Source organism: Pristis pectinata, chromosome 2 (genome assembly GCF_009764475.1).
Source record: "Pristis pectinata isolate sPriPec2 chromosome 2, sPriPec2.1.pri, whole genome shotgun sequence".
Lineage (NCBI taxonomy): Eukaryota > Metazoa > Chordata > Chondrichthyes > Rhinopristiformes > Pristidae > Pristis > Pristis pectinata.
Window position 1 is genome coordinate 2,427,599 of NC_067406.1, and position 69,971 is coordinate 2,497,569.

The 69,971-nt window shown below is 51.9% G+C and overlaps 3 protein-coding genes across 7 annotated transcripts in view; 1 reads left to right on the forward strand and 2 right to left on the reverse strand.

Annotated features, from left to right (window-relative positions):
- The first annotated feature begins 6,434 nt into the window (after positions 1 to 6,434).
- tex261 (testis expressed 261) lies at positions 6,435 to 23,649 on the forward strand. The gene is made up of 6 exons (XM_052044904.1): positions 6,435 to 6,585; positions 13,504 to 13,583; positions 16,550 to 16,703; positions 19,296 to 19,363; positions 21,327 to 21,429; positions 23,425 to 23,649. Exons 1-6 carry the CDS (start codon positions 6,516 to 6,518, stop codon positions 23,538 to 23,540), a joined length of 591 nt encoding a protein of 196 aa, XP_051900864.1. The 5' UTR covers positions 6,435 to 6,515; the 3' UTR covers positions 23,541 to 23,649.
- Positions 23,650 to 24,687: 1,038 nt separating this feature from the next.
- Positions 24,688 to 40,079, reverse strand: ankrd53 (ankyrin repeat domain 53). Of its 3 annotated transcripts, XM_052045371.1 has the most exons (6): positions 39,787 to 40,079; positions 33,728 to 33,944; positions 31,886 to 32,085; positions 30,703 to 30,867; positions 29,532 to 29,652; positions 24,688 to 26,504 (listed from the first exon to the last, which is right to left on the reverse strand). In XM_052045371.1, exons 2-6 carry the CDS (start codon positions 33,863 to 33,865, stop codon positions 25,620 to 25,622), a joined length of 1,509 nt encoding a protein of 502 aa, XP_051901331.1. In that variant the 5' UTR covers positions 33,866 to 33,944; positions 39,787 to 40,079; the 3' UTR covers positions 24,688 to 25,619. The 3 variants fall into 3 exon arrangements, with proteins under 3 accessions (XP_051901331.1, XP_051901345.1, XP_051901338.1); XM_052045385.1 differs by lacking the exon at positions 33,728 to 33,944; XM_052045378.1 differs by lacking the exon at positions 31,886 to 32,085 and having other exon boundaries at positions 30,703 to 30,863.
- Positions 40,080 to 48,626: 8,547 nt separating this feature from the next.
- shtn2 (shootin 2) overlaps positions 48,627 to 69,971 on the reverse strand; it is a 46,791-nt gene continuing 25,446 nt past the window's right edge. For all 3 annotated transcript variants that reach the window (XM_052044078.1, XM_052044093.1, XM_052044087.1), the window contains 9 exons: positions 68,515 to 68,609; positions 66,506 to 66,652; positions 65,185 to 65,338; positions 62,736 to 62,883; positions 57,905 to 57,957; positions 55,987 to 56,087; positions 52,237 to 52,305; positions 50,579 to 50,720; positions 48,627 to 49,648 (listed from right to left, as the gene is read on the reverse strand). In XM_052044078.1, coding sequence (XP_051900038.1) covers positions 49,440 to 49,648; positions 50,579 to 50,720; positions 52,237 to 52,305; positions 55,987 to 56,087; positions 57,905 to 57,957; positions 62,736 to 62,883; positions 65,185 to 65,338; positions 66,506 to 66,652; positions 68,515 to 68,609 — 1,118 coding nt within the window. In that variant the 3' untranslated portion in view covers positions 48,627 to 49,439. The remainder of the gene's footprint in view (positions 49,649 to 50,578; positions 50,721 to 52,236; positions 52,306 to 55,986; positions 56,088 to 57,904; positions 57,958 to 62,735; positions 62,884 to 65,184; positions 65,339 to 66,505; positions 66,653 to 68,514; positions 68,610 to 69,971) is intronic.

Below are 69,971 nucleotides of genomic sequence, written 5' to 3' on the forward strand. Positions count from 1 at the left end.
GGATCAGGACCCCAGCCCAGAGCTGGGCTGAGGGAGCGAGAGGGGGGTCCAGGGAAGGAATCCCAGCCCAGGAACCCTCGGCTGAGACACGGCCACCAGAGGAGGCAAGGAACATCGGGGCTGAGGGATATCAGGACTGGGGTCAGAGTCAGACCACACGGAGACAGGCCCTTCGGCCCAACTGGTCTGTGATGTCCATCTCAGCTGGTGTGGAGACCCTGGAGGGAGTGGGGTCAGGGAAGCAGGAGGTTGGAGACAGGTGGAGGGAACGAGGGGAGGAGGGAGGAGGTTGGAGAGGGCAGGAGGAGAGAGGGGTGGAGGAAATTGGAGAGAGAGAGGACGGGGAGGGGAGGGAGGTCAGAGGGAGGGGATGGGGAGGGGAGGAGGAAGTTGGAGAGAGGGGACGGACGGTGGAGGGAGGTTGGAGGGAGTGGGGGGACAGGTGGAGGGAGGGAGGGTCAGAGGGACGGGACGAGGGGGAGGGTACAAGGAGGAATGGGGGAGTGGGAGGGGACAGGGAGGGGTGAATGGTTAGAGGTCAGAGGGAGGGGTCGAGGGGGGAGTGAGGGAGGTTGGAGGGAGTTGGGGAGGGTCAAGAACATGGATTGAATGACTGAGGATTTACTTCACCAGAAGCCCGGACTGGTCACGGTGGGGGGGGGGGGGGTGGGGGTTGGAGGGGTCACGGTGGGGGGGGTGGGGGTTGGAGGGGTCACGGTGGGGGGGTGGGGGTTGGAGGGGTCACGATGGGGGGGGTGGGGGTTGGAGGGGTCACGGATGGGGGGGGTGGGGGTTGGAGGGGTCACGAGTGGGGGGTGGGGTTGGAGGGGTCACGGTGGGGGGGGTTGGAGGGGTCACGGTGGGGGGGGTGGGGGTTGGAGGGGTCACGGTGGGGGGGGGGTTGGAGGGGTCACGGTGGGGGGGGGGGTTGGAGGGGTCACGGTGGGGGGGGTGGGGGTTGGAGGGGTCACGGTGGGGGGGGGGGGTTGGAGGGGTCACGGTGGGGGGGGTGGGGGTTGGAGGGGTCACGGTGGGGGGGGGTTGGAGGGGTCACGGTGGGAGGTGAAGGGTGGGGGTTGGAGGGGTCACGGTGGGGGGGGGGGTTGGAGGGGTCACGGTGGGAGGTGAAGGGTGGGGGTTGGAGGGGTCACGGTGGGGGGGGGGTTGGAGGGGTCACGGTGGGAGGTGAAGGGTGGGGGTTGTATCCAGCAGGAGTGGGTGGATGGTTGAGGTGGACACTGATGGGTGGGAGTGGGGGGGATCTGTGGTGGGTGGGGGGTGGACGTCCTGCCCTGGGGTGGAGGTGGGGGTCATTCCCGGACCCCCATCTCAGGGATAAAAGCAATTAAGGTCCCCCCTTCCCTCTCCAACACCGAGAACCCTCTCCCCCCTCTCCAGAAACCACCCACACCCCAGGGCTGGGACAGGGCGGGGTAGTCACTGCCCTTCAGCCCATCGAGTCCCTGCTGACCATCAAACAATCATCCACACTGACCCCAATCTATTCTCCCCCCATCAACAGCCCCCCCCCCCCCGATTCTGCCCCTCACCCACACACTGGGGGGAGGTGGGGGGGTGGAGTTAACCCACCGACCCTGCACGTTGTTGGGATTTGGAAAGGAACTGGAGCCCCCGGGGGGAGTCCACCCAGTCACAGGGAGAGCGTGCAAACTCCACACGGACAGCGCCGAGGGTCGGGATCAAACCCGGGTCTCCAGGGCTGGGAGGCAGCAGCATTACCCGCTGCACTGCGGAGCTGTGTTAGATCCGGAGTAAAACACCCTCCAGGGCTCAGCACTAGCCCCGAGGGAGGTTTACCCTGTTCCCTCAGCTCTGCACTGCCTCGAGGGGGAATCCGGACACAGGAAGGACACGGGAGCCGGAGCTTCCCCCAGGATCATGGCTGATGTGCCCCAGACCTCAGCTCCCCCTCTGTGCCAGCTCCCCAGACCCTTCAGTCCCCCACTACTTCACTATGTCCCTCTTTAAACCCCCCCTCCCCGTGATCCAACCTCCAGGGCAGAAAATTCCCGCGGTTCCCCACCCTCGGGGAGGTCCGAAGAACCTCAGGTTTAACTGACCGCCTCCCAGCCCTGTAACTGTGCCCGCTGGTTCTAGCCCCTCCCACTGGTCCGGACATAAGGACCCTCACCAAGCGGGACGTGCCCTCTTCTCGTGACTACCATCAGGGAGGAGGTACAGGAGCCTGAAGACCCACACTCAACGATTCAGGAACAGCTTCTTCCCCTCCACCATCAGATTTCTGAACAGTCCATGAACCCATGAACACTACCTTGTTATTCCTTTTCTTTTGCACTATTTATTTATTTTGTGATTTATAGTAATTTTATGTCCTTGCACTGTACTGCTGCTGCAAAACAACACATTTCACGTCATGTAAGTCAGTGCTAATAAACCTGATTCTGATGGAAACATCTCCACATCTCCGCCGTCATGTCCCTCAGGGACGTTCCTCAATAAGATCACCCCCATTCTTCTCAACTCCAAAAACATATCGATCTTTCTGTTCAACCCTTTTCCTCCTGTCCCAGGATCACCTCCAATGTGTGTCTACCCTTGTGTAAGATACGACAAGATTTCTTTATTAGTCACATGTACATTGAACACACAGTGAAATGAATCCCCTGCGTAGAGTGTTCTGGGGGCAGCCCGCAAGTGTCGCCACGCTTCCGGCGCCAACATAGCATGCCCACAACTTCCTAACCCGTACGTCTTTGGGATGTGGGAGGAAACCGGAGCACCCGGAGGAAACCCACGCAGACACGGGGAGAACGTACAAACTCCTTACAGACAGCGGCCGGAATTGAACCCTGGTCGCTGGCGCTGTAATGGTGTTACGGTAACCGCTGCACTACTGTGCCCCCCTCCCAAGGCTGTGGTGAGACATGGGCCGGAGTCACATCTCTTCCGTCAGGAGTAGGCACGGGGGTCAACCAAGAGGTGGGAGAGTCCAAGATCAGGGACCCTGAGGGAGTCCCGTCTGGGTGGAGCCATTGACCCAGCCCTGTGGCAGACGTAGGGAGAGAGGACGGGCACGCTGAGGGACCTGTAGCTCGAGAGGCCCCGAGGTGCGTACGTGGGGCCGTGGGTCCAGAGGCTGCTGGGTTCGGACCACACCCCACCCTGCTTCTACTCACTGGGAGAATGTCGGAGGATCTGTACGCAGCTGGCGGTTCTGCTGGCCACCGACAGCTCCTCCGTCATGGATATGGAGGGAATGGTGCAGGATCCTGATGCTGGGCCTCCACCCGAAACGTCAACCATCCCTCTGCCTCCACAGATGCTGCCCGACCCGCTGAGTCTCTCCAGCAGTGTGTGTGTGTTGCTCCAGATCCCAGCGTCTGCAGTCTCCGGAGGGACCACTTGGATTGTTCTGCTCCTCATACAGGGCTCTGTTCTCCCCGGATCTGTCCAGCGAGGACCGTCTGAAAGTCAGCCTGGAGGTCACCGATCGTCCGGACGCTCTGCTGACCATGGTGGAGCTGACCGGTGCTGGCGCTGATCACGGATTTCCTCAGGATGTTTCTGGGACGTCCCAGGGGAAAGCCTGGTGACTGGGGAGATGCCCCTCTCTCAGGGCACAGGGCAGTCATCGCCCTGCTGCCTCAGAGGGACGATGCCCCCCTGTTGAGAAACTGGTGCCTGGTCTCCCTCCTCAGCACGGTTTACAGATTCCTTGCCCAAACCCCACCCACCCGTCTGGGCTCCATGCTGGACCATACAACAACAACCTCACACTCAACGGCAGCAAGACCAAGGAACTGATGGTGGACTTCAGGAAGGGGGAAGTCGGGAGAACCCACACCAGTCCTCACTGAGGGGTCAGCATCACTATATAAACCCTATACGTGACAGATGTAATTCGGAGGTGGCTTCCTTGTCCTGTCGCCTTTTGGAAAAATATTGGAAAGATATTTTTAACATTATTTCATCTGTATTGAACATTGATTTACAACCCCATCCTATTACTGCAATTTTTGGGTTACCAATGATGGATTCTGGCCATTTATCCGCTTCTGCTTGTCGTATGATTGCATTTGTCACATTAGTGGCCAAGAGATCCATTCTAAAGGTTATTGAAGGGGATTCGAGAAAGGTCTGCTCATATCATATTGGAAATACTGAATAAATGGGCTCCAAACTTCCTCAAATTTAAGCGAAGGATCAACAGCACCACTCCCAATGTTTTCTAAGTTTAAACATGTTACAGTTTGAGAAAACCATTGAAATATAGTAGGGACACAAGAATTTTTTTTTTAACCAAAGAAATATCAGTCCAGCTTTTTTTTTTGAAGTTTTTGGTCTGCTTTTGTTTATTTTTTTAATTTTGGGGTTCTCTTTTCATATAATCAAATTTCTTTTCAAATTCTTTTGTATCATGTTCACTTGGTAAGAGATTGGGAGGTTCAGATTCTATATTTTACTGCCTGTGTTTGTTTAGGTCAATTGTTACTATTGTAATCGCGGTCTCCTCGCACTGTGTGTACAATCACTATTATTATGTGTATTAATTTGAAATTTAATACAAAGATTTCTAAAGAAAGAGGGGTCAGCGGTGGGAAGGGTGAGCAGCTTCACGTTCCTGGGCGTCAACATCTCAGGGGATCTATCCTGGGTCCAACACATTGATGCAATCACGAAGAAGGCACGCCAGTGGCTCTACTTCATTGGGAGTTTGAGGAGATTCGGTACGTCACCGAAGACTTGCAAATTTCTACAGATGTACCGTGGAGAGCATTCTGACTGGTTGCATCACCGCCTGGTATGGAGGCTCCAATACACAGGGTCGCAAGAGGCTGCAGAGGGTTGTAGACTCAGCCAACTCCATCATGGGCACAACCCTCCCCGCCATCGAGAACATCTTCAGGAGGCGGTGCCTCAAGAAGTTAGGACCCTCAAAATGGACTCTTGACCTCACAATCTACCTCGTTATGACCTTGCACCTTATTGTCTGCCTGCGCTGCACTTTCTCTGTAGCTGTGACACTTTATTCTGCATTCTGTTATTGTTTTCCCCTGTACTGCCTCAATGCACCGATGTGATGAATTGATCTGTACGATGGGATGCAAAACAAAGTTTTCACTGCACCTCAGTACATGTGACAATAATAAACCAATCTGTGTTCAGCAGGACACTCCCTGTGATTGACTCTGTGAGGGAGAATCTACTCCTTCTCATCTCACACTTTTATATTTTTAATGACATAGGAGGAGGTGTTTAGACACTTGACAGGCAGGGAATGGAGGGGTCAGCGCAGACATTGTGGGCCAAAGGGCCTGCTCCTGTGATATACGTTGTCATAGTCCATGAGGCCACTTGGCCCACCTGGTCTGTGCTAGCTCTCAGAACATTCCCATCTCCCAATTTATTTCCATTCACCTTATTCTGTCTCACACGCCCATCAACCCCTCAGATTCTGCCCCTAACGCACCAACACTGGGGGTAACTAACAGCAGACACTTCACCCAACCGGTGCAGTGGGTACAGCCGCTGCCTCACAGCGCCCGAGACCCGGGTTCGATCCCCACCTCCAGCGCTGTCTGTGTGGAGTTTGCACGCTCTCCCTGTGACCGCGTGGGTTTCCCCCGGGGGCTCCGGTTCCCTCCCAGGTCAGTGGGTTAATTGGCCGCTGTAAATGGTCCCGAGTGTGAGGGTGAGGGGTAGAATCCGGGGCAGAGGTGATGGGAATGTGGGGAGAATAAGTAACAGGGATATGGGATGCCAGCATGGATTCGATGGGCCGAATGCCCCCTTGTGATGTGGTAAACCCATTGATGAAGCAGCTGAAGGCTGCCAGCCCCAGGTCAGTGCCCCTGGCCACGTCCTGCAGATGAGGTCCTGGGATGTCTCCGCCAAACCGCTGCAGTGTCTCGGAGGCTCAGCAGAGGGCGCGATGGACCCGTCCCTGGCGGCGTCGGCCGCTGCCCCGCCCCGCCCCGCCCCGCCGGCCGGTGGCGCTGTGGGCGGAGGTCTGCCCCGCCCCACCGGCCGGTGGCGCTGTGGGCGGAGGTCTGCCCCGCCCCACCGGCCGGTGGCGCTGTGGGCGGAGGTCCGCCCCGCCGGTTGCCCCTCCCCGCCGGCCGGTGGCGCTGTAGGCGGAGGTCCGCCCCGCCGGTTGCCCCGCCCCGCCGGCCGGTGGCGCTGTGGGCGGAGGTCCGCCCCGCCGGTTGCCCCGCCCCGCCGGCCGGTGGCGCTGTGGGCGGAGGTCCGCCCCGCCGGTTGCCCCTCCCCGCCGGCCGGTGGCGCTGTAGGCGGAGGTCCGCCCCGCCGGTTGCCCCGCCCCACCGGCCGGTGGCGCTGTGGGCGGAGGTCCGCCCCGCCGGTTGCCCCGCCCCGCCGGCTGGTGGCGCTGTGGGCGGAGGTCCGCCCCGCCGGTTGCCCCTCCCCGCCGGCCGGTGGCGCTGTAGGCGGAGGTCCGCCCCGCCGGTTGCCCCGCCCCGCTGTCGGTGGTTATTGGCGCCGTGCGAGGCGCCGGGTCGTGGGCGGGCGGCGCGATGTGGTTCCTCTACCTCCTCAGCTGGCTCTCGCTGCTGCTGCAGGTGGCCTTCGTGACGCTGGGAATCGGTGAGTGAGTGGGTCCGGGCGCCGGGAGTTGCGGGGACCCGGGCCCACGGCCCTCTCCGCCCCGGCTCCCCCGAGCACGGCCGCCGGCTCCGGCTCACTCCCACAGCGGCTGCCCGACGCCCCCGGAGGGCTGGGGGGGGGGGAGCGGGACATCTTTTACCCCCGCTGGGGGTAACTGGGCGGGGGGCGGAGAGGCAACGTAGGCAGAAGCACCCGGGCCAATCACAGCGCGGGACTCATCTGTCTCTGAGCAGCCCGGCCAATCGGATCCCTCCTCACATCTCGGTGCGGATACTCGGGCCAATCAAAGTGCTCTGATTTGGCAGGAACTGACCCTACAGGTGGGTCCTCCTATTGGCCGGCGGGTGAAGTCGGCGCGACCAATCAGGGAGCTGTAAAACCTGCCCGCCGCGTGCTCCAGCCAATCAGAGACAAGGCGCTAATTTCGGATGGTCCCAGGGCGGTGGGTGGGGTGAGGGTGAGCCCAAGCCCAAGCCCAAGCCCAAGCCCACCCTTGGGTGGCTGCAGCAGGGACCCTCCTCCCATCCTTCACCATGGGCATTGGACCAGGAGAAGACGGGTGGTAATCTGCATGGAGGTTGGTGACCAGTGGTGTCCCTCAGGGATCTGTTCTGGGACCCGTTGGTATTGGTTTATTATTGTCACTTGTACCGAGGTACAGTGAAAAACTTGTCTTGCAAACCGATCGTCCAGGTCAATTCATTACACAGTGCAGTTACATTGAGTTAGTACAGAGTGCATTGATGTAGTACAGGTAAAAATAATAACAGTACAGAGTAAAGTGTCACAGCTACAGAGAAAGTGCAGTGCAATAAGGTGCAAGGTCACAACAAGGTAGATCGTGAGGTCAGAGTCCATCTCATTGTATAAAGGAACCATTCAATAGTCTTATCACAGTGGGGTAGAAGCTGTCCTTACGTCTGGTGGTACGTGTCCTCAGGCTCCTGTATCTTCTACCCGACGGAAGAGGGGAGAAGAGAGAATATCCCGGGTGGGTGGGGTCTTTGATTATGCTGGCTGCTTCACCAAGACAGTGAGAGGTAAAGACAGAGTACAAGGAAGGGAGGCTGGTGTCCGTGATGCGCCGGGCTGTGTCCAGTTGCTGTACCAAGCCGTGATACATCCAGATAGGATGCTTTCTGTGGCGCATCTGTAAAAGTTGGTGAGAGTCAAAGGAGACAAGCCAAGTTTCTTTAGCGTCCTGAGGAAGTAGAGGTGCTGTTTTGTGATTTTTACAAAGATTACTCTCTTTGTGATTTTTATAAACGACCTGGATGAGGAAGTGGAGGGATGGGTTAGTAAGTTTGCTGATGACACAAAGGTTGGGGGTCTTGTGGATAGTGTGGAGGGCTGTCAGAGGGTACAGCGGGACATAGATAGGATGCAAAACTGGGCTGAGAAGTGGCAGATGCAGTTCAACCCAGATAAGCGTGAAGTGGTTCATTTTGGTAGGTCAAATATGTTGGCAGAATATAGTATTAATGGTAGGACTCTTGGCAGTGTGGAGGATCAGAGGGATCTTGGGGTCCAAGTCCATAGGACGCTCAAAGCGACTGCACAGGTTGACTCTGGTTAAGAAGGCATATGGTGTATTGTCCTTCATCAATCGTGGAATTGAATTTAGGAGCCGAGAGGTATTGTTGCAGCTATATAGGTCCCTGGTCAGACCCCACTTGGAGTATTGTGCTCAGTTCTGGTTGCCTCACTACAGGAAAGATGTGGAAGCCATAGAGAGGGTGCAGAGGAGATTTACAAGGATGTTGCCTGGAATGTGGAGCATGCATTATGAAAACAGGTTGAGGGAACTCAGCCTTTTCTCCTTGGAGAGACGGAGGATGAGGGGCGACCTGATAGAGGTGTATAAGATGATGAGAGGCATTGATCGTGTGGATAGTCAGAGGCTTTTCCTCAGGGCTGAAATGGTTGCCACAAGAGGATACAGGTTTAAGGTGCTGGGGAGTAGGTACAGAGGGGACGTCAGGGGTAAGCTTTTTAGTCAGAGAGTGGTGAGTTCGTGGAATGGGCTGCCGGCAACGGTGGTGGAGGCGGATACAATAGGGTCTTTTAAGAGACTTTTGGATAGGTACATGGAGCTTAGAAAAATAGAGGGCTATGGGTAAGCCTAGTAATTTCTAAGGTAAGGACATGTTCGGCACAGCTTTGTGGACCGAAGGGCCTGAATTGTGCTGTAGGGTTTCTGTGTTCTACCTGTGCTGTGGGAGAAGGCCTTGCAGCCCATCTCATCCTTGCTAGTTGGAAGTCCTGCAGGTCACGGCTCACCCAGTTTACATCTGAGCACTGATAATGTGTGGTGGGAGATCCTGCCTCTACCCTTTCCAGTAGAATGCTTTTTGGAAATAAAAACACACTGCGTCTCCTTGTTCTCCTTTCTCCACCCTGCTTCTTGTATCCTTCAAAATCTTTGTCAGCCTTGATCGAGAGATGGGGTATGAGCTATCAGGAGAGGTTGGACAAAATTGGTTTGTTTTCCCTGGACTTCCGGAGGCTGAGAAGTGACCTATGGAAGTTTCTAAAATTAGGAGAGGCAGAGATAGGGTGGATAGAGTCTTTTTCCCAAGGTAGAAATGTCAAATATTAGAGGACACGTATTGAAGGTGAGAGGGGGAAAGTTTAAAGGAGATGTGCAGGGTAAGTTTTGTTTTTACACAGGCAGCCGGGGGGGGGCGGTAGAAGCAGTTACAACAGTGGAATTTTAGAGGCTGTTAGATAGATACATAATGGAGGAATATGGATCACATACAGGCAGAAGAGATTTAGATTAATTCGGCACTGTGTCTGGCACAGACGTGGTGGGCCAAAGAGCCTGTTCCTGTGCTGTACTATTCCATGTGAGTGTCAGAAGTACAAAAGTCAAATTCTTGCTGAGATGGGTCTTTGGTGGGACCATGGCTGGAGTACTCTGTTCGGTTTTAGTCTCTTTAAGGCTCTTGGTCTTGCTGTGGATTGGTTTGTGGGGTGACAAGGTGCCAGGGAGAGGGGTTGGATAAGTGGCCAATACTCTGGGTTTTGGAAAACAGGTGATTCCAAGCATACTTGGTGACATATATACAGTGAAGGAGATTGTCTAGGGTTCAACTGGGAAAGTGGACAAAGGAATGGCGGATGGAATTGAACTTGGGCAAGTGCAGAGTGATGCATTTTGAGCAGTTTAAGTAGGGCAGGACTTGCAGAGTGAATGGCAGGGCCACGGGGAATGTTGTTGAACAGAGAGACTTTGGCCTGCAATTACATTGTTCCCTGAAAATGGGAACATGGTCAGGGTGGTGTGGAAGGCGTACGGCATGCTGCCTTCATTGGCTGAGGCATTGAGTTTAAGAGTTGGGGCCCTGTGTTACATTTGTACAAAGTGTTGTTTAGACTGCACTTCAGTATTGTGTACAAGTCTGGTTGCTGTGATTACACTGGAGAGGGCGCAGAAAAGATTAACGTGGATGTTGTGGATTGAAGGGCTTGTGTTGTCAGGAGAGGTTGGATCGGCTTAGTCCTCGGAGCAAAGGAGGCTGAGAGGTGATGTGATATAGGTAAATAACATTATGAAAAGCATAGATAGGGTAGATAGTCAAAATCTGCTGCTGATGGTCAGGAATTCAAAAGGTAGAGGGCAGTGGTACCAGAAGTCAGTTCACCAGCTCCTTCTCAAGGTCAATGAGGGATGGGTGTGGGGAGAATGGGCTACTGGGATTAATTTAGGATTGATGCATGGCTGTGGGGAGGGAGCGGGGCAGTGGGAGTAGCCTGGGATTGACACTGGGCTGTGGGGAGGGAGCGGGGCAGTGGGAGTAGTCTGGGATCGACACTCAGCTGAATGAAGAAGGTACTATATTGAAGAGAAGCAGCACATCCCTGAGATAGCGTCAGCGTGCTTTACTGTGGCCACAGGCTTGATTCAATCAGTTTATTTGGCATGGTTGTGTAGCGGTTCAATTCCCATCGCTGTCTGTAAGGAGTTTGTACGTTCTCCCCGCGTCTGCGTGGGTTTCTTCCGGGTGCTCCGGTTTCCTCCCACATTCCAGAGACGTGCGGGTAGGTTAACGTGGGTTTAACTGGGTGGCACGGACTCGTGGGGCCGGAAGGGCCTGTTACTGTGCTGTAAATAAAGATGTGTTGATTTCATGGCATCTGAGTCATCCAGCACAGAAAGAGGCCCTTCGGTCCATCTCGTCCATGCTGACCTTTGGCCCACCTACACTAATTCCATGTGCCTGCATTGGGTCCATACCCTACTGTGCCTCGCCTATCACGTACCTGTCTCAGTGCCTCTTGAACATAGTGATTGTTTCTGACCACCACCTTCACAAGATCACAAGACAAAGAGCAGGAGTAGGCCATTCGGCCCATCGAGTCTGCTCCACTACTTCACCGTGAGCTCAACTATTCTCCCATCTAGCCCCATTTCCCAGCCTTTTCCCCATATCCCTTGATACCCTGACTAATTAGATACCTATCAATCTCCTCCTTAAACACCCCCAATATTTGGGCCTCCACAGCTGTACATGGCAATGAATTCCATAAATCCACAACCCTTTGGCTAAAGAAATTTCTCCTCATTTCTGTTCTAAATGGGTACCCTCTAATTCTAAGACTGTGCCCTCTTGTCCGGGACTCACCCACCAAGGGAAACAACTCAGCCACATCTACTCTGTCCACATTCAAAATGTTTCTATGAGGTGCCCTCTCATTCTTCTGTACTCCAGTGAGTACAGTCCAAGAGCCGACAAATGCTCATATTATGTAAGCCCTTTCATTCCGGGAATCATCCTCGTAAATCTCCTCTGAACCTTCTCCAACATCAGTACATCCTTCCTAAGTTGTCTTGGTGTTGCTGTGTGCAGACATGGGCTGCTTCACTTGACAAAGAGCTGCCTGTAGGATTGAGCAATGTGCTTTCGTGGGCAGCACAGCGCTGGTGGAGCTGCTGCCCTACAGTTCCTGGGACCTGAGTTCGATCCTGACCTCTGGGGCTTTCTGTGTGGTTTTCTCCCTGTGACTGTGTGGATTTGCTCCAGTTTCCTCCCACATCTCAAAGACGTGCGAGTCGGTAGGTTAATTGGCTGCTAAGGGAGTGTTGTGGGGAGAATGGATTGTTTCAGTTATGAGGAGAGACTGTATTTGTTTTCCTTGGAGCAGGGGGGGGTGGGGAAACCTGATCGAGGTGCACAAAGTTAAGAGGGGTATCAATAAGATAGATTGCAATAAACGTTTTCCCATAACAGGGATATCTGAAACTAGAGGATACAAGGTTGGGGTAAGATGTTTGGATGGGATCTGAAGAGGGATTTTTCTCACCCAGAGGGTGGTTGGGATCTGGAGTGCATTGCTTGAGGGGGTGGTGGAAACGGAGACTCTCACAATAAGTATCTGGACCAGCACTCGACTGTGGACTAAGTGCTGGTAAATGGGATTATCATAGCTTGGTACTTGATGGTTGTCATGGACTTGGTGAGCCAAATTAAACTTGGTAATTGGTTTATTATTGTCACATGTACCGAGATACAGTGAAAAACTTTGTTCTGCATGCCATCCATACAGATCATTTCATCACATCAGTGCATTGAGGTGGTACAAAGGAAAACAATCACAGATTGCAGAATAAAGTGTTACAGTTACAGAGAAGGTGCAGGCAGATAATAAGGTGCAAGGTCATAACGAGGTAGATTGTGAAGTCAAGAGTCCATCTTATCGAAATAGGGGACCATTTAATAGTCTTATCACAGTGGGGTAGAAGCTGTCCTTAAGTCTGGTGGTACGTGTCCTCAGGCTCTTGTATATTCTACCCGATGGAAGAGGAGAGAAGAGAGAATGACCCAGGTGGGTGGGGTCTTTGATTATGCTGGCTGCTTCACCAAGACAGTGAGAGTCCAAGGAGGGGAGGCTGGTGTCCGTGATACACTGGGCTGTGTCCACAACTCTCTGCAGTTTCTTGTGGTCCTGGGCAGAGCAGTTGCTGTACCAAGCTGTGATGCATCCAGATAGGATGCTTTCTATCGTGCATTGGTAAAAGTTGGTGAGAGTCAAAGGGGGCAAACTGAATTTCTTTTGTCTCCTAAGGAAGTAGAGGCACTGGTGAGCTTTCTTGGCCGTGGCTTCTACGTGGTTGGACTAGGACAGGCTGTTGGTGATGTTCACTCCTGGGAACTTGAAGCTCTCAACCCTCTTGACCTCAGCACCATTGATGTAGACAGGAGCGTGTACACCGCCCCCTTTCCTGAAGTCAATGACCAGCTCTTTTGTTTTGCTGACATTGAGGGAAAGGTTGTTGTCATGACACCATTCCACTAAGCTCTCTATCTCCTTCCTGTACTCCCGACTCATCATTATTTGAGATTTGGCCCACTATGGTGGTGTCATCTGAAAACTTGTAGGAGTTAGAGCAGAATCTGGCCATGCAGTTGTGAGTGTATTAGTAGTAGAGCAGGGGGCTGAGGACGCAGCCTTGTGGGGCACCAGTGTTGAGGATAATTGTGCCGGAGGTGTTGCTGCCTATCCTCACTGATTGTGGTCTGTTGGTCAGGAAGTCAAGCATCCAGTTGCAAAGGGAGGTGTTAAATCCCAGGTCAAGGAGTTTGGATACGAGTTTGCTTGGAATTATAGTCTCGAAGGCAGAGCTGTTATCAATAAACAATAGTCTAACGTAGGTGTCTTTACTGTCCGGATGCTCCAGCGATGGATACGGGGCAAGGGAGATGGCATCCGCCACGGACCTGTTTAGAGGGATATGGGCCAAATGAAGGTAAATGGGACTGGCTCATGAGGACACCGTGGTCAGCATGGGACAGTTGGGCTGAAGGCCCTGTTTCCGTGCTGTATCACTCTATCTCTTTGACCTTTTTGCCGGTGTGTAATGTGTGTGTGCCTTCTCTTTTTCCATGTCAACAGCTGCTGGCTTGTACTATCTGGCGGAGTTAATAGAAGAGTACACCGTCATTACCAGCCGCATCATCAAGTACATGATATGGGTGAGTGTCCCAGGCAGGTGGGGTGGGTGGGACTGAGGGGGATCCATTCTGGGGTGCTCACCCCTGACCATTTTGCGGTGGTTCTGTCAGTAATGGGCACAGTGACCATTTGAGAATGTGAATAAAATTCAGGATCAATACCCGGTTAAAATAGCTGTGGGTTTGTCAGTAAAAATCAAAACAGAGCCTGAGACTTGTGGGAGGAACGTTCCATGTCCTGTTTAAAATACCATTGCTGAAGAGTGGAGTTCTTTCTGCACAGCTACATCACACCAGCTAAGTCAACACCTCCAGCCCGGCGAAGGAGGAATCTGATTTATTGTCACTGACTTGTATGAAGTGAAATAATGTTGTTTTGCGGCAGTAGTACAGTGCGAAGACATAAAATTACTGTAAATTACAAAACTAAATAGTGCAAAACAAAAGGAATAACAACAGTGTTCATGGGTTCATGGACTGTTCAGAAATCTGATGGCGGAGGGGAAGAAGCTGTTCCTGAATCGTTGAGTGCGGGTCTTCAGGCTCCTGTACCTCCTCCCTGATGGTAGTAATGAGAAGAGGGCATATCCCGGATGGTGAGGGTCCTTAGCGATGGATGCTGCCTTCTTGAGGCACCGCCTCCTGAAGATAACCTCGATGGTGGGGAGGGTTGTGCCCGTGATGGAGCTGCCTGAGTCTACAACCCTCTGCAGCCTCTTGCGATCCTGCGCATTGGAGCCTCCATACCAGGCTGTGACGCAACCAGACAGAATGCTCTCCGCCCTACATCTGTAGAAATTTGCAAGAGTCTTTGGTGACGTACCAAATCTCCTCAAGTAAAACCGCTGGTGTGCCGCCTTTGTGATTGCATCAATGTGTTGGGCCCAGGATAGATCCTCCAATATGTTGAGGCCCAGGAACTTGAAGCTGCTCACCCTTTTCACCACTGACCCCTCGATGCGGTGTCACTCACTAACCTTTCCCCTCTAACCCTATCAAAACTGCCCATGGCCAGTTGTCTTTTCAAGTTCCTTTGGAATCTGATTTTAAGGTTCTGCTTTTTAGATCCTGACCATCTGTGTGGATACAATCCCCTGGTATCTCCTCCTGTTGTCAATATTTAAAATCTGAGACCTCTGGTTCCTGATGAAAGAGCTCCCCCTCATTAATCAAAATCTCTCACGGTAGTGAATAGTTCTATTAAATCTCCCCTCCACAGCTCTGTTAACAACAGTCCAGCTCCTAGTTTTATTCATTCACAGGATGTAGGTGTCACTGGCAAGTACAGCACTTGTAGCCCGTGCCCAGCCATCCTTGGATTGTGGCTTCCTGGGCCACTTCAGAGGGGCAGTTCTGCATCAGCTACATTGCTCCTGGGTCTGAAGCTGCCCGAGAGAGGGGCGGAAGCAGAGTCGCAGACAGCATGTAAGAAGCGTCAAGACAAGCACTTGAATTGCCCAGGCATAGAAGGCTACAGGCCAAGTGCTGGAAGGTGGGCTGAATACAGTGGGGTGGTCAGTATGGACATAGTGGGCTGAATGGCCTGTTTCCATGTTGCAAGTCTGATGACACGCCCAGATTGGATAAGGATGTGGTAAATCAGATGGGTTTTAACAGCAATCCAGTGGTTTCATCGCCACCATTACTGAAAGTAGTATTAATCCCAACTTTATTTATTAAATGAATGGAAATTCCCTGGCCCGTTGTTGCAGTCGCTCTTGGACTTCCACTGCCCTGTGCCTTTGCTTGTTTTCCTGTGCTTCACCACCTTGCCCATTTATCAGCAGAGCCTTGAGCTGCTTTGCTCTCCCTTTCCTTCGTCTGCTTCACCCTCAGTGAAGTCTGTCTGTGCTCAGCACAGTTCTGGCCCTTGTCAGAAGGCACTTGAGCACCGTGCATCATCTGAGGCACTGGAGATGCTGACAAAAAGGGAGTATAAGTGTGAGGCTGTAGCTCTTCGAAAAGCAATCGTGGGTTGCATCTCTTTACAATGGAGCAGTGACCTGATCAATGTCCTAGAGTTCATTGGGTGGGGTTGATAGAGTGGATGTAGAGAAGTTTCCGTTTATGGGCAAACTTTCAGTGCACGGTAGTAGGTAATGGAACTCGAGAAACCCTGAAAGTGGAGACACGGGTAGACAGGGTGCTGAAGGTGATGTTTGACACACTGGCCTTCAGTCAGGGCACTGAGTACAAGAGTTGGGACGTCATGTTACAGCTGTACAAGTTGTTGGTGAGACCGTACTTGGAGTATTGTGTGCAGTTCTGGTCGCCCAGCTATCGGAAGGATGTCCTTAAGCTGGAAAGAGTACAGAAGAGATTTATGACAATAATACTGGGACTGGAGGGCTTGAGTTGTAAGGAGAGGCTGGATAGGCTGGGACTGTTTTCCCTTTCCCTGGCGTGAAGGAGGCCGAGGGGTGATCTTGTAGAGGTTTATAAAATCATGAGGGGCATAAGGTTAATGGCCACAGTCTTTTCCCAGGATAGGGGAGTCTAAAACTAGAGGGCACAGGTATAAAGTGAGAGGAAAGATTTAAACGGGATCTTGAGGGACAACTTGTTCACACAGAGGGTGTTGGGTATATGGAACAAGCTGCCAGAGGAGGTGGTAGGAAGCAGGTACAATTATGTTTAAAAGACGTTTAGACAGGTCCATGGATAGGAAAGGTTTAGAGGGATATGGGCCACACATGGGAAAATGCGACTAACTCAAGTAGACAACTTGGTCGGCATGGACAAGTTGGGCTGAAGGGCCTGTTTCCACGCTGTACGACTGTAAACATCTCACGCAAGTGGCAAGTACCTGGATAGAGGAATAGGAAAGTCAAACAATTTGGACCCATGTAGAGCAGGGCATGATAACCACGAGGGAGATGGGAGGAGGCATGGACCGAATGAGAGGAAAACCTGTACCAATACTGTGTAATTCTGTGTTTCTGTATTAAAGAGGATATGTTAACAAACGTTTTTCCCTTTCTCCTCAGTTCTCCACAGGAGTACTGGTCGGTCTCTACTTCTTTGAGAACTTCCCAATGTTAATGATCGGGGTTGGACTCTTCACAAACCTGGTCTACTTTGGTCTCTTGCAGACGTTCCCATACATTCTGCTCACATCACCTAATTTTATATTGTCCTGTGGTAAGTAACCCTGCACTGGTTGGTGGATGACCTACTCCTCCTCGTTGCTGATTGGCTCACAAAGGAGTGACTGGGTGGAGCGGGGTGTGAACATCTGATCAACAGCAGCATTGCAACAAGAAGAGGCCATTCAGCCCTTCGATTCTGTTGTACAGGAGCGGGAGGTTGTCATTCAGCCCCTAGAACATGTTCCGTCCTTGGGGATGATCTGTGCCCTAGTCCCTTGTCTCTGCCTTTTCCCCTTATCCTGCAGTATGTTTGGTTCATTAAAATCTGTCCTGGATTTAGAACTAACACCTGCCCCAATATCAACTGGCAGGAGAGGGGGCGGTGTAGAAGTGTTCCCTAACTTCACTCCCAAGGGGCCTGGCTCCAACTTTTAGTCTCCCCAAGGAGTGGGAATCGTTCATCTCCATCCCCTCCCTCGGTTTCCTTGAAGGTTTCAACTAAAGCATTTCAACCTTCTATTTTTGGCGATTACAGCCCAGGTTTTTAGTAATGTCTCTTCATAAATCAACCCATGGAGCACTTATTAACTTCCAGGGCCATTATATTAATCTCGTAGTTTGCAGACGACACCAAAATTGGAGGAGTTGTGAATAATCAGGAAGGTTGTCAAAGAATACAGCAGGATATAGATCAGTTGGGAATACAGGCAGAGAAATGGCAGATGGAGTTTAATCTGGACAAGTGTGAGGGATATGGGCCAAATGCAGGTGAATGGGTGTAGCCCAGGTAGGCACCTTGGTCTGTGTGGGCGAGTGGGGCCGAAGGGCCTGTTTCTCTGCTGTGTAACTCTGAATCTCTACAGGGTGGACGTGGAGAGACTTTCTTCTTGTGGAACAGTCTATATCTAGGAGTCACCCTTTTAAAAATAAGTAGTCACCCTTTTGATAAACAGGGATCTTGGGCTCTAAGTCTGTAGCTCCCTGAAAGTGGGCACGCAAGAAGATAGGGTGGTAAGGAAGGTGTGTGGCATGCTTGCCTTCGTTGGTCAGGGCATTGAGTACAAGAGTAAGGAAGTCGTACTGCAGCTATATACAACTTTGGTTGGGTCTGGGTTGGAGTATTGTGTGCAGTTCTGGTCACCCTGTTACAGGAAGGATGTGGAGGCTTTGGAGAGGGTGCAGGAGAGGTTTACCAGGATGCTGCCTGGATTGAAGGGTATGTACTATAAGGAGAAGTTGGACAAACTTGGGTTGTTTTCTCTGAAGTGGCGGAGGCTGAGGGGAGACCTGATAGAGGTTTATAAAATCATGAGAGGCATCGATAGAGTAGACAGAATCTTTTTCCCAGGGTAAAATATCAAGTACTAGAGGACATGTATTTAAGGTGAGAGGGGGAAGTTTAAAGGAGGTGTGCAGGGCAAGTTTTATTTTACGCAGAGTGTTAGGTCGCAGAGTCATACAGCATGGAAACAGGCCCTTTGGCCCAACTGGTGTCTGGAACAGGCAGCCGGGGAAGTGGTGGAAGCAGATACGATAGTGGTGTTTAAGAGGCTGTTAGCCACATGAATGTGCAGGGAATGGAGGTTACAGATCAAGTACAGACAGAAGAGATTTAGTTTAATTCGGCATCATGTTCAGCACAACATTGTGGGCCGAAGGGCCTGTTCCTGTGCTGTTCCTCCAAGACAGATGAGGTGAAATGTTTTTCTATCAGAGAGCTGTTGGGCTACCAGTGATGGAATCTGGCCACTTATCTGCTGCTGCTTGTCGTATGGTTGCCTTTGTTACATTAATGGCCAAATGATCCATTTTGCTTAAATGGAAGGATCCAATGCCCCCTACTACTTTCAATGGTTCTCTCAAACTATATCATGTTCAAACTTGGAAAAAATTAGGAGTGGCACTGTTGATCCTTTGCTTAAATTTGAAGATATTTGGAGTCCATTTATTCAATATTTTCACATGATACAGATCCCCTTTCAATAACTTTCCAACTTAGAGGAGTGGAGCTGATGACATAATATTGCTCTTTGTTCATCGAGAAATGTCAGTCCAGTTTTTTTTCTTCTGAAATTTATTTCTAGTTTGTTTTGTTTTATTACTTATAATTTTTTTTCAATTTGGGGTTTTTATATAATCTTTTACTTTCTCGTTTTGATTTTTTTTGTAATATATTCGTTTACTAAAACCGTGGGGCTTAGAATATATCTTTTTTATTCTTTATGACTATATATGTCATGATTGTCCTCTCGATCTCTTTGTATTACGTGTATAATTACCAATGTTATATGTATTATTCTGTACTAATCTGAAAATTAATAAAAAGATTGAAAAAGAGGAAGAGAGCTGTGAACCTCTTGCTCAAAGGGCAGCAGAGGTTTGAATGTTGTTCAGGCTGAGGGTGGTTGATCCTTGATGAGCAAGGGGATTGAAAGTTACCAGGAAGAAGTGGAGATGTAGAATTGAGATTACAATCAGATCACCCATGATCTTATTGAATGGTAGAACAAGTTCGAGGGGTTGAATGGCCTACTGCTGCTTCTGTTTGTATCAGTACTGTACCAGTGTCGTCAGCACGATATTGTTCAGTCCAACGGTGGTCGGCAGGAGGAGTTTAACCATTTTCTTTCTTGCTTCCCCACAGTGCTGGTTGTCTATAACCACTACCTGGCATTTCAACACTTTGCAGAAGAGTACTACCCCTTCACTGAGGTAATGAAGGGGTGCAGGCACCATCTCCGATGTCTCTGTTCTGTAGAGCCGCTCTTTGTGAAAGGCAAAACCTTTGTTTTCTCTGTGTTGTCCTCCGATAGAGTGGAAGGCGTTGATTTATTCAGGCAGTGAGGGTGGGTACGAGTTGATTTGGAAGGGTTAGGGAGAAGAGGACGTGTCAGACCCCTCACCTCACTCCACTCTGCTGTGTCAGAACGAGCCCTATGTAGCTGTGAAGGAAGTTAGGAACTTCAGATCCTAAACGTTACAGCTGTACAAGACATTGGTGAGACCACACTTAGAGTGTTGTGTGTGGTTCTGGTCGCCCAGCTATAGGAAGGATGTCATTCAGCTGGAGAGGGCGCAGAGAAGGATCACGAGGATGTTACTGGGACGGGGGGGGCTTGAGTCATAAGGAGAGGCTGGACAGGCTGGGACTGTTTTCCCTGGAGTGAAGGAGGCTGAGGTGTGACCTTATAGGGATTTATAAAATCATGAGGGGCGTAGCTAGGGTGAATTGTCAGTCTTTTTCCCAGGGTAGGGGAGTCTGAAACTAGAGGCACAGGTAAAAGGCAAGAGGGGGAAGAGTTAAAGGGGACCTGAGGGGTAAGTTTCTCGCACAGAGGGTGGTGGGTGTGTGGAACGAGCTGCCACAGGAAGCGGTAGAGGTGGGGACAATCACAAAGTTTAAAAGACATTTGGACAGGTCCGTGGACAGGAAAGGTTTAGAGAGGTATGGGGCAACACACAGTCTGCTGGAAGAACTCAGCAGCATCTGTGGGAGGAAAGGAATTGTCGACGTTTTGGGTCAAAACCCTACATCAGGCAAATGGGACTAGTTCAGGTAGGAAGCTCGGTCAGCATGGGTGAGTTGGGCCGAAGGGCCTGTTTCCCTGTTGTATAACTCTGAATTTATGACTAATTCGGAAAATAGGTGAAATATTGCAAATATGGAGCCAAGGTTTTGATTTATTTCACTGGAGAGACCAGGATTTATCACTGATCTTGAGTTGGCTGGTTTACCAGAGCCCTTACAATGGCAGCCATGTGCCAGGCTGGTTAGTGAGGGACCAGTCACCCAGACTGGTGAACTGAAGAGGTTTCCTCCCCAGAGGATGTCAGTGATGCGCTGGCTTCTTGTGCCAACCTGTCTGCTCCGTGATCACTTTTATCAATCCCAGCTTTTCACTGACATTGAACTGGGTGGTACAGTCGTGTGGCAGCCTTGCTGTACCCAGTTCAGTCTTGGCCTCTGGTATTGTCTGTGCAGAGTTTGCACATTCTCCATGTGACCCGCAAAGGTTTCTCACCCCCCCCCCCCCCCCCCCCCCCCAGGTGCTCTGGTTTCCTTGCACGTCCCAAAGACGTGCAGGTCAGTGGGTTAATTGGCTGCTGTAAATTTCTGCCAGTGCAGATGAGGGGTAGAATCTGGGGGGAATCAATGGGAATGTAGGGAGAATGGGTTACAGGGGATAAATTACTGCAGAATAGGATTGTTTTATGGGCAAAATTGTTTTCTGTGTCCTAAGTAAATATGGAAGCTAAGGTCAGTGATTGGATTTGAACTCGCACTGTGTGGTTTATCAGCCTGTGACATCACAGCACTATTTTACCTACTCTGAGCCATAACTGAGGCACAGTGGAACCCATGCTGTTTGTGTTCCTCTGTAGAGAGAAGATTACTCCTACAAACTTGTCTCTGAGTCTGGAGTTATGATGGGGCTAGACCATTGAGTAGATAGTGGAGTGGGGGGTGCTTAGAAAGCGCTGCTGGGGGTGGTGGTGGAGGCGGATACGACAGAGGTGTTTAAGAGGTTCTTGGCTAGGGACACGAATATGCAGGGAATAGAGGGATATGGACATTGTGTAGGCAGAAGGGATTAGGTGTCTAACATGATGGGCCGAAGGGCCATTCCTGTGCTGCACTGTTCTGTGTACTCAGCTGCCTCATTCTTCTGTCTAGGTTTTGGCTTACTTCACGCTGTGCCTCTGGATAACTCCTTTTTCTTTCTTTGTGTCATTATCTGCCGGAGAGAATGTCCTCCCATCCACGATTCAGCATGGAGGTGAGCACCAGTGGACGGCTTGTGGTTTGCTGGCTCGTTGACGCGTACACTGGTTGGTGTAGAGTTTGGTGCATGAGTTGCCCAAGAAGTTGGAGCAGGGCTTAGCTGCACAGAATCTCGAGCCTGCTCCATCAGTCACTGTCGTGGCTCTTCCAGTGGGAAACCTCAACTCCACTCTCCTGCCTGTTCCCCATTGTCCCACCACTAGGGTTCACTAATCGGCCTGTGTGAGCTTAGAATCCTTCTAGTGATTCTGATTCCATTGCCTTCCTGGGTTAGTGACTTCCAAAGAATTCACGCGGTACAGAAACAGGCCCTTCGGCCCACTGAATCTCTGCTGATTATCAACCATTGCCTGCACCCATTTTGTTCTCCCCACACTCCCACCAAATCCTCCCCAGAATCTACCCCTTACTTAGACACCAGGGGCAATTTATAGCGGCTAGTTATCCTACTGACCTGCACGTCTTTGGGATGTGGGAGAGAACCGGAGCACCTGGGGGAAACCCACGCGGTCACAGGGAGAACGTGCAAACTCCACACAGACAGTGCTGGAGGTTGGGATTGAACCTGGGTTATGAGTTGTGAGGCAGTGGCTCTACCAGCCACACCGTTGTGCTACCCTAAACTCTCATTAACCTGTAGATTCATAAACCTGAGAAAAGAAATTCTTCCTCATTTTCCCTCTAATACTGAAACAATTTCTAGATAGCTCCCATCCTCTCAACGTTACCCAATCAATCCTTCCAGAATCCGATCAGATCGCCCCTCATTCTTCTGAGCTCCAAAGATTATTCCTCATGGGACAACCCCTTCATCCCAAAAACCAACCTGGTGAATCTCTGAACTGCCAGTCACAGAGGTACATCTCGAGTCATAGAGCCACACAGCATGGAAACAGGCCCTTCAGCCCACTCATCCATGCTGACTAAGGGTGCCTTCCTGAGCTAGTCCCATGTGCCTGCCTTGGCCCATATCCCTCTGAACATTTCCTGTCCATGTATCTATGCAAGTGTCTTGTAAATGTTGCGACTGTATCCGCCTTAACCACTTCCTCTGGCAGTTCATTCCATATCCCCACCACCTTGTGTTGAAAACATTGCCCTTCAGATCTCTTTTAAACCTTCCCCTTCTCACTTTAAACCTTTGCCCTCTAGTTTTAGACTCCTCTATCCTGGGGAAAAGGCTGTGACCGTCCACCTTATCGATGCCTCTCATGATTTTATAAACCTCTATAAGGTCACCCCTCAGCCTCCTTCGTGCTGGGGAAAAAGCCCCCCAGCCTGTCCAGCCTCTCCTTATAACTCAAACCCTCCAGTCTCGGTAACATCCTCGTAAATCTTTCCTGCACCCTCTCCAGTTTAATGTCATCCTTCCTATAGCAGGGTGACCAGAACTGTACTCAGTTCTCCGAATGTGGCCTTACCAATGTCTTGTACACCCATAACATCAAACACTACAGCACAGTACAGGCCCTTCAGCCCACAATGTTGTGCTGACATCTGATCCTGCTCTAAGATCTATCTAACCCTTCCCTCCCACATAGCCCCCCATTTCTCTATCATTCATGTGTCCATCTAAGAGTCTCTTAAATGTCCCTAATGTATCTGCCCCCACAACCTCTGCTGGCAGTGTGTTCCACGCACCCACCACTCTCTGTGTAAAAAAAAAACCAACTTACCCCTGACATCCCTCCAATCACCTTAACATGATGTCCCCTCATGTTACATGTTACATGACGTCCCAACTCCTGTACTCAGAATGCAGATCGATGAAGGCCAGCGTGCCAAACGCCTTCTTCACCACCCTGTCTACCTGTGTTGCTACTTTTGAGGAACTATGTACCTGCACCCCTAAGTCTCTCTGTTCTACAAACTGAATGCTGTGTCAGAGCTCATGTTGGCTGGGTTGATGGATTGAGTGTCAGATTTCCTGGATTGGATGGCGGGTTTGATGGATAGATTGATTGTCTCATGGTTGGTTTTCCATCCACAGACGACGTTGTGTCAAATTACTTCACCAAGGGGAAGAGGAGTAAGAGATCAGGGATCTTGGTGATCTTCACCTTCATCAAAGAGGCAATCCTGCCCAGTCGACAGAAGATATACTGACGGCTGCAAGTGTCTGCGAGCCAGAGCAGTAGTGGTACTGATGGGGAGGTGGAGGAGGGGCAGCAGAGACCAAGAAACTGAATAAAATGGAAAATTGATGAGCTCCTTCCTTGGACGTCAACTTGGAATTCATTTTGGATTCATTTTTTCATTAACTGGTCTCTCCTCTCTGAAGAAATTAATGTTGATGATTTTAAACATTATTTTTGCACAAATTTTGGAATTTAGAAGGACGTTGAACAAATGAAAAAAAAAACAAATCTTGTTCCATTTGGAAGGTCTCTACTGGAGTTCCCATGCAATGCATTATTGTAAACATTGCTGTTTGATAACAGTGGATGATAGCTGTGCACTGCTGGCCACTGACGCTTCCAGTAAACTTCACTGGGTTTAATTCAAGTCTCGGTGTCATCCTAGCACAGAGAGGATGTCTCTCCTCCTCACTTCCTCTCTACAACAATTCTTTATACTACCTTTCCGTTGCATATTTGTTTTTCCAAACATCAGAACTTGTATTGCTAGAGAGAGTGTCAGTAATGGAAGGGGAGAGGGGTTACGGAGTGCTAGGATAAGGGAGAGACGGCAGGTACTGGAATTTGGAGCAACACACGAGCTGGAGGAACTCAGCGGGTCAGGCAGTCAATGTTTTAGGTCGAGACCCTTCATCTGGACTGTCTGCAGTCAAGATGAAGGGTCTCGACACAAAATGTCAACTGTCCATTTCCCTCCACAGATGCTGCCTGACCCACTGAGTTCCTCCAGCTCCTTGTTGATAGGAGGAGGGAGGGGGATTAACGTCAGTGGGGGTACAGTCAGTGACATGGGGCGCTGGGGGAGAGGGGTCACTGAGGGATGGTGTGGGGATCAACGTCAGTGGGGATACAGTTAGTGGGACGGGGCGCTGGGGGAGAGGGGTCACTGAGGGACGGTGTGAGGGAGGGGGATCAACGTCAGTGGGGGTACAGTCAGTGACACGGGGCGCTGGGGGAGAGGGGTCACTGAGGGACGGTGGGGATCAACGTCAGTGGGGATACAGTTAGTGGGATGGGGCGCTGGGGGAGAGGGGTCACTGAGGGACGGTGTGAGGGAGGGGGATCAACGTCAGTGGGGATACAGTCAGTGACACGGGGCGCTGGGGGAAGCTGGATTAATGGTAGTGGAAGAGGGTGCTGGGTTGTCTTTGTGAGATTGTTGGTAACTCGTTTCATTTGATGTTTTCACAGAGAGCCATGCACATGTTATGGGTGGGTGAGGTTTCAGGACATGAATCCCAGAAACCCCTCCCTTCTGCTGAGATCAGTTCATGTGGCAACAATGGTTTTTGACTCAAGCACCCTTAGATGCAAATTGCTGCCTTTAAGCACAGGTGTCCCTGTGTCGTGAGATTTATTTCATCCGTAAAGAATACAAAAAACTGCAGCCATGCTGGTTTTATTTGCAAGTGCAGACAGAATAATCACAACTGATTCGGTGTTAAGATGTGTTTCACCATTGTGGGGTTCAGGTAAAGCCCAGTCTCCTGCATGGAACTGGAGTCAGCACTGGGATCTGTATCCAGCATCGGGTCTCTCCACAGGTTGGGGGTGTTCCGGTTCAGCTTGAATCCAGGCCAGGCTTAGAACCAGTTGGTTGATCCTTCACATCAAGTTAATGTCCACGGGGAGAGTGTCCGTAGGCAACGGGAAGGTAACATCTAAAATCCATCAGCCAAAGAGCATTTGTGGACTAAACGAGATTCAGTAGGTGGTAAAGGTTGTTTAAGAGGGTGCATGTGGACTGTTGGAGGGGGAGAGTCTGTGAAAGGGTTGTCTGTGGCTCTGTGAGGATCTATTGAGAGGGTTGCATCCGTGATAGGGGGCAATGTCAGTGGGGTGGAGGAGGAGATTCTGTTGTGGAGGGTGTCCAAAGTCAGTGGAGGGAAAGACTCTGTGAGAGCTGACAGGGAATGATCAGAGAACTTGATCTGCTGCTCGAATGTTGAAATCTAACTGTGGTTATGGGAGAACTTTGCTACTCTTCTCAGTAAGGCTTGGGAATCTTGGGCAGGCAGCATCCTGCTGGACCATCTCGAGGTTCTGCTCAGGGCTTGCAGTGCTCCCTGGGACTATCAGCCCGGGTTATGGGGCTGGGTTCTCTGCTGACAGGGGCCGAGTCCTCTATGAGGCTGTGGTTCGTTGCTGCGCTTTGAAGTGAGCAGGGTTTGCCCAGGCTCTGGGGAGTCCTTTGGGAATGTTTGGTGGTGGTGGTGGTGGTGGAGGAGGAGGCTGAGGGGGAGAAGGGCACGCCAAGCTCCAGCCACTCACTCAGGTGCATGGCCTTGCTCCTGTCTGAGGCACGTTTCCTGGGAATGTTGAAGACATGAACTGCTTTGAATTCCTCGGGCATCTTTATCCGGTGGGAGATGGATCCAGGGAACAATTCTCGCTGGAGAACGTGGAGCGGCAGATTGGGCAGGGGCCTTGTTATCCTTGGGTCTGCCTTTGCCCTGAGCTCGGGTTGGCGGGCCCTGTTCATCTCCAGCTGATAAAAGGGCCCAAAGTCGTGCTGCTGGATCAGGATGTTCAGGTCAAACGTATCCTCTTCGGCCTCCGGCGGACCGGAGGGCACAGGGAGAGAAGCTGACTTATTACTGACGTTCCAGGCGGACCTTCGCTGGCAGACGGCGGCCTTGCCTTTGGCAGGGGTGGCGCAGGCCAGGGTTTCAGAGACGGGTTTGCTGGCCACCCATCCCTCCTTCCTGCCAGCCCCCGATTGGCAGGGCGCCTTCGGTTTCGTGAACCGCAGCACCTTGCCAGTGCCCGCGGTCTCGTTGGCACTCACTGCCTCCCTCAGCTGCCTCAGCATGTCCTCCGTGAATGTGGTGCGCGGTCTGTAGAAGCTGGATGAGACCCTCACCGTATCGGGCAGCTGTTTCCTCTCTAACCAGAGCGCGTACTGCTCCTTGGTTAGTCGATCTTGTTCCTCCTATGTAACACCAATCAAATTAAACTGGTAAATTGGTTTATTATTGTCACTTGTACAGTGAAAAACTTTGTTTTGCATGCCATCCATACAGATCATTTCATCACATCAGTACATTGAGGCAGTACAAGGAAAAACAATAACAGAATGCAGAATGAAGTGTTACAGTTACAGAGAAAGTGCAGTGCAGGCAGACAGTAAGGTGCAAGGTCTTAACGAGGTAGATTGTGAGGTCAGGCTCCTGTCTCTTCTGCTCGATAGGAGAGGGGAGAAGAGAGAATGTCCCGGGTGAGTGGGGTCTTTGATTATGTTGACTGCTTTACTGGGGCAGTGAGGAGTGTAGACGGAGTCCATGGAGGGGAGGCTGGATTCCACGATGTGCTGAGCTGTGTCCACAACACTGCAGATTCTTGCGGTGTCAGACAGAGCAGTTGCCATTCTGAGCTTTCTGTGGTGCATCGGTAAAAATTGAGGTGTCAAAGGGCACATACCAAATTTCTCTAGCCTCCTGAGGAAGTAGAGGCGCTGGTGAGCTTCCTTGGCTGTGGCGTCTACGTGGTAGAATCAGGACAGGCTGTTGGTGATGTTCTCTCCAAGGGATTTGAAGCTCTCAGCGCTCTCGATCTCAGCACCGTTGATGTAGACAGGTGCATGTACACCACCCCCTTTCCTGAAGTCAATGACCAGCTCTTTTGTTTTGCTGACATTGAGGGAAAGGTTGTTGTCATGACACCATTCCACTAAGCTCTCTATCTCCTTCCTGTACTCTGACGTTATTTGAGATCGGGCCCACACAGTCATGAGTGTATAGGGAGTAGAGCAGGGGGCTGAGGACGCAGCCTTGTGGGGCACCAGTGTTGAGAATAATCGTGCTGGAGGTGTTGCTGCCTATCCTCACTGATTGTGGTCTGTTGGTCAGAAAGTCAAGGATCCAGTTGCGGAGGGAGGTGTTCAAAAGACCACTGTTCTCGTTCAATCTCTTTATTACTTGATCCGAGGAGAGAGCACCAAGCCAGGCACCTACGTCCCGGACCGGGTGGTCTCTGAGATACATTGACCTACATATATTCTTATACTTTTTCAGAGGTTCAAACAATGACCATACAAGGAATGGTCATGCATTAGTCAGGCAGCATGGCACTTATTTTCTACATCGTGATTGGTTACAAAGGAATTTACTTAAAAAAAAGTTACTATTTCTACTAAAGCTATAGTTCCTTACTCTTTTCAGACCATCTTGTTCCACTGGTTATCTTTCTATACATAAGGTTTCTCATGGTGGCCTCAGGGTCAGTTTAGTGGAGCAAGAGTCAAGTGTGCAGACTTGCTGAGACAGGAACTGATTGTACTGTATAATCATACCTCAAGGCTGCAGAAAACTAGCTGAAGCAAGCAAAATCTCTGGAGCAAAGCAAAGCACAGCTATTTCAAGCAGTCCATTACAGCCATAGTGATGTGCCCTTTAATTCTCGTTTCAGGGCTCACAATCTTTTACTCTCCTAACCTTTCATTATACCTCATACACATTCTCAGAGCTGTAGTCAATGAACAATAGTCTAATGTAGGTGTCTTTACTGTTAGGATGCTCCAGAGATGAGTGTAGGGCCAGGGAGATGGTGTCCACCGTAGACCTGTTATGGCAGTAGGCGAATTGCAGTGGGTCGAGGTTGTCCAGGAGGCTGGAGTTGATGCGAGTCATGACCAGCCTCTCAACGCACTTCATGATGGTGGATGTCAGAGCCACACGGCAGTAGTAATTAGGGTATGTTACCTTGTTTTTCTTAGGTACTGGGATTATAGTGGTCTTCTTAAAGCAGGTGGGAACCTCAGATTGAAGCAGAGAGAGGTTAAATCTGGTTGCAAATACCCCGCCAGTGATCAGCACAAGATCTGAGCACAGGGCCAGGGACACCATCTGGGCCAGATGCTTTCCTTGTGTTCACTCTCGGGAAGACTGATCTTGCGTCCTCAACGGTGACCATGGATTCAGGTGCATTGGAGTCTGTCAGTGTGGATGGTGACAAACCAATCCCCTTCTGTTCAAAACGTGCATGGAACGTGTTCTCATCGGGAAGGGATGCGCTGTTGTCGGCAATCCCGCCCGACTTCGTTTTGTAGCCCAGGACTGTTCAATAGTCCTATAACAGTGGGGTAGAAGCTGTCCTTGAGTCTGGTGGTACGTGCTTTCAGGCTTTTGTACCCTTTGACTCTCACCAACTTTTACCGATGCACCATAGAAAGCATCCTATCTGGATGTATCACGGCTTGGTACGGCAACTGCTCTGCCCAGGACCGCAAGAAGCTGCAGACAGTTGAGGACACAGCTCAGCAAATCACGGAAACCAGCCTCCCCTCCATGGAGGGAAAACATAATGATGCTGGAGGAACTCAGCAAGACAGGCAGCATCCGTGGAGAAATGCAGGCAGTCAATGTTTCGGGTCAGGATCCTTCTTCACCTCCAGGGACTCTGTCTACACTTCTCTCTGCCTCAATGCACTGATGTAATGAAATGATCTGTATGGATGGCATGCAGAACAAAGTTTTTCACTGTACGTCGGTACACGTGACAATAAGATTTCCTTATTAGTCACATGTACAATTGAAACACAGTGAAATGCATCTTTTGCGTAGAGTGTTCTGGGGCAGCCCGCAAGTGTTGCCATGCTTCCGGCACCAACATAGCATGCCTGCAACTTCCTAACCCGTACGTCTTTGGAATGTGGGAGGAAACCGGAGCACCCGGAGGAAACCCACACGGACACGGGGAGAATGTACAAACTCCTTACAGACAGCGGCCGGAATTGAACCCGGCTCGCTGGTGCTGTAATAGCGTTAAACCAATTACCCATTTCCTGCCCCCTCTCAGGAGAAGGTTCTGCCCAGTCGATGTGTTCTGGTTGAGACATTACTGCCCCGTTCTCAGAGTTCAGTCAGTCTGGGGAAGCAGCTGGCGGGTTTTGGACCAGGACAGAGTTCATTCTGAGCAGCTGTGCTCCCAGACCCCCGTCTCCCCGCCCTGAGGCCTTTACCTGTTGGATGTTGTACAGCCGGTGTTCATCCGACAACAGGACGAGCTTCAGTTTCTGCAGCTTCTGCATTTCCTGCAGGAACTCCCGGCCGTTTGCCTTCCAGACCAAGTCGGTCAGGTACCTGGAACACAAAGTCAGACCGAAGGCTGGGCAGTCAGATTCTTTCGCACAGGGTGGGATGGTGATATACTAGGGGGCAGAGCTTTAAGGTGAGAGGGGGAAAGTTTAAAGGAGATTTATGAGGCATGTTATTTTTACACACAGAGCGGTGGGTTCCTGGAACAGGCTGCCAAGGGTGGGGGTGGAGGCAGGTACAGTAGCAATGTTTGAGAGGCATTTAGACGGACACAGGAACAGGCAGGGAATGGACGGATATGGACCATGTGCAGGCAGATGGGATTAGTTTAATTTGGCATCGTGGTCGGCAAAGACATGATGGGCCGAAGGACCTGTCCCTGTGTTCTACTGTTCCCTTGAACTGTGTTACAGCACAGTAACAGGCCATTCGAGCCACGATGTTGTGCTGAACTAATTCAACTAATGACACCTAACTAAACTAATCCCTTCTGCAAACACAATGTCCATCTCCCTCCATTCTCTGCACATCCATGTGCCTGTCTAAGAGCCTCTGAAACCCCTCTATCGTATCTGCCTCCACCGCCATCCCTGGCAGTGCATTCCAGGCACCCACCACTCTCTGTGTTAAATAAGAACTTGCCCTGCACATCTCCTTCAGACTTTCCCCCTCTCACCTTAAATGTGTGCCCTCTGGCATTAGATATTTCGACCCTGGGAAAAAGATACCGGCTGTCTATCTATGCCTCTCATAACTTTACAAACTTCTATCAGGTCTCCCCTCAGCCTCTGCTGCTCCAGAGAAAACAACCCAAGTTTGTCCAACCTCTCCTTGTAGCTCATGCCCTCTAATCCAGGCAGCATCCTGGTGAACCTCTTCTGCACCCTCTCCAAAGCCTCCACACCCTTCCTGTAATGGAGTGACCAGAACTGAATGCAATACTCCAGATGTGGCCTAGCCAGAGTTTTATAAAGCTACTGTATGTCCAGTTTTCTATTGTCTGTGGCCAGTGTTCTATGTTCTATGACACAGCTTGAATTGTGCTGTCAGTGAGGTAGGCGTTGATTGGAGATAGGCCAGTAACACTGAACTGACCTTACACAGGCTCGGTGACCCCAGATTTTGGCTAGGTCAAGGGGCATTTGCCCCTTTTTGTCTTTAGCCTTTACGTTGGCTCCTGCTTCCACCAGTGTGATGATACAGTCCAGTAACCCAACCTCGGCAGCCTGGTGTAGCGGTGACTGCCCATCGACCGTCTGGCTGGAAGAGAACAAACAGTAACTGGAGCTCGGAGATAAACACGAGAGTTGGAAACGTGAGGATCCCAAATGTCACCTCTTCCCCCACCCACTGACCCCCCCCCCCACAGCCCACAGACACTCTCCCCTGTCACAGACTCTTCCCCCACCCACTGACTCCCCCCCCACAGCCCACAGACACTCTCCCCTGTCACAGACTCTTCCCCCACCCACTGACTCCCCCCCCACAGCCCACAGACACTCTCCCCGTCACAGACTCCCCCCACCCACCAAATCCCCTCCCATAGCCCACAGACACTCTCCCCTGTCACAGACTCTCCCCACCCCCACTGAATCCCCTCCTGGGAGACCAGTGGGATGTATATACCGGATGCTGTGGGACCGCAAGTATCTCCTGCCGTGTGGGAACTCTGTCTGGGGCAATATCTGGTGGTTGTGTGAACCCCCCTGGTTTAACCACACACACAGTTCCTGGCTGGCCCATGGTTTTACACTTCTGACGTGAACTGTTTTCAGGAACTGAGCCCTGGGGAGGAGCTGTTTTATGGGAAAGTTTAAAGGAGATGTGCGGGGCAAGTTTGTTTTTTTTTTACACAGAGAGCAGTGGGTGCCTGGAACGGGCTGCCAGGGGTGGTGGTGGGGGCAGATACGACGGTGGTGTTTAAGAGGCACATGCAGGGGATGGAGGGATATGGACCATGTGTAGCCAGAAGAGATTTAGTTTAATTCTGCATTGTGTTCAGCACAGACACTGTGGGCCGAAGGGCCTGTTCCTGTGCCGTACTGTTCTGTGTATTTCATCACCCCTGAAGCGGAGGAATCCTGGTCACAATCCTGCCCTCGAACACACCCCCTGCTGCATTTCTCCACTTCCAGTCGCCGTATCCACCCTACACAGGTCATGTAACACTGTCCTACAGTTGGACAAAAGACTGTTCTGTCCACTACAGGCACTGCATCCACTGGCCAACTCCAGACCAGCGAGTCACCTCATCGACACTTCTCCACTGGCTACCTACACGCTGGGATCAGCCCCGATCTGGAGCAGGTACTTGAGACACTTGTGTGCACGGAACTGGCATTCCTTGTTGAGGATCATGTGGATGGGTCGCCAGCCCATGGGGTCGGACAGGTTCACATCCATGTGGTATTCCTCCACCAACACTCGCAGGCATTCCAGCCTTCCGTTCTGAGCAGCATAGTGGATGGCGTTGTAACCCTGACACAGTGGGGCAGAGGACAGAGGCACACGGCTTAGATACATCAGTGGCTTTAAACTTCACACCGAGATAATGACTAAAGCCCAAATCTCACACCCACTCTGATGGTTCACTGGGAGCTTTACTCTTTACTAAATCCTTGCTGTCTGACCCTTGGAGTGTGTGATGGGACGGTGTTGGGGTGACTTCACCCTGTGTCTGACCCCGGGAGTGTGTGACGGGACGGTGTTGGGGTGACTTCACCCTGTGTCTGACCCCGGGAGTGTGTGACGGGACGGTGTTGGGGTGACTTCACCCTGTGTCTGACCCCGGGAGTGTGTGACGGGACGGTGTTGGGGTGTCTTCACCCTGTGTCTGACCCCGGGAGTGTGTGACGGGACGGTGTTGGGGTGACTTCACCCTGTGTCTGACCCCGGGAGTGTGTGACGGGACGGTGTTGGGGTGACTGCACCCTGTGTCTGACCCCGGGAGTGTGTGACGGGACGGTGTTGGGGTGGCTTCACCCTGTGTCTGACCCCGGGAGTGTGTGATGGGACGGTGTAGAGGGAGCTTCACTCTGTCTGACCCCGGGAGTGTGTGATGGGACGGTGTTGGGGTGGCTTCACCGTGTGTCTGACCCCGGGAGTGTGTGATGGGGCAGTGTAGAGGGAGCTTCACCCTGTGTCTGACCCCGGGAGTGTGTGATGGGACGGTGTAGAGGGAGCTTCACTCTGTCTGACCCCGGGAGTGTGTGATGGGACGGTGTTGGGGTGGCTTCACCCTGTGTCTGACCCTGGGAGTGTTTGATGGGACAGTGTAAAGGGAGTGGCTAAGCACAGCTCAAGCACCATCTATAAATTCACCGATGACACCACTGTTGTTGGCAGAATCTCAGATGGCGACGAGGTGGCGTACAGGAGTGAGATAGATCGGCTGGGTGAGTGGTGTCGCAACAACAACCTCACACTCAACGTCAGCAAGACCAAGGAACTGATTGTGGACGTCAGGAAGGGGAAGTCGGGGGAACACACACCAGTCCTCATTGAGGGGTCAGCGGCGGAAAGGGTGAGCAGCTTCAAGTTCCTTGGCGTCAACATCTCGGAGGATCTATCCTGGGCCCAACACATTGATGGAATCATGAGGAAGGCACGCCAGAGGCTCTACTTTGTTAGGAGTTTGAGGAGATTTGGTATAGGAAAATTGACACAGCTCAGCACATCACGGAATCCAGCCTCCCCTCCAAGTGTCTACACTTCTCGCTGCCTTGGTGAAGCACCCAATATAATCAAAGACCCCACCCACCCTGGACATTCTCTCTTCTCCCCCCTCCCATTGGGCAGAAGATACAAAAGCCTGAAAGCACATACCACCAGGCTCAAGGACAGCTTCTATCCCTCTGTTCTAAGACTATTGAATGCTTCCCCAGTATGATAAAATGGACTCTTGACCTCAATCTACCTCATTATGACCTTGCACCTTATTGTCTGCCTGCACTGCACTTTCTCTGTAACTGTTACACTTTATTTTGAATTCTGTTATTGTTTTACCCTGTACTACCTCAGTGCACTGATGTGATGAATTGATTTGTACGAACGGTATGCAGGACAAGTTTTTCACTGGACCTCGGTACCAGTGACAATGATAAACCAATTCACCACTCACATTACGATCCACCGCCACCTTGCCCTTTGCTTTGTTCAGGCTCAGCCGCAGCCAATCAACATCCCCGATGGTGGCGGCTATCAGCTCGTCTCTCAGTATCTCCTCCCGGTTCCATTTCTTGGCCCAGCCTCTCTTCATGACCCTTCCTCTACCGGCCAGGAGCCACGTCCCTGAACGGGTATCGGTACTGGGTCCCTGCACGTCCCACAAGCCAGCCCTGGAGAGAGGGGGGATGGCAGGAACCAAAGAGGGTTAGCTCCCACTGCTCGGTCACACCACCAGAGCTCAGTCGATGCCCTCACCAAGGAGCACGTCCCGAGATTCCCTCAGGTCCCCACAAACTCCCCTCTGAGTGATTCCACTCCTGAACAACTCTAAGGACTTTGACCCAGCGATGGTGAAGGAACGGCGATATATTTCCGAGTCGGGACGGTGTGTGGCTCAGAGGTCAACTCCCGGGGGGGGGGGGGGGGGTAGGGTGGGGGGTAGGGTGGGGTGGGGGGGGGTGGTGTTCCCCACACTTTTGCTGCCCTGTCCTTCTAGCTGGTAGAGGTGGCGGGTTTGGAAGGTGCTGCCTAAGGAGTCTTGGTGAGTTGCTGCAGTGCGTCCTGTAGATGGTACAAACTGCTGCTACTGTGTGTCGGTGGTGGAGAGAGTGAGAGATAAGAGATATCTTTATTAGTCACATGTACATTGAAACACAGTGAAATGCAGCTTTTGCGTAGAGTGTTCTGGGGGCAGCCCACAAGTGTCGCCGCGCTTCCGGCGCCAACATAGCACGCCCACAACTTCCTAACCCGTACGTCTTTGGAAGGTGGGAGGAAACTACGCAGACACAGGGAGAACGTACAAGCTCCTGACAGACAGGGTGGCTGTCAAGCGGGCTGGATGGTGTCGAGCTTCTTGAGTGTTGTTGAAGCTGCACTCACCCAGGCCAGTGGAGAGTGTTCCCTCACACTCCTGACTTGAGCCTTGTAGATGGCGGACAGGCTTTGGGGAGTCAGGAGGTGAGTTTCTCACCGCAGGATTCCCAGCCTCTGACCTGCTCCTGCAGGTCAGTTTGTGATCAGTGGTAACCCCCAGGATATTGATAGTGGGGGGTTCAGTGGTGGTGATGCCACAGTATGTCAGGGGTGATAGCTGGATTTTCCCTTGTTGGATATTGTCATTGCCCGGCTTTTGTGTGTAATTAGCTGTAGCTTAGGAATCGGAGAGTAAGGAGGAATTTAGGAAAATCACAATCATTGCGGAATTGGTCGTAGAGTCATTGAACTATACAGCAGGGAAACAGGCCCTTCAGCCCAACTGTCCGTCCTGACCAAATTGTTGAAGCTGTGGGCTGACATCTCCAGGTCCCAACGGACTTCATCTTACAATCTCAAAACCTTCGGTGTAAATGAAGCCATTGGGACAGTTGATGTGTGATTTCAATTTTCCAAAGTCCCCTCGATTTGTGGAAAATTCCATTGGATTGGAAAATAGTCAATGCAACTCATTCCAAAAAGGGAGATAGAAAGCAGGAAACTTTGGGGCAGTTAGCTTAACATCCGTCGCAGTGAAAGTATCTAAGCAGTTATTAAAGACATTATATCAGTGCATTTGGAAAGACTCAAGGTAACTAGGCAAAGTCAACGTGGGTCCGTGAAAAGGAAATAACATTCAACCAATTTATTAGAGTTGGAACATAGAACAGTACAGGCCCTTCGGCCCACAATGTTGTACTGACCTATATAAACCTACTCCACGATCAATCTAACCCTTCCCTCCGACACAACCCATAACCCTCCATTTTCTTGCATCCATGTGCCTATCTAAGAGTCTCTTAAATGTCCCTACTGTACCACCACCCCCGGCAGTGCATTCCAGGCACCCACCACTCTCTGTGTAAAAAAAAAACTTACCTCTGACATCTCCTCTAAACTTTCCTCCACTCACCTTAAACGGATGTCCTCCGGTATTGGCCATTGCCACCCTGGGGAAAAGGTGCTGGCTGTAAAACTCTATCTACACCCCTCATAATCTTATACACCTCTATCAAGTCGCCTCTCATCCTGCGTCGCTCCAAAGAGAAAAGCCCGAGCTCGCTCAACCTTTCCTCATAAGACATGTTCTCTAAACCAGGCAGCATCCTGGTAAATCTCCTCTGCACCCTTTCCAATGCCTCCACATCCTTCCTATAATGAGGCGACCAGAACTGAACACAGTACTCCAAGTGTGGCCTAACCAGAGTTTTATAGAGCTGCAAGAGTTTATAGAGTTCTCTGAAGAAGTGACATGTGCTGTGGATAAAGGTGACTTGGTGAATGTAGGATAGTTCTATCAGGAGTTTGATAAGCTGCTACATCAATGTTAATTAAGGCTTACAGTGGAGGTGGTGAGTCAAAGATGGGATAAAATATGAGAGAGAGAGAGAGAGCGAGAGAGAATAAGACATCTTTATTAGTCACATGTACATCGAAACACACAGTGAAATGCATCTTTTGCATAGAGTGTTTTGGGGGCAGCCCGCAAGTATCACCACACTTCCGGCGCCAACACAGTATGCCCACAACTTCCTAATCCGTACGTCTTTGGAATGTGAGAGGAAACTGGAGCAAACCCACGCAGACACGGGGAGAACGTACAAACTCCTTACAGACAGCGGCCGGAATTGAACCCGGGTCGCTGGTGCTGTAATAGCGTTACGCTAACCACTGCACTATCGTGCTTGCCTAAGTGGGTCTTCAACTGCTTGGGAGGATGCAACCAGTAAGGACCAGTTTGACAACATCGACCTGCAGAAACAGAAGCTGTGATCTTTGAGTTGCTCCTGCATTCACCAGCTCAATGCAGCAAGTGACGTCATTCTGTAAGTTCACCAGCAGAGACCGTGGGACTGATTACCGTGCATGCAACTCAAGTGGCAGATGTTTGCGGAAAGGTTTCAGTGGTGTGCGAGTTCGTGTATCAGTGTGTTTTATTCTCAGGATCTGGGTGTCACGGGCAAGGCCAGCAGTTATTACCCATCCCCAACTGCCCCCTGAGAAGGTGGGGGTGAGCTGCCTTCCTGAACCGCTGCAGTCCTTCTGGGGAAGGTGCTCCCACGGCACTGTTGGGAGGGAGTCCCAGGGTTTAGAAGGAACGGCGAGATATTTCCGAGTCAGGGTGGTGGGACACTTGGAGGGGAACCTGCAGGAGGTTTGCTGCCCTTGCCTTTCTTGGTGGGAGAGGTGGTGGGTTTGGGAGGTGCTGTCGGATTAACCTGGGCGAGTAACTGCGGTGCAGTGTGCAGACGGTACACACTGCAGCCACTTGTACTGATGGTTCAGGTGGATGGGATGTTGGTTAAATACAACACACAAGGTGCTGGAGGAACTCAGCAGGTCAGGCAGCATCTAAGGAGGTAAATGGATGGTTGACATTTTGGGTCAAGACCCTTCATCTGGACTGCTGTCTCAACCTTGTCTATCAACCTATCCCATTCACCTTAACCTTCTGGATCAGCCTACCACGGGGACCTTGTCAAATCCACGTAGACAACATCCACTGCCCTACCCTCATCCAGCACCTCCATCACCTCCTCACAAAACTCAATCACATTTGTAAGACACACAGACCGCCCCTAATCAGGTTATGCCTTTCCAAATGCACGCAAATCCTATCCCAAAGAATCATCCCCAATAGCTTTCCTTCCACTGATGTGAGGAAGTAGAAACATTGGTAAATTGGTTTATTATTGTCACTTGTACCGAGGTACAGTGAAAAGCTTGTCTTACAAACTGATCGTACAGGTCAATTCATTACACAGTGCAGTTACATTGGGTTAGTACAGAGTGCATTGATGTAGTACAGGTAAAAACAATAACAGTACAGAGTAAAGTGTCACAGCTACAGAGAAAGTGCAGGGCAGGCAGACAATAAGGTGCAAGGTCGTAACAAGGTTGATTGTGAGATCAAGAGTCCACCTTATCACACTAGGGAACTGTTCAATAGTCTTATCACAGCAGGATAGAAGCTGTCCTTGAGCCTGGTGGTATGTGTATCTTCTGCCTGATGGAAGAGGAGAGAAGAGAGAATGACCCGGGGTGGGTGGGGTCTTTGATTATGCTGGCTGCTTCAACAAGGCCGTGAGAGGTGTAGACAGAGTCCACGGAGGGAAGGCTGGTTATTAGAGGCACAGACAGAGCAGACAGTCGGAATCTTTTCCCCAGGGATGGAAATGTCTAGTACTAGAGGGCATTCATTTACAGTGGGAGGGGGGGGGGAAGAGTTCAAGGGAGATGTGTGGGGCAAGTATTTTTTTTTAAACACACAGAGTGGTGGGTGCCTGGAATGTGCTGCCAGGGGTGGTGCTGGAGGCAGATACAAGAGTGAGGTTTAGGTAGGCACCTGTACGGGCAGGGAGTGGAGGGATATGGACCATGTGCAGGGCAGGTGGGGTTAGTTAAAATTATCATGGGTTGGCACAGACATGGTGGGCCGAAGGGCCTGTTCCTGTGCTGTGTTCCAAGGACATGGGGACAGGGCAGGTAGATGGGCCCCGAGGTAGGGGACGTGCTGGGGGGGGGGGGGGGGGGGGGGGGGTGGAGCAATCTGCAGGGGCCGGGACCTCACCCCTCCAGCTCCTGCTTCCTTGGCCTCCTCGCCTGTAGGGACCCCACATCCCCGCTCCCCCTCCCAACACACCATTGAGCCGACTTTATTTCTCCCCGGAGGAGCTGGGCCCATCCCTTTAAATCAGGAGGACGCGGTGGCGTCTCCGTGGTAACGGCGAACTGCAACAGCGCTGGACCAATCACAGCGAGGCGGCGCTGACCGAGATACTCCGAGGGAAGGGGTCCCGGGACTGACACACGGGAGGGAGGGGGCGGATGGGGGTGGGGGTCCCGGGACTGACACACGGGGGGGGGGGGCGGGGGGAAGCGAGGGGGGGATGGGGGGGCCAAGGGAGGTGGGGGTCCTGGGACTGACACACGGGGGCAGGGAGGCGAGGGGGGGGATGGGGGGGCCGAGGGGGGTGGGGGTCCTGGGACTGACACACGGGGGCAGGGAGGCGAGGGGGGGGATGGGGGGGCCGAGGGGGGGTGGGGGTCCTGGGACTGACACACGGGGGCAGGGAGGCGAGGGGGGGGGGATGGGGGGGCCGAGGGGGGTGGGGGTCCTGGGACTGACACACGGGGGCAGGGAGGCGAGGGGGGTGGGGGGTCCAGGGACTGACACATGGGGGCGGGGGCGGATGGGGTTGGGGGGTCCCGGGACTGACACATGGGGGCAGGGAGGCGAGGGGGGTGGGGGTCCTGGGACTGACACACGGGGCAGGGAGGCGAGGGGGGTGGGGGTCCTGGGACTGACACACGGGGCAGGGAGGCGAGGGGGGGGATGGGGGGGCCGAGGGGGGTGGGGGTCCTGGGACTGACACACGGGGGCAGGGAGGCGAGGGGGGGGATGGGGGGGCCGAGGGGGGTGGGGGTCCTGGGACTGACACACGGGGGCAGGGAGGCGAGGGGGGGATGGGGGGCCGAGGGGGGTGGGGGTCCTGGGACTGACACACGGGGGCAGGGAGGCGAGGGGGGTGGGGGTCCAGGGACTGACACATGGGGGCGGGGGCGGATGGGGTTGGGGGTCCCGGGACTGACACATGGGGGCAGGAGGGAGGGGGGTGGGGGTCCAGGGACTGACACACGGTGGGGGGGGGGGGGGAGGTGCGGGGGTCAGACACTGGTGGGTGGGGGGGGGGGGATGAGTGACGGGCAGACCGGGATCTTCTTACAGGTGGAGGAGGTGACCTGGGAGTCAGACTGTGGTGGGGGTGGGGGGGGTGGTGAAGGTGTCCCGGGGCTGAGACACACACCGGGACACACGGGGTGAAATATACAGCGAGGGTCAGGGGCCGAGAACAGAGGGTGTGGGGTGCGGACGGGGGATCTGTCCCGCACACAGGTCAGGGTCCCGCACACAGAAGGTCAGGAAACACCGAGCTCCCTGCCTGTAGAACCTCGGATACAGAGGTAACAAAGGAGAAACGGGGAGCGAAACTACAAGGGAGAGGGTTAGTGCGGGGTGTCCCGGGGTTCAGATACCTGGGTTCGGCTCCCGGTTGCGGACCAGCCGCTCCCCCGCCCTGATCGGGCACCACCTCCGAAAGCGCCGCTGAGTTCGGGTTCCCGGCGGCTCCCAGTCTCCAGGCGCTCTGGTCCGGGTCAGCCCGACCCACGCTGGGTGTGATTGTGATGGTTGTGGCCGATTAGCCGTCCCGGGACCGCCCTTTAAAGGCGTCGCCAAACACAGCCTTAGAGCGCAGTAAATCGTTCCAGTCCACGGTCAGCGGGACCGGGACAGCCCGGGATAGTCTGGGGCTGCCCGGGTCAGTGTGGGGTAGGTCAGTGTGGGGTAGCCCGGCTTTGGTTGCTGTGGAGCAGGCAGCAGTTTCACAGGAGGCAGAGAGGTCGCCCCTTGGGTGCAGCAGGACGATGACTGCCCTGTGCCAGGGGAGGGTCATTTCCACCACCCCCCCGCCCCCACAGGCTCCCCCCAGGACGTCCCAGGAAGCCCTGAGAAACTGGTCAGGCCATCCAGCCTGAGCACGGCTCAGCTTCACCGCCGTCAGCGGAGTGTCCCGACCCTCGCCGGTCTCCAGGCTGACCTCCGGACGGTCCTCCCACATTCGCACTGGACAGATCCGGAGAGAACGGGGCACAGTACTTCCCCTGAAGGCAGGGAAATTCAGCATGTCCCCATTGACCCTCACTAACTTTTACCATGCACCATAGAAAGCATCCTATCCGGATGCGTCACAGCTTGTACGGCAACTGCACTGCCCAGGACCGCAAGAAACTGCAGAGAGTTGTGGACACAGCCCAGAGCATCACGGACACCAGCCTCCCCTCCTTGGACTCTCGTCTTTACCTCTCGTTGTCTTGGTGAAGCATCCAGCAGAATCAAAGACCCCACCCACCCGGGACATTCTCTCTTCTCCCTCCTCCCATTGGGCAGAAGATACAAAAGCCTGAAAGCACGTACCACCAGGCTCAAGGACAGCTTCTATCCCGCTGTTATAAGACTATTGAACAGTTCCCTAGTACGATAAGGTGGGCTCTTGACCTCGCAATCTACCTCGTTATGACCTTGCACCTTATTGTCTGCCTGCACTGCACTCTCTCTGTAACACTTTACTCTGCATTCTGTCTTCCTTTTTACTGCCTCACTGCACTGATGTCTGGAATGATCCGTCTGGATGGCACGCACACAAAAAGCTTTTCACTGTCTCTGTACACATGACATTAATAAACCAATTACCAGTACCAGATGGACTGATCCAAGTGCTCCCTCCAGAGACGGGAGACTGCAGACACCAGGATCTGGAGCAACACACACACACACTGCTGGAGGGACTCAGCAGGTCGAGCAGCATCTGTGGAGGCAGAGGGATGGTTGATGTTTTGGGTGGAGACCAGGCATCAGGATCCTGCACCATTCCCTTTGTATCTGTGACGGTTGAGCTGTGACTTTCTCTGTAGCTGTGACACTTTACTCTGTACTGTTATTGTTTTTACCTGTACTACCTCAATGGACTCTGTACTAACCCAATGTAACTGCACTGTGTAATGAATTGACCTGTACGATCGGTATGCAAGACAAATTTTTCACTATACCTCGGTACAAGTGACATTAATAAACCAATACCAGGAACTGTTGGTGGCCAGCAGACCCACCAGCTGCATACGTCTCCCCAGACACTTTCCCAGTGAGTAGGAGCAGGGTGAGGTGTGGTCCGAACCTGGCAGCCTCTGGACCCACTGCCCATGTATGCACCTCGGGTCCTCACGAGCTACAGGTCCCTCAGCGTGCCCATCCTCTCTCCCTACGTCTGCCACAGGGTGAAAAACACAATGATGCTGGAGGAAATCGGCAGGCTAGGCAGCATCCGTGGAGAAAACGAGGGTTGTGGAGATTACCTGAAGTGGGAGAATTCAATGTTCACGCTGTTAGACTGCAAGGTTCCAAGATGGAAAACGAGGTGCTGTTCCTCCAGTTTGCGCTTGGAATTCTCCCGGCAGCGGAGGAGGCCGAGGACTGACATATCAGTGATAGTGTTTGGTGTCACCAATGTAGAGACCTGCGCCTACACCACCTCCCATCCAGGGACCCAAACAGTCCTTTCAGGTGAGACAGATTCACCTGCACCTCCCTTTATATCATCGACTGCATTCAGTGCTCCGAGTGTGGCCTCCTCTACATTGGTGAGACCAAATGCAAACTAGGTGACTGTTTCACAGAACACCTGCGCTCTGTCTGTAACCGCGACCTGCATCTCCCCGTTACCGGTCACTTCAACTCCCCCTCCTACTCCATCACTGATATGTCAGTCCTCGGCCTCCTCCACTGCCGGGAGAAGTCCAAACGCAATCTGGAGGAACAGCACCTCATTTTCCATCTTGGAACCTTGCAGCCTAACGTCATGAACACTGAATTCTCCCACTTTAGGTAATCCCCACCCCCCAAACATGCTTCTTCTTTTTCCTAGCCCTTTCCTTGCCTTTGACCCCTCCCCCAGTGGATCTGCTCTCCCCTCCTCCCCCGCACCTGCCCATCACTATCTCTTACCTGCATCTACCTATCACCACCCTGTGCCCACCCCACCTCCCCTCTTTTGTCCACCTATCACTGCTCTGCTTTTCCCTCCTATATATCGGGCTTCCTCTTTTCCTATCTTCAGTCCTGAAGAAGGGTCCTGACCTGAAACGTTGACCGCCTGCTTCTCTCCACCGATGCTGCCTGGCCTGCTGAGTTCCTCCAGCATCATCTAGCATCTGCAGTCCTTTGCTTCCCTAGTACACCTGCCACAGGGCTGGGTCCTCGACAGCTCCACCCCGATGGGACTCCCCCTCAGGGTGCCCAATCTCAGACTCCTGCCCCTTGGTCGACCCCCATGCGTACTTCTGACAGAAGAGACGCGACTCTGGCCCACGTCCCACCACAGCCTCGGGAGGGGAACCCCCTCCTGCTTTCTCCTCCAGGTGGTTCAGGACCGACGGAACAAATCCTAGATCTGGCTGTCGTCCAGCAGCCGGTTACGAGTACGCAGGACACTGACCGTGTGTGGCGGGATGAGCTCCACCCACACCAGGTGGGTGTCCGAGCGCACCTCCAGCCGCATGGAGACCGGCAAGATGCAGGAGACGTATGGACAGTCGGCCCGAGAGCCTCCCCCTCCAGACCTCTGGGTGAAGGTGCTGGAGTCAGGGTGGAGAGTTCGCCAGATGAGGGGTGTTGAGTCTCTCATCGATAACATCGAGGAAGTGTTTGTAAGGGTCAGGAAGCTGAAACCGGACAGGGTTATTGGAAAATATAAAAGCAGGAAAGACCTCAGACAGGGAATCGGGAGGGCCAAAGGGGGCCATGAAATGTCCTTGGTGAGTAGGATGAAAGACACAGATTAAAAACAAGAGGGGAGCCAGGGAGAGGGTAGGAGCACTCCAGGGAAAAGGCAGATTACTGGGAGCCATGGTGCAGGGTGAAACTCTCCACTGACAGGAACGCTGAGCCCATGGTCTTGCTCAATGGCCCCAAGGCTCAGTTTATTAAACACCAACAACACACCTGTTTCATCTACACTGGGGGATCAGTGGCGGGGAGGGTCAGCAGCTTTAAATTCCTGGGTGTTAACATATCAGGCAACCTGTCCTGGGCCCAGCACATAGATGCAATCACAAGGAGGATGCACCAGCATCTTAGAAGGTTAAGGAGGTTCGGCTTGTCACCACTAACAAACTTCTACAGATGTACTGTTGAAAGTATCCTGACTGGTTGCATCATGGTCTGGCACAGCAATTTGAATGCGCAGGAATGCAAAAAGCTGCAGACAGTAGTGGACTCAGCCCAATACATCATGGGCACATCCCTCCCCACCATCGGGAGTATCTACAGGAGGCACTGCCTCAAGAAGGCAACATCCATCAAAGATCCCCACTATCCAGGGCCGTGCCATCTTCTCACAGCTCCCATTGGGCAGGAGGTACAGAAGTCCGAAGTCCCACACCACCAGATTCAGGAACAGCTACTTCCCTTCAACCATTTGGTTCTTGAACCAACCAGCAAAACCTTGATCGCTACAGTTTAGCAGCACTATGACCACTTGGATCAGTTTGCACTGAAATGGACTTTGGTTTTTCTTTGTTCTAATAGTGTTTTTTCTTGTAAAAATTGTGTATAATTTATGTGTAATTTATACTTTTCTTGTGAATGCTGCTTATCTGATGCTATGTGCCTGTGATGCTGCTGCAAGTAAGTTTTTCATTGCACCTGTGCACACATGGACTTATGCATCTGACAATAAACTTGACTTTGACCAAAGCTGTTTAATTCCCGTCCAGACCAATAGATGAACAGTGGATAAATGTGGGTGTGATCTTCTGGAATACTGCTTGTTCCAGGATCTGGAGGACGATTCCATCACTGAACAGATGACCACACAACCCCCCCCCCCCCCCCCCCCCCAATCCATCTCACCCCTCTCCCACCCAGCCTGCGCAGAGACAGGACTGGCTGCCTTGGTGACATTTAAAGCTGGCCTATGTCTCTGCCTGGTGCTTCACTGACCTCAGATTTCCATAGAACACCACAGCACAGAAAAACAGGCCATTTGGCCCTTCTAGTCTGTGCCAAAGTGTTATTCTGCTGGTCCCATTGACCTGCCCCCAGTCCATAACCCTCCAGACCTCTCCCCTCCGTGTATCTATCCAATTTATTCTTAAAACTTATGAGCCCACATTTACCACATCAGATGGCAGCTCGTTCCACACTCCCACCACTCTCATACTTCTCTCCTAATCTAGGTGGAAAGAGCCTACTCGCATTTATTCTGTCTATACCCCTCAATTTTGTAAACCTCTATCAAATCTCCCCTCGTTCTTCTGCGCTCCAAGGAATGAAGTCCTAACCTTTTCAATCTTTCCCTGTAACTCAACTCCTGAAGACCCAGCAACATTCTAGTAAATCTCCTCTGCACTCTTTCAATCTTACTGATATCCTTCCTATAGTTAGGTGACCAGAACTGCACACAATACTCCAAATTCAGCCTCAATGTTTTATACAACCTCACCATAACATCCCAACTCCTATACTCAATACTTTGATTTATGAATGCCAGGATGCCAAAAGCCTTCTTTACAACCCTGTCTACCTGTGACGCCACTTTCAGGGAATTATGTATCTGAACTCCCAGATCCCTTTGTTCCTCCGCACTCCTCAGTGCCCTACCATTTACTGTGTATGTCCTACCTTGATTTGTCCTTCCAAAATGCAACACCTCACACTCGTCTACATTAAATTCCAGCTGCCATTTTCTGGCCCATTCTTCCATTTGTTTCAGATCCCTCTGCAAGCTTTGAAAGCCTTCCTCACTGTCCACTACGCCTCCAATCTTAGTATCATCAGCAAACTTGCTGATCCAATTTACCACATTATCACCTAGATCATTGATATAGACAACATACAACAATGGCCCCAGCACAGATCCCTGAGGCACACCACTAGTCACAGGCCTCCAGTCTGAGAAACAATCATCCACAACCACTCTGTCTTCTCCCACAGAGAATTTTGAATCCAGTTTACAACCTCTCCATGGATACCTAGTGTCTGAACCTTCTGAACTAACCTCTCATGTGGGACCTTGTCAAAGGCCTTATTAAAGTTCATGTAGACAACATGCACAGCCTTTCCTTCATCTACTTTCTTGGTAACCTCCTCGAAAAACTCTACAAGATTCATTAAACATGATCTACCACGCACAAAGCTATGCTGACTATCCTTAATCAGCCCTTGGCTGTCCAAATATTTGTATATCAGATCTCTCAGAACACCTTCCAATAATTTACCCACTACTGATGTCAGGGTCACCAGGCTGCAATTACCTGGTTTACTTTTAGATCCTTTTTTAAAACAGAAAAACGTGAGCTACCCTCCAGTCCTCCAGCACTGTACCCATGGCTAAGGACATTTTAGATATATCTGCCAGGGCCCCTGCAATTTCTACACTAGTCTCTCTCAAGGTCCGAGGAAATATCTTATCAGGCCCTGGGGATTTATCTGCCTTTATTCACTGTAAGGCAGCAAGCACCTCCTCCTCTTTAATCTCTATATGTTCCATGACACTAGTGCCCGTTTTCCTTCCTTCCATATCCACTATGCCAGTTTCCTGAGTTAATACTGATGCAAAAAAACTGTTTAAGATCTCCCCCATCTCCTGAGACTCCACACATAGACAACCACTCTGATCTTCTAGGGAACCAATTTTGTCCCTTACTATCCTTTTACCTTTCATATACTTGTAGAAACCCTTCAGGTTTACCTTCACATTGTCTGTGAAAGCAACCTCATGTCTTCTTTTGGCCTTCCTGATTTCCTTTAAGTATTTTCTTACTTTTTCTATACTCTTCAAGTACCTCATTGCCTAAACCTGCTATACACCTCTTTTCCTTAACCATATAGCCAATATCCCTTGAAAACCAAGGTTCCCTATGCTTGTTAACTTTGCCTTTAATCCTGGCAGGAACATGCAAACTCTGCACGCTCAAAAATTCACCTTTGAAGACCTTCCACTTACTGAGCACATCCTTGCCAGAAAACAACTTATCCCAAGCCACTCTTCCTAGATCCTTTCTCATTTCCACAAAATTGGCCTTTCTCCAATTTAGAACCTCCACTCGAGGACCAGACCTATCCTTATCCATAATTATCTTGAAACTAATGACATTATGGTCACTGGACCCAAAATGCTCACCTACACATACTTCTGTCACCTGACCTACCTGGTTCCCTAATAGAACAAGTATTGCATTCTCTCTCGTTGGTACCTCTATATATTGATTTAGAAAACTTTCCTGAACACATTTGACAAATTCCAAGCCATCCAGCCCTTTCACAGTGTGGGAGTCCTAGTCAATATGTGGAAAGTTAAAATCCCCAACTATTACAACCTTCTGTTTCTTACATCTGTCTGCTATCTCCCTACAGATTTGTTCCTCCATTTCTTTAACTATTGGGCGGTCTATAATACAACCCTATTAGTGTGGCCACACCATTCCTGTTCGTCAGCTCCACCCATATGGCCTCTGTAGACGAGCCCTCTGGGCTGTCCTGTCTCTGCACAGCTGTGATCTGTTCCCTGACCAGTAATGCCACTCCTCCCCCTCTGTCACATTTGAAACAGAACCCTGGAACATTAAGCTGCTAGTCCTGCCCCTCCTGCAACCATGTCTCACTAATAGCAACAACATCATAATCCCACATGCCAATCCATGCTCTAAACTCATCTGCCTTACCTACAATACTCCTTGCATTGAAATAGATGCACCCGAGAACATTTCTATCATGTACAAACCTTTGATTTCTGTTGATACCTGCAGTCCTCGTGACCTTTTACCTCCTCCACCTCACTATCTGCTCTAACACTCTGGTTCCCCTCCCCCTGAAAATCTAGTTTAAACCCCCCAGAGCAACACTAGCAAACCTACCCACAAGTAGGTTAGTCCCCCTCCAGGTACAAACCATCCCATTGGAACAGGTCCCACCTTCCCTGGAACAAAGCCCAGTTGTCTAGAAACATGAAGCCCTCCCTCCTGCACCAACTCAGCCACATATTTAGCTGCATGATCCTCCTATTTCTAGCCTCACTAGCTCGTGGCACAGGTAGCAATCCTGAGATTGCAACCTTGGAGGTCCTGTCCTTTAACATTGCACCTAATTCTCCAAATTCTCTCTGCAGGACCTCCTCCTCCTTCTTCCTATCCACGTCATTGGTTCCTACATGGACCATGACATCTGGCTGCTCACCCTCCCTCCTGAGGATAGAGAGCTCAATCCGAGATACCACAGACCCTGGCACCAGGGAGGCAACAGACCATCCAGGATTCTCGATCTCTCCCACAGAACCTCCTATCTGTCCCCCTGACTCACCACCATTCTCCTTCTTTCATCCTTCCCTTCTGAGCTGAGGGTCCCATCTCGATGCCAGAGATGCGACCACTACAACTTGTCCCTGGTAGGTCGTCCCCACCAGCAGTATCCAAAATAGTATACTTATTGTTGACGGGAATGGCCACAGGGGTGCTCTGACCTGTCTGTCTATACCCCTTCCTTTTCCTGACAGGGACCCAGCTACCTGCCTCCTGACTTTTAGGGGTGACTATCTCCCTGAAACTGTCTATTTCTGCCTCTGCCTCACGAATGATCCAGAGTTCATGCAACTCCAGTTCCCTGATTCAGTTTGCCAGGAGCTGCAGCTGGATGCACCTTTTACAGGTGTAGTCATCAGGGACAAGTGTGCCGTCCCTGACTTCCCACATACTGCACACAGAGCACACGACTGCCCTAACTGCTGCCTTCATTACCTACTCCTTAGTTAATTAAATTAAAGGAACTTACCCAGCCTGACCTCTCTGGGAGCAAACTCGCCCTCTGGAGCCCTGAGCCACTCACACACTGGCCTCTCCACTTCAGTTACCCCTCCTTATATTTGTCCCTGCCAATTACCTCAAGTATTCACTCCCTCTAATCAACCAATCAACACTCTGTTTTAAATCCTCAGCCCCTACCTGTCAGAGACCTGCTGCTCCAATGGCTCCCGGGCCGATGCTATAAGGGACTTTACTTTTTTTTCATGGAACAAAAACAGCCATTGCTTTAATGTTAATTTCCAGTTTGTTTTCAAAATCTACATTTAAAGCACATGGGTGAAATATGATGATGCTAAACAAAAGCTAAGAAACATTTTAAAATGAAGTTACTGGTTCCAATTATTTTCTGCTTCTGAACTCATAAGACTTGATTTTTTTTAAAAAAATCAATCTTCTGCAGTAACGTGGGTCTGACTCTTGACATGCATTAAAGATAAACCCATACACAAAACTGGACAGACAAGTTTAATATTAAACAATGTAGTTTAACAAAACTTCAATGTATTCTGGTTTTTTTTAAATACTGCAAGCACAGACACTGTCAGGATACAACGCTTGGGAAACAGATTGCTGAAAACCCAATCTATGAATTCAATTTTTGAAAAGGTTAAGGCATTTCATAACAACACACCACAATCAGTTTATAGTTCTTTCAACCACAAAATGCATTACAAACTTTATTTAGGTTGGATAGCAGAATGAATAGTGAAGATGTTTTTCTGGGGCTTAACTTTTTCTGGGCCTTAACAAGGGAAGGATGCTTGAGAAGCCAGGAAAGGACAGGGGTGGGGGTGACAGGGGGGAATATGAGGGTGGTGAGACAGGTCAGGGGAAGACGGAACTGCTGTAGCAGTGGGATGGGGTGGGCAAGAGGTTGGAGGGGTTTCAGGGCCAGGACATTGAGGGGAGGTCGATAGTGGCACTTGATGTCTGAGGTCAGCCATGGCCTTCTCGAATGGGGGAGCAGGAACGAAGGCCGAATGGTCTACCCCGCTCCTCCTGCGTTGGAGAACAGGAGGGTGTGAGGTGGGGTGTGGGCAGAATGGGAATGAAGGGGCTGGGGAGGAGCAGAACAGGAAATGGGACAGGCGTGAGTTGGGGGAGGCGTGAGGTTGGGGGCGGAGCGTGGGTTGGGGGTGTGGGAGTCTGGGGGGGGCGGTGGCGGGTTGGGATGTGGGGAGGAGGTGTGGGGAGGGTGGGGTGGGGGTGTTGGTGGTGGGACGGGGTGAAGTCGGGGAGAGGTGGGGGCAGGAGGTGGGGAGGGGGGAACGGCTTCGTCAGTCCCGGCTGGGGGGTGCTTCGCCCTCTGTCAGCGGGCTGGGCTGTGACATCTCCTGGGACACCCGTCTGTTGAGAGCGATGACCGCTGAGGTTCTCCGGCTCTGCCGTATGCAGCCTATCCGACGGACTCCCCCCCCTGGGGTGGGCACAGCAGCTCTGCTCAGTACCAGCGGGGCTGCGTTTCCTTCCTGGGGGATCACATGTCCTGGAGAGATGCAGGGAAACACTGGGGTGAATTCAGGGCTCTCTCTCTCTCCCTCTCTCCCTCTCTTTCTCTATCTCTCTCTCTTTCTGCCATTCTCCCCATCTCTCTCTCTCTCTCTCTCTCTCTCTGTCCTTCTGTCTCTCTTTCTCTCTCTCCGCAGACACTGCCTGACCCACTGCAAGTTTCCTGCACTTTCTGTTTTTATCACAGGTCTCCATCGTCTGCAGCGTTTTGCTTTTCTACTTTACTTTTGCTTTACAAAATTCATTGAGGTTTGTCAAGAGGACGGACTCTCCAAACCCTTGTGCTTCTGCTGATCAGTGGAATGTTTTCAGTTAGTTCCCTCCTTCCCTCTACCCTCTGTCCCCCCCTCTCTGTCTCTCTCTCTGTCTCTCTCTGTCTCTCTCTCTCTCTCTCCACGTCAATCCCTTTCTCTGTGTTACTCTCTCTGCCTCTTTCAGTTTCTTGTTTTTCATCTTTAACCCATTCTCTCTCATTAATTCCTCCCTCTCTTTAACACTGCTGTTACCTCCAAGCCTCAGCTCTCATAAGAGTCACACAGCACAGAAACAGGCCCTTCGGCCCAATCCATCCATGCCAACCAAGTTACCTACTTGAGTCAGCCCCGTCTGCCCGCGTCTGGCCCATATCCCTCTCTAAACCTTCCTGTCCACATACCTGTAAACTGTCTTTTCAATGTCACTTCCTCTGGCAGCTCGTTCCACACCCCCCCACCCTCTGTGTGACGTTCCACACCCCCACCCTCTGTGTGACGTTCCACACACCCACTCCCCTCTGTGTGAAGAAGTTGAGCCTCAGGACCCTCCCTCCTCCTCTCAGCTTGCCTCTCTCTCTGTTCCTTCTGAATCCCACTCCTTCCCTCCTCCCTCTCTCCCTGCCCTCCTCCCTCACCACCCCTGAGGTCCGTACCTGGATCCTCTTCCCTCTTCTCGCTGGACGTTGCTCCCGTGTCCGTCACCCTCCGTCGCCTCTGCAGGATAGCGTCCAGCTCGTTCTGCCTCTTGTCGTTTCTCTGGCTCTGCTGCCGGACCCTCCTCTTCCCCAAGGCGCCCTGCAGATGGCAGTTAGATCTCTTCAATCCCCCTGTCGTCTGGGTCATTGCCCACCCTGAACTGCCCCTGGACTGAGGAGGCAGCTCGGAACCAGCTGCACCTGGAGTCACAGAGACTATCTGGGCTGCAGACAGCACACGCCCTTCCCTCAAGGGCATGAGTGACCAGTTGGCTCTTCTATGACAATACCAGCACTCCAAAGCTGCCTTATTGAGACTAATTTTGGATTTATTTAATTACTGGAAGTTCTCCAGCGGCTGGGGTGGGATTTGAACTGATGACTCTGGATCAGTGGTCCTGGATCAGTGGTGGTGGGTCCAGGAACCACCCCATGTTACCACCGGACAGCTGGTGTTAATGCAACTGAAGAAACCTGCTGACAAGACGTTCCATTAGCCCAAAGAGCTTGAGCATGTTTAGAATCACAGAGGCACACTGCAGGGAAACAGGCCCTTCGGCCCAACTGGTCCATGCCGACCAACATACCCACCTAAGCCAGTCCCGTCTGCCCATGTTTGGCCCATATCCCTCCAAACCTTTCCTATCCATGGACCTGTCCAAATGTCTGTTAAATGTTGTTAATGTACCTGCCTCACCCACTTCCTCTGGCAGCTCGTTCCATATACTCACCACCCTCTGGGTGAAGAAGTTGCTCCTCAGGTCCCTTTTAAATCTTTCCCCTCTCACCTTAAACCTGTGCCCTCTAGTTCTTCATTCCCCAAGCCTGGGGAAATGATTGAGTGCATTCACCCTGTCTATGTCGTGGGTTTATACACCTCTATAAGGTCACCCCTCAGTCTCCTACACTCCAAGGAATAAAGATCTAACCTGCCCGACCTCTCCCTATAACTCAGGCCCTTTGAGTCCTGGCAACTTTCTCATAAATCTCCTCTGCACTCTTTCCAGCTTAATGGCACCTTTCCTACAGCAGGGCGACCAAATCCGAACACAATACTCCAGGTGCGGCCTCACCAACATCTTGTACAATTGCAACGACATCCCAACGTCTACACTCAGTGCCCTGACCGGTGAAGGCCAGCGTGCCAAACGCCTTCTTCACCACCCTGTCTACCTGTGTCATCACTTTCAGGGAAACATGTACTTGTACCCCGAGGTCCCTCTGTTCTGCAGGACTCCCTTCCCTGGGAACCCACCAATTAGGCTTCTGCCCTGACTTGGGATGGGGAGAGACCTCTGACCAAAGTGAGTCAGTGACCAGCAATCCTTCCCCACCCCCCTCCTCAATAGCTGCCTTTGTCGCAACGGACCGCACTCGCCGCCAGCACCCATTGATCTACACTACCCTCTGTCGAGACGGCGCCCAGGGTGGGGCGCACACAGGATGCGAGACCTGCCCATCATTCCGAGATTGGCCCAGACGTCTCCGGGGGATTTCTCTCGGCCTCTGATCAGTTGATCCCCCACAACCCTCCTCTCACCATTGCCCAGAACAACCCCTGTGACCTGACCCAGCACAGCAGCCACCTCTTCCCCACAGGTTGCTTGTCCACCTACCAGAATTCCTTGGAGTTCGGCCACAGCCGTCCCCTTGCTCTCTGTGTCGGAAGATTTCGTGTCCAGGGGCTGTGTACAGGGACAAGAACAGAGCAGATCGGTCACCCGGGCAACAGAGTTAGAACATAGAAACATAGAAAACCTACAGCACATACAGGCCCTTCGGCCCACAAAGCTGTGCCGAACATGTCCCTACCCTAGAAATTACTAGGCTTACCCATAGCCCTCTATTTTACTCAGCTCCATGTACCTATCTAACAGTCTCTTGAAAGACCCTGTTGCATCCGCCTCCACCACCGTTGCCGGCAGCCCATTCCACACACTCACCACTCTCTGAGTAAAAAACTTACCCCTGACATCTCCTCTGTACCTACTCCCCAGCACCTTAAACCTATGTCCTATTGTGGCCACCATTTCAGCCCTGGGGAAAAGCCTCTGACTATCTACCCGATCAATGCCTCTCATCATCTTATACACCTCTATCAGGTCCCCCCTCATCCTCTGTCGCTCCAAGGAGAAAAGACCGAGTTCCCTCAACCTGCTTTCATAAGGCATGCTCCGCATTCCAGGCAGCATCCTTGTAAATCTCCTCTGCACCCTCTCTATGGCTTCCACATCTTTCCTGTAGTGAGGAGACCAGAACTGAGCACAATACTCCAAGTGGGGTCTGACCAGGGACCTATATAGCTGCAACAATACCTCCCGGCTCCTAAATTCAATTCCACAATTGATGAAGGACAATACACCGTATGCCTTCTTAACCACAAGTTGGTCTCACCTTCATTTTCAGGATGCGTGTGTGAGGGCAAGGCCAGCATTTATTCCCCATCCCTGATCGCCCTCTGTGCTGAGAGGTTACTGGGCTGTTTGTTCTGGATCCAGAGTGGCTGACTAACAGATGCACCAGGAAGGCAGATTTCCACAGCACCAGTGGCTCCTTCAACGATCTCACGGCTCCCACCCCCCAAGACTAGTTTATTGAATTAACTTCAAACTCCTCAGCCACTGTGGTGGGATTTGAACTCCTGTCCCTGGATCGCGATCAGCCCTCTGGATACTTGTCCAGTAACATAGCCGCAGGAGGTACAGAAGCCTGAAGTCCCACACCACCAGGGTCAGGAACAGCTACTTCCCTTCAACCATTCAGTTCTTGAACCAACCTGCACAACCCTAATCACTGCCTCAGTACAGCAATAATCAAAGACCCCACCCACCTGGGTCATTCTCTCTTCTCTCCTCTTCCATTGGGTAGAAGATACAGGAGCCTGAGGGCACGTACCACCAGACTTAAGGACAGCTTCTACCCCACTGTGATAAGACTATTGAATGGTTCCCTTATACAATGAGATGGACTCTGACCTCACGATCTACCTTGTTGTGACCTTGCACCTTATTGAACTGCACTTTCTCTGTAGCTGTGACACTTTACTCTGTACTGTTATTGTTCTTACCTGTACTACCTCAATGACTGTGTACTGACTCAATGTAACTGCACTGTGTAATGAATTGACCTGTACGATCGGTTTGCAAGACAAGTTTTTCACTGTACCTCGGTACAAGTGACAATAATAAACCAATACCAATGCCAATGAACACTTTGCACTACAATGAACTTTGTTTTATTTTGGTTCTAATTGTGTTGTTTTTTGTAAAAATTGTGTATAATTTATGTTTAATTTATGTTTTTCTAGTGAACGCTGCTTATCTGATGCTCTGTGCCTGTGATGCTGCTGCAAGTAAGTTTTTCATTGCACCTGTGCACACATGGACTTGTGCAGATGACAATAAACTCCACTTTGACTTTGGAGACTTCAGACGGCACTGGCTGAGCCGGGGTGGATTACATGGGATTACGTAGGGTGTTGGCACCAAAGGAGGCCCTTCAGCCCAACCAGTCCCTGCTGGTGTTACTTCTCCATGTTCTTCTCCCACCTCCAGCTATCAGTGTGACCCCCCCCTTCTCCCACACGTGGTACCAGCCTCCCTGTAAATGCATCTGCACGTCCCTCACCCACCACACATTCTCACCACGGTCTGGGTAAAGGAGGTTTTCCTGAATTCCCTTGGATTTCTCAGTGCCCCTCCTACATTGATGGCCTCTGGTTATCTACTTCCCATAAGTAAGAAAAGATAAGATATCTTTATTAGTCACATGTACCTCAAAACACGCAGTGAAATGCATCTTTTATGTAGAGTGTTCTGGGGGCAGCCCACAAGTGTCGCCACGCTTCCAGCGCCAACATAACATGCCCACAACTTCCTAACCCGTACGTCTTTGGAATGTGGGAGGAAACCGGAGCACCCGGAGGGAACCCACGCAGACACGGGGAGAACGTACAAACTCCTTACAGACAGTGGCCGGAATTGAACCCAGGTCACTGGCTCTGTAATAGTGTTACGCTAACTGCTACACTACCGTGCCTGCCGTGAAAACCTTCTCAGTGGATCCGGTGTACTAAAACCTGAAAGAACGTTGATTATGGCACCTCTCAGTCTCTTGTGCTCAGGAGAAAATGACCCAGAAGACTTGTTTCCAGTAAGAGCTGATCAGTTGAGACACAGAGACTGAGTTCCTCCAGCAGATTGTTTGAGGGTTGATTTGAGGTGGAGGGGCAGGTAGTCTGCAGAAGGACTTGGGCAGGTTGGGAGAGTGGGCAAAGAAGTGGCAGGTGGAATACAGCGTAGGGAAGTGCGGGGCCATGCACTTTGGTAGGAAGAATAAAGGTGTCGACTATTTTCTAAATGGGGAGAGAATTCAGAAATCGGAGGTGTAAAGGGACTTGGGAGTCCCAGTGCAGGATTCCTTCAAGGTTAACTTGCGGGTTGAGTCGGTAGTAAGGAAGGCAAATTCTCACTTCCAGAGAACTAGAATACAAAAGCAAGGATGTAGTGCGGAGGCTTTATAAGGTGTTGGTCAGACTGCATTTGGAATATTGTGAGCAATTTTGGGCCCTGTATCTGTCTATCTCAGATTACCCCAGATCTAAGGTAACACCAGCAGGGAGGCTGAGGGGATACCTGGTAGAAGTTTATTATGGGAGGCAGAGACAGGGTAGACCGTCAAACTCTTTTTCCCAGGGTGGGAAGGTCAAACACCAGAGGCAGAGGTTTTAGGTGAGAGGGGGAAAGTTTAAAGGATTTATGAGGCAAGTTTTTATTACACAGAGAGTGGTGGGTGTGTGGAACGGGCTGCCAGGGGTGGGGTGGAGGCGGATACAATAATGATATTTAAAAGGAATGTAAACAGGCTCATGGACAGGCAGGGAATGGAGGAGCAGGGATCGTGTGCAGGCAGACAGGATTAGTTTGGATCGGCGCAGACATGGTGGGCCGAAGGGCCTGTTCCTGTGCTGCGCTGTTCTATATTCTAATTGGGGTGCATCTGGGCAATAGTGAGCATGATGTTATTAGGTTTCAGTGATTACGGAAGGGATGAAAATACTCTTGGAAGAGAAGTGGCTTAGTGCAAGAAATACTATAATCGGTATGTAAGGCAAGTGTTTCACTGCACCTTGGTACATGTGAAAATAATAAATCAATTTACTGATTTACTAATTTGGTAAGATCTGGAAAAGCACTGGGCAGATGCTGGTGAAATCAGAATCCACTGAAGCATTTCTAAAGTGATTACTTGGGGAAATATTCTCAGGGTTCTGGGAATGAACAGGGGTAACGTAGAGCTCCTTGAAGGAGCTGGGACAGATTGATGGGCTGACTGGCCTCCCACAGCGCTTGCAGTTTCTGTCCTACCTCCGTCTTCCTCTTTGTGGGCTTCAGGATCACGCCGTTTTTGATCCTCTCCATCATCTCATCCACGGCCCTCACCTTGATGGTAGAGAGGTCGGTTGAATCTGCAGGCGGAGATGGAGCTTGGGGTTAATGAGGCCACCCACCGCCCAAACCCAGATCTACCTCGCAATCCCCACGGTGACTTCACAACCTCGGGAGCGCGGAGGGATTCTGAAGCATCGAGAAATGACAGACAGTGATTGTGGGAGGAGCATTGGCTCCAATTCAGCAAGGCAACTCTTCAAACTAGTGCCATTCATGTCCACAGGACACACCAGGGACTGCAGATGTCGGATTCTGGAGCAACACACAAAACGTTGGAGGAACTCAGTGGGTCGGGCAGCATCTATGAAGGGGAATGGACAGTCGACGTTTTGGGTTGAGACCCTTCATCTGGACTGTCTCGACCCAAAACGCTGAGTGTCCCTTTCCCTCCACAGACGCTGCCCGACCCACTGAGTTCCTCCAACGTTTTGTGTGTTGCGCCATTTACGCCCCAGCTGAGAGGATCTCGCGTCTGACTGAGCTGCACTGAGTGTCACGGGGAGAGTTTGCTCTGGGGTCTGCAGCTTCTCTTTCACCCATGGCCCGCTGAGCCACACCCACCCAGTACTGTCTGACCCAGGACCAGTGGGTGCCCGTTGAAAGCAGCTCATCCTCCTGGGGTCCGAGCTCCTCAGACATCTCCACCTGTCTCACCTCCTTCCTGACCCTCCTTAAACCCTCTGACCGAGCCTCAGGTGAACGACCCTGAAATGACCTTGCCTGGTAATCCTCCTTTGTATGTTTTACGCTGTTGGGATGCTGTACGTTCCCTGTCAGTGTGTTGTTATCAAGAGAAGCACAGCCAGTGTAGGTAATGAGTTCTTTCATCTCCAGTCTGTCAAATCTAGTGTCAGAGTCATACACCACAGAAACAGGCCCTTCGGCCCAACTGGTCCATGCTGAACAAGATTCCCATCTAAGCTCGTCCCATTTGCCCGCATTTGACCCGTATCCCTCCAAACCTTTCCTATCCATGTGCCTGTCAAAATGTGTTTTAGATGTTGTTAATGTACCTGCCTCAACCCCTTCCTCTGGCAGCTCGTTCCATATACTGACCACCCTCTGTGTGAAGAAGTTGCCCCTCAGGTCCCTTTTAAACCTTTTCACCTCTCACCTTCAACCTGTGCCCTCTAGTTTTTTATTCCCTTTATATATCACAGCTGACCGATACCATATTCTCACTCTCCTCACACACCTTGATGTCTGAAAAGGACCCGATATTGTCTGGGATCCCGAGGGTGGTGTGGTCTGTGAGACCGAGGTGTTCAGGCCAACACTGTAGGACCTTGGGATTCTCACCACCCATTACCTCAGTCAGTGGAGGAGACTCAAACCCAAACAGAACAGAGTGACCTCGGAGTACAGGTACATGGTTCCCTGAAAGTGGCATCACAGGTAGACAGGGTGGTGAAGAAGGTGTTTGGTACGCTGGCCTTCATCAATCAGGGCACTGAGTATAGGACATTATATTGCAGTTGTACAAGTCGTTAGTGAGGCCGCACTTGGAGCACTGTGCACAGTTTTGGTCACCCTGTTATAGGAAAGGTGTCATTGAGCTGGAGAGAGTGCAGAGGAGGTTTACGAGGACGTTGCTGGGACTCGAGGGACTGAGTTATAGGGAGAGGTTGGACAGGTTAGGACTTTATTCCTCAGAGTGTAGGAGATTGAGGGGTGATCTTATAGAGGTGTATGATTTTATGAGGGGCATAGGGAGGGTAAATGCTAGCAGCAGGCTGGAAGGACTGAATGGCTCCTATTTTGCTGAGGTTCCCTGTCCAGACAGCCTGCCTGGGGTGTGGGGGATGGAGTCAACCGAGTGAACCGTCACACTGACCAGCGCTCTTCTTCCCGTCCTTCTGTCTCCTCCGCAGTAGCTCAGCCAGGGGTCTGCAAATTGAAGTGATAAATTGGTGCATTATTGTCACATGTTCTGAGCGAAAGTGAAAAACTCTGCTTTGCATGTCATCCATACAGATCAATTCATTACACACTGCATTGAGGCAGTACAAGAGAAAACAACAACAGAATGTCATTGTTCTGGGACCCCTGCTCTTTGTGATTCTTGGATGAGGATGTGGAAGGGTGGGTTAGTAAGTTTGCTGATGATACAAAGGTTGGTGGTGTTGTGGATAGTGTCGAAGGTTGCTGTAGGTTACAACAGGATATTGATAGGATGCAGAGCTGGGCTGAGAAGTGACAGATGGAGTTCAACCCAGATAAGTGTGAAGTGATACACTTCGGGAGATCAAATTTGAAGGCAGAATACAAGGTTAATGGCAGGACTCTTAGCAGTGTGGAGGAACAGAGGGATCTTGGGGTCCATGTCCATCGATCCCTCAAGGTTGCCATGCAGATCGATAGGTCTGTTAAGGAGGCATATGGTGTGTTGGCCTTCACTAGTCGGGGTATTGAGTTCAAGAGCCATGAGGTGATGCTGCAGCTCTATAGAACTCTGGTTAGACCACATTTGGAGTATTGTGTTCAGTTCTGGTGACCTCATTATAGGAAGGATGTGGAAGCTTTAGAGAGGGTACAGAGGAGATTTACCAGGATGTTGCCTGGATTGGAGAGCATGTCTTATGAGGATAGGTTGAGTGAGCTGAGGCTTTTCTCTTTGAAGAGGAGGAGGATGAGAGGAGACTTGATAGAGGTGCACAAGATGATAAGAAGCACAGATCGAGTGGACAGTCAGAGACTTTTTCCCAGGGCGACAATGGCAAACACGAGGGGACATAATTTTAAGGTGATTGGAGGAAGGTATAAGGGGGATGTCAGGGGTAAGTTTTTTACACAGAGAGTGGTGGGTGTGTGGAACGCACTGCCGGCAGAGGTTATGGGGGCAGATACATTAGGGACATTTAAGGGGCCCTTAGATGGACACATGAATGATAGAAAAATAGGGGGCTATGTGGGAGGGAAGGGTTAGATAGATCTTAGAGCAGGATAAAATGTCGGCACAACATTGTGGGCCGAAGGGCCTGTACTGTGCTGCAATGTTCTATGTTCTAATGTAGAATAAAGTGTTACAGTTACAGACAAAGTGCAAGGCAGGCAGACAATAAGGTGCAAGGTCATGATGAGGTAGATTGTAAGGTCAAGAATCCATCTTATTGTACTAGGAAACCATTCCATAGTCTTATAACAGTGGGATAGAAGCTGTCCTTGAGCCTGGTGGTACGTGCTTTCAGGTTTTTGTATCTTCTGCCTGATGGGAGGGGGGAGAAGAGAGAATGACCCGGGTGGGTGGGGTCTTTGATTATGTTGGCTGCTTCACCAAGGCAGCAGGAAGTGTAGACAGAGTCCATGGAGGGGAGGCTGGTGTCCGTGATGCACTGGGCTGTGTCCACAACTCTCTGCAGTTTCTTGCTGTCTTGAGCAGAACAGTTACCGTACCAAGCCGGGATGTATCCTGATAGGATGCTTTCTATAGAGGAATGGCACGAGAGGTGGGACATGTCACAGACAACACCACCGCCCCTCCCCTGGTATCCCTGCCCAAGCCAAGATACCAAGCAAGGCCTGTCCAAAGCATAGCCAGGGCTGGAGATCAGGAGGCAGAAGGGTGAGACCTGGGCAATGGGGGGTGGGAGGGAGGAGATCCTGAGGGGTCTGAGGGAGAGGGAGGCAATGGGGGAGGAGTGAAAGCGATTGAGGAGGGAATCTCTGGTGGAGGGTGGTGGAGTGCATTTGAGCCCAGGAAGGAATGGGGGAGGTTGTGATGAGTTTAGTTTCAGTTCGGTACTGGGAGGTGAGCCTTGGTGGGAGGTAGGGGTCACGTAGCTCTTGGGGGGGTGGGTATCAGTGGGACAGAGAATCAATGAGACCTGGGGCTGAAGAGACTTAAATCACAAGATGTAGTACTGGAAGGAATGAGTTCATCAAGTCACTCTGTGATGATATGGAGTGTACTATCCGAGAGCTCTAAACTTAACGTCAAGACTTTAAGTTCTATCTGCCATAAGTATCTACGAGTACCCTCACCATAGGGAGATTTTACTGTTTCAACCTACACTTCAACAACCAGTTTACTTCACTATTTCAGTCTTGACAGATAGGTCTACCTGTCAATAATCATTTTTCGAGCTGTGGGCCCCTCCTCCAGCAAGGAGAAGATACTTCTATCTAATGAAGCAGCTTAAAAAGTTTATTTTATTTTAAGTGAGACACATTTAATTCTAATAAGTAATTCTTAACAACGACATGTAACTTACAAAGGATTTCCAAACACAAGTACAATTCTTACAAACTAAGAAGTCAGACCAACAAGTTGCAGACGAACAAGTCGTCCGTCGCAAAAACCAAAGGCTGAGGAATGAATTCGAGGTCTTCTTTCTGTCACTCTTTCATTCCCCTCTACTCTGACTGCTTTCTAACATTTCTACTGGTTTTTTCACTCAGTTCACACCATTGGCCTGTGAAGTTTTCTCAACCACATTTTCAGGCCAGGGAACTGGAGGGTTCAAGGAAGCAAAGGTGGATGCCATCGTTCTCCGGTTTATGTTAAGAGGCTGAGCAGTGAATATCCGTTAGAAGTTTAATTTACCAAACAACAAACATCTCGAGCCTTGGACAACTTCTGCTGTTTTTGCAAAAGGGATTTTAGCTTAACGATCTCTGGACAGCTCGTGCTGCTGTGCTAAGAAGCTGAGGTTAGCAATAAGCCTTTGTCGGGCCTGGCAAGTGAGTATCCATCACAACCCAAAATACAGGGAATAGCATTGGTGGGGCCACATTTGGAATATTGTGTTCAGTTTTGGTCACCCTGTTACAGGAAAGATGCCATTCAGCTGGAAAGAGTGCAGAGGAGATTTGAGGATGTCGCTGGGACTAGAGGGACTGAGTTATGGAGAGAGGTTGGGCAGGTTGGGACTTTTTTCATTTGAGCTTAGGAGAATGAGGGATGAGTATATAGAGACATATAAAATCATGAGGGGCTTAGAGAGGGTGAACGCACTCAGTCTTTTTCCCAGAGAAAGGGGAATCAAGAACAAGGGGCATAGGTTTAAGGTGAGGGGGAGAGATTTATTAGGAACCTGAGGGGTAACCTTTTCACTCAGAGGCTGGTCAGTATCTGGAACGAGCTGCCAGAGGAAGTGGGTGAGGCAGGTACATTAACAACCTATAAAAGCCACTTGGACAGGTCCATGGATAGGAAAGGTTTAGAGGGATATGGGCCAAATGCAGGTAAATGCAACTTGCTCGGGTGGTCATTTTGGTCGGCATGGACCAGTTGGGCCAAAGGGCCTGTCTCCTTGCCGTATGGCCCTGTGACTCTGCAGCCAAATGTGGTGACTCTTGGTTTGACAGGGGAGTTGTGTGATGGGCCAGCAAATGGTGCAGGAGAATAGAGGCTGTGTGAGGCATCACACCCATCAGGGAAGGTTGAGCTCGGAGCAGCTCAGACTACACAGCAAGGAGTGGGGTGGGGGGTGACCCCACAGAAAGACTTCAGTAGGATGGGTGCGGAAGTAGGGAATCACTCCTAATAAATCCCTTTGGGAATTCAGGGTGTGGGGAGGGTCTGGAACTCACTCCCAAAGGAGTGAGCAGCAAGGAGAGGGCTAAAACCAGGAGGAAAAGGGGAGGGGGGGGGGGCTGAGTGGTGGAGTGATGGAGGGTTGGTTGGGCTTTGTAAAGCTCTCAGATGGGAGGGGCTGAGGGAAGTAGGGGAAGGAATGGAGAGGGGAGAGGGAAGGGAATGGTTGGGCCATAGCTGGAGCACTGAGTGCAGTTCTGGTCACCACACTGTAGGAAGGATGTGGTCACACTGGAGAAGGTGCAGAGGACACTCACCGGGGTGTTGCCTGGGTTACAGCACCAAGGAGAGACTGCCCGGGCTGCGATTGTTTTCCTTGGAGCAAAGGAGGTTTGGGGGGGGGGCGGTGGTGGGGACATGATAGAGGTTTAAAAGATTATGAGGGGTAGATACTAAGAATGTTTTCTCTGTGGCAGAGGTGTCTAAGACCAGAGGGTAAAGGCTTAATCAGAATCAGGTTTATTATCACTGACTTACATGTCGTGAAATGTGTTGATTTGCGGCAGCAGCACAGTGCAAAGATATAAATTTACTATAAATTACAAAAATAAATAAATAGTGCAATAAAAAAGGAATAATGAGGTAGTGTTCATGGGTTCATGGACTGTTCAGAAATCTGATGGTGGAGGGGAAGAAGCTGTTCCTGAATCATTGAGTGTGGGTCTTCAGGCTCTTGTACCTCCTCCCTGATGGTAGTAATGAGAAGAGGGCATGTCCCGGGTGGTGAGGGTCCTTAGTGATGAGGAGGAACAAGAGGTTTAAAGGGGATTTGGGAGGGAATTGTTTTCTCCCGGGGGGGGGGGGGTTTGGAGTCTGGAACACACTGCCTGGGGGGTTGGTGCCGGCAGAGCCTCCCACCAACCCTGACGAGAACATGAATCACTGAGGCAGAGAAGGTTACAGAACTACTAGAGGGAAATGGGATTAATATAGATAGGCACAATGGTTGGCATGGACATGATGGGCTGAAGGGCCCATTCCTGTGACTGGGATTCTAGGAGAGGGGAGCTGGGACAGTGCAGAGGAGGAGGAGGGAGGGGGAGGTGAGGAGGGGGGAGGAGAGAGGGGGTTAGGTGAAGGCCAGTGGGTCTGAGGGGTCCCGAGTACTCTGGGTAGTTGGCTCACTTACTCGACAGGGGCTGTGCTCGGTGGGGGCGGTGGTGGGGGTGGGGGTGGGGGTGGGGGTGGGGGAATGCCCGCCGGTTCCTCCCCCGCAGTGCACACCGCCCCATCCGTGGTGGTCCGCTCCCGCTCCCGCTCCCGCTGAAGGTCCTCGACTGGAAGCAAGGAAGGAACGGCGGTAAGTTCGGGGCAGTAACCAGCCCGGGAGCAATGCAGAATGATGATCAACCCTGCCCCCTGCTCACACACACCGCCGTCCAAACCTGGGGCTCCATCCCCCCACCCCCTGTCCACACCCCACCCCTGCCCCCTGCTCACACACACACCGCCGTCCGAACCTGGGGGTCCACCCCCCCAAGCCCCGTCCACACCCCACCCTGCCCTTCACACTCAGCTCCTCTCACAGGAGGCTGCTAAACCTCCCACCGAACCATGTTGTGTGGCACGGAAACAGGCCCTTCGGCCCAACTGGTCCATGCCGACCAAAGTGTCTGCCTGAGCCAGTCCCATTTCCCTGTGTTTGCTCATCTCCTTCTGAACCTTTCCTCTCCGTGAACCTGTCCAAGTGTCTTTTAAACACTGTAACAGTCCCCACCTCTGCCACTTCCTCTGGCAGCTCGTTCCACACACCCACCGCCCTCTGTGTGGAAAAAGTTGCCCCTCGGGTCCCCTTTAAATCCCTCCCCTCTCACCTTAAACCCGTTCCCTCCCCTACCCTGGGGAAAAGACTGCGACCGTCCACCTTACCTGTGCCCCTCATGATTTTATAAACCTCTATCAGGTCACCCCTCAGCCTCCACTCCAGGGAAAACAGTCCCAGCCTGTCCAGTCTCTCCTCATAACTCAAGCCCTCCGGTCCCAGTAACATCCTCATGAACCTTCTCTGCACCCTCTCCAGCTTAAGGACACCCTCCCTGCAGCTGGGCGACTAGAACTGGGCACAACACTCCACGTGTGGTCTGACCAACGACTTGTACAGCTGTAACATGACGTCCCAACTCCTGCACTCAGTACGCTGACTAATGAAGGCCAGCGTGCCAGACATCTTCTTCACCACCCTGTCTACCTGTGTCTTCACTTTCAGGGAACCATGTACCTGTACCCGGGGGTCTCTCTGTTCTACAACACTCCCCAGGGCCCTACCATTCATTGTGTATTTTCTGCCCTGGTTTAACTTTGCCAAAATGCATCAGCTCGCATTTGTCTGAGTTAAGTTCCAGCCGCCATTCTTTGGCCCACATTCCCAGTTGATCTCGATCTTGTTGTAATCTTTGACAAACTTCTGCACTGTCCACCACACCACCAATTCTGGTGTCATCTACAGATTTACTGACGATGCCACCGATATTCTCATCCAAATCGTGAATTTAGATGACAAAACAGCAGGGGACCCAGCACCGATCCCCGGGGTACACCACTGGTCACAGGTCTCCAACCTGAAAAACCATCCTCCACTTCCACGGTCTCCTACCGTTGGAGCGGGGCTTTCTCAGAGCCCTTCCTGATGTCCATGGAGACAACGTCTACCGTGCTGCCCTCATCAATCCTCTTGGTTGCCTCTTCAAAAAAGTTCCCTCCACACCGTCCCATCACACACTCCCGGGGTCAGACACAGAGTGAAGCTCCCTCCGCACCATCCCGTCACACACTCCCGGAGTCAGACACAGAGTGAAGCTCCCTCCGCACCGTCCCGTCACACACTCCCGGGGTCAGACACAGGGTGAAGCTCCCTCCGCACCGTCCCGTCACACACTCCCGGGGTCAGACACAGGGTGAAGCTCCCTCCGCACCGTCCCGTCACACACTCCCGGGGTCAGACACAGGGTGAAGCTCCCTCCGCACCGTCCCGTCACACACTCCCGGGGTCAGACACAGGGTGAAGCTCCCTCCGCACCGTCCCGTCACACACTCCCGGGGTCAGACACAGGGTGAAGCTCCCTCCGCACCGTCCCGTCACACACTCCCGGGGTCAGACACAGGGTGAAGCTCCCTCCGCACCGTCCCGTCACACACTCCCGGGGTCAGACACAGGGTGAAGCTCCCTCCGCACCGTCCCGTCACACACTCCCGGGGTCAGACACAGGGTGAAGCTCCCTCCGCACCGTCCCGTCACACACTCCCGGGGTCAGACACAGGGTGAAGCTCCCTCCGCACCGTCCCGTCACACACTCCCGGGGTCAGACACAGGGTGAAGCTCCCTCCGCACCGTCCCGTCACACACTCCCGGGGTCAGACACAGGGTGAAGCTCCCTCCGCACCGTCCCGTCACACACTCCCGGGGTCAGACACAGGGTGAAGCTCCCTCCGCACCGTCCCGTCACACACTCCCGGGGTCAGACACAGGGTGAAGCTCCCTCCGCACCGTCCCGTCACACACTCCCGGGGTCAGACACAGGGTGAAGCTCCCTCCGCACCGTCCCGTCACACACTCCCGGGGCTGTGTGGATCTTACTGACTTTTAGCCTCCAGCTCCTGGTTCCTTTTCTCAGCCTCCTGGACTCTGGCCTCGAGCTCGGTGCGTTGATCCTCTGCCAACTTCAGCAGCAACTGGAGCCTCTCCACTTCCCTGCGGGAGCCGCTCCCTTCTGCCTGCTCCTCCAGCTCCTTCACCTGTCAGCGGGGCAGGCAGTGGCCATCAACCCACGGGGCATCGACCGAGGGAGCCGAGGGCTGGGGGTGGAGGGGTCACACAGTGTGGGTGCAGAGGGAGCCGAGGTGGTGGGTGGGGGCACATGGGGGAAGGTGGATGGGGGAGGGAGGGAGTGGTGGAGGGTGGGAGAGGTGGAGGGAGGGAGGGGGAGTGGATGGAGGTAGTGGGAGGGAATAGAGGGCAGGGTGGGAGTAATGCTGGTGGATGTAGGGGAGACAGTGGGAGGGGGTACATGGAGGAAGAGGATGGTGGAGGGACAGGAGAGAGGGGAGTGAAGGGAGGGGGGAGAGGTCGAGGGAGGGGAGAGGTCGAGGGAGGGGAGTGATGGAGTGAGAGAAGGTGAGGGAGTGGAGAGGGAGGGAGGGGAGGGGAGTGCTGAGGGGAGGGGAGAGGTGGAGAGAGGGGAGGGGAGGAGTGGTGGAGGGAGGGAAGGGGAGTGGTGGAGGGAGAGGAGGGGAGGTGAGGGTAGTGCTGAGGGGAGGGGAGAGGTGGAGAGAGGGGAGGGGTGGTGGTGGAGGGAGAGGAGGGGAGTGTTGGAGGGAGGGGAGGGGAGGGGAGGTGAGGGTAGTGCTGAGGGGAGGGACAGGTGATGGTCCTGTCTCTGGATGGGCCGTGTTACAGCTACTGTGTTGTTCAGCGTTGACCCTCCCCCTGAACACCCCACCCACCCCGTCCCAAACCTTCCCCTCCACCTACCAATCCGCCCCCCATGCCCCACTCACCCGGGTTCCCACCTGCTCCCCACTCCGCTCCACTTCCTCCCCCTTGTCTGGGACCAACTTTTGCCCCCAGTCTTGGTCCTGCCCCTTCTCCCCCCCTCACCTCTGCTCCCCATCCCCCTTGTCTCTGATCACCTCCCCTTGCCCCGGACACCCCCAGACTTGTCCCAGTCCCTGCTCATGCTCCCCTGCCCTTTCTGGCCCCTCCTCTGCCCCCCTCCCTCGCCCCCCTCCCCTGACCCTCTCCCCTCCCCTCCCCTGCTGCTGCACCCTGTTTCCTGCCCCCTCCCCTTCCCCTCCACCTCATGCCCCCCTTCCCTGCCCCTTCCCCTGACCCATCCCCTCCCTTGCCCACCTGCCCTGCCCCCCTCTCCTGCCTGCTCCCCTGCCCCTGCCCCCTCCCCTCACCTGCTGCTGGTGCCGGAAGCGCTCCTCCTCCAGGGTCCGGGTGGCCTTTGCCACCTCGTCCATAGCCCTCAGCAGCTGCAGGCTGGGCTCCGCGCTCTCCAGGAGGATCATACTCTGCCGGCTCGCCTCTTGCTTCTTCACACGCATCTGTGTCCGGCCCAGAGGGTGGGAGCGAGAGGGCAGGGTTACCCAGAGCAGGAGGGACATTCCTCACCCTCACCCTCCTCCTCCTCACCCCCACTCCCCCCTCCCAGAGTTACTGAGGGAGCAGATTGTGGAGGCTCTCAGTGTTGGGTCAGAGCCTGGATAGTAAATTGGTTTATTATTGTCATGTACAGAGGTACATTGAAAAACTTTGCTTTGCATGCCATCCGTACAGATCAATTCATTACACAGTGCATTGAGGCAGTACAAGGGAAAACAATCACAGAATGCAGAATAAAGTGTCACAGTTACAGAGAAAGTGCAGTGCAGGCAGACAATAAGGTGCAAGGTCATAATGAGGTAGATTGTGAGGTCAAGAGTCCATCTTATCGTACTAGGGAACTGTTCAATAGTCTTATAACAGTGGGATAGAAGCTGTCCTTGAGCCTGGTGGTACGTGCTTTCAGGCTTTTGTATCTTCTGCCCAATGGGAGGGGGGGAGAAGAGACGGTGTCCGGGGTGGACCATGCACTTTAGTAGAAAGTTTAAAGTTGTTGACTATTTTCTCAATGGGGAGAGAATTCAGAAATTGGAGGTGCAGAGGGACTTGGGTGTCCCAGTGCAGGATTCCTGAAAGGTTAACCTGCAGGTTGAGTCAGTAGTAAGGAAGGCAAGTGCAATGTTAGCATTCATTTCGAGAGGACCAGAATATAAAAGCAAGGATGTAACGCTGAGGCTTTATAAGACGTTGATCAGATTGCATTTGGAGTATTGTGAGCAGTTTTGGGCCCCGTATCTCAGGAACGATGTCCTGGCACTGGAGACGGTCCAGAGGAGGTTCACAGGAATGATCCCAGGAATGAAAGGGTTAATGTATGAGGAGTGTTTGATGTCTCTGGGCCTGTACTTGATGGAGCTCAGAAGGATGAAGGGGGATCTCATTGAAACCTATTGAACATTGAAAGGAACACCAATCCTCATTGAGGGGTCAGTGGTGGGAAGGTTGAGCAGCTTCAAGTTCCTGGGCGTCAACATCTCAGAGGGTCTATCCTGGGCCCAGCACATTGATGCAATCATGAAGAAGCCACGCCAGCAGCTCTACTTCATTAGGAGTTTGAGGAGATTCGGTACGTCACCAAAGACCCTTGCAAATTTCTACAGCTGTACGGTGGAGAGCATTCTGACTGGTTGCATCACTGCCTGGTATGGAGAGTCCTTCACGGGCACAACCCTCCCCGCCATTGAGGACATCTTCAAGAGGCGGTGCCTCAAGAAGGCGGCATCCATCACGAAGGACCCTCATCACGCAGGACATGCCCTCTTCTCGTTACTACCATCAGGGAGGAGGTACAGGACCCTGAAGACCCACACTCAACGATTCAGGAACAGCTCCTTCCCCTCTGCCATCAGATTTCTGAACGGTCCATGAACCCATGAACACTAGCTTGTTATTCCTTGTTTGCACTATTTATATATTTTTCTAACTTTACGTAATTTTTATGATTTTACATCTTTGCTGCCGCAAAACAACACATTTCATGACATATGTCAGTGATAATGAACCTGGTTCTGACGGACTGGACGTGGAGAGGATGTTTCCATTGGGAGGAGAGTCTGGGTTCCAAGTTGTTGACGGAGGGTTGGGTTGGACAGGTGGTGGTGGTGGGACGGGGGTGGGGGTGGTGGTGGTGGGTGGGGGGAATGATTGGTTCTGTTGTTTTACATCAGTGTTGGGCACCTGACCACAGCTCTCTCCCACACCCTAACCCCTCCCGTCCTTCTCCGCATTTCCCCACACCCGCCCCCACCCTCTCCTCCCACTGCCCTCCACCCTCCCCCCCTCCACTCCACCCCCATCCCCCTACCTGGTGAGCGTAGCTCTCTGCCCGCTGACGTAGGTCCTGCTCCAGCTCTAGGTGTTGCTGCAGTTCCCGGTATTCCCGGCTCACCAGCGTGGAGACTGGGAGAGAGAGAGAAGCGCGGCATTACCCTGTGACCACCGACAACCCCCTCTCCTGTCGCCTGGGTACGGGCGAGGGGAGGAAAATAGCATGTCTAGTGGAAAGAGCCTGATGGTAGTGATGCAGTGAGAGGGGTGGGCAGCAGGTTGAGGGAGGGAGGGGAGGGGGGGGGGAGTGAAAGTTTTCAGTTCCATACTGTCACTGGGCCTGTGTGTCGGAGGGAGGCCTGACTCCCGTAGTGGATCCCTCAGCTCCTTCAAAGCGAGGTTTACAGAGGGAGGGAGGGGGAGAGAGAGAGATAGATAGATGGAGGGAGAGAGAGGGAGGAGAGAGATAGGTAGATGGAGGGAGAGGGAGGGAGGAGAGAAATAGATAGACGGAGGGAGAGAGAGGGAGGAGAGAGAGATAGATAGACGGAGAGAGAGGGAGGAGAGAGATAGATAGATGGAGGGAGAGAGAGGGAGGAGAGAGATAGATAGACGGAGGGAGAGAGAGGGAGGAGAGAGAGATAGATAGACGGAGAGAGAGGGAGGAGAGAGATAGATAGACGGAGGGAGAGGGAGGAGAGAGATAGATAGACGGAGGGAGAGGGAGGAGAGAGATAGATAGACGGAGGGAGAGAGAGGGAGGAGAGATAGGTAGACAGAGAGGGAGGAGAGAGATAGATAGACGGAGGGAGAGGGAGGAGAGAGAGATAGATAGACGGAGGGAGAGAGATAGACAAAAGAGAAAGAGAGAGGGGGGGATGGAGAGAGAGGGAGAGAGAGGGCAAGAAGGAGAGAGGGATGGAGAGAGGAGAGGGGGAGAGAACGAAGGGGGGTGGAGAGAGAGAGAGAGATGAGAGAGGGTGAGAGAGAAAGGGAGAGACAGAATGAAAGAGAGACAAGAGGGGAAGAGGTAGAGAGACGGGTAATAGAGAGGAAGAGAGGGAAGGAGAGAGGGAGAGTGTACAGAAAGATGGAGGGGGTGTGTGAGAGGGGGTTGGAAGGGGACAGAGAAAGGAAGAGAGGGTGCGAAAGAGATCCACAATAAACAGATGGGCAGAGATAGACAATGAGTCAAAAGGAAGAGGTGAACAGAGAGGGGGATGGCGATTTAAACAAAATGTTGACACTGGTATTGGTTTCTTTGTCACACGTACTGAATGCCATAAGACAGATCATTCCATACATAGGTACATCGAGGTAGTAAAAAGAAAACAGAATAAAGTGTTACAGTTACAGAGAAAGTGCAGTGCAGGCAGACAATAAGGTGCAAGGTCATAATGAGGTAGGTTGTGAGGTCGAGTCTATCTTATTGTACCAGGGAACCATTCAATAGTCTTATAACAGCAGGATAGAAGCTGTCCTTGAGCCTGGTGG

Coding starts and splice junctions, on each gene's coding strand:
- tex261 (XM_052044904.1), top strand. CDS start 6,516: ATGTGGTTCCTCTACCTCCTCAGCTGGCTCTCGCTGCTGCTGCAGGTG. Junction 6,586..13,503: donor CTTCGTGACGCTGGGAATCG/GTGAGTGAGTGG, acceptor CCATGTCAACAG/CTGCTGGCTTGTACTATCTG. Junction 16,704..19,295: donor TAATTTTATATTGTCCTGTG/GTAAGTAACCCT, acceptor GCTTCCCCACAG/TGCTGGTTGTCTATAACCAC.
- ankrd53 (XM_052045371.1), bottom strand. CDS start 33,865: ATGAAGAGAGGCTGGGCCAAGAAATGGAACCGGGAGGAGATACTGAGA. Junction 32,086..33,727: donor AGGTGGCGGTGGATCGTAAT/GTGAGTGGTGAA, acceptor CCACTGTGTCAG/GGTTACAACGCCATCCACTA. Junction 29,653..30,702: donor GGTCACCGAGCCTGTGTAAG/GTCAGTTCAGTG, acceptor TTTGTGTTCCAG/GTACCTGACCGACTTGGTCT.